This window comes from Lolium perenne, chromosome 2, assembly GCF_019359855.2.
Source record: "Lolium perenne isolate Kyuss_39 chromosome 2, Kyuss_2.0, whole genome shotgun sequence".
Lineage (NCBI taxonomy): Eukaryota > Viridiplantae > Streptophyta > Magnoliopsida > Poales > Poaceae > Lolium > Lolium perenne.
Genome location: NC_067245.2, coordinates 258,411,213 through 258,483,301, shown reverse-complemented (window position 1 = coordinate 258,483,301; position 72,089 = coordinate 258,411,213). Strand labels below are relative to the sequence as shown.

Below are 72,089 nucleotides of genomic sequence, written 5' to 3'. Positions count from 1 at the left end.
TCGTATCCGTCGGATAGTATTAATACCATATCCTCTACCGTATTTATTGGATATGCGCTTAACCACTATCTGCATCCTCATCCATATCCGGCGGATTTCTCAAAATGCATACCATATCCTTAAAAGCGAATACATATGCGGATTCGGAGCGGAAATTATCCATACCATTTACGTCCATATACCTAGGTGACCACCGATAACACTGGTGGTGGGCAGACTTCTTCAACGTTCGACGAGAATATTTCCTAGCACAAATGATCTCATCGGATCACTCACTTTGTGGAACAAAGACGGGCACGCCCGTTTCTGTGGCGTGTCGGGGCGAACCCTCTCTGTCGTCATCGACGACCTCTACAACCGCACGTCCGCACCCCCATGATGGAGATGTCGCCGTACCCGCCATCATCACCACCACTCTGGCTTCCGAGGAGGATGACCTTGTGTTCGTCCTACTTCCACTCATCCTCCGCAATGCCGGTGCGCTCGACACCAACCTCCTATCGCGTCTCCTGCTACCTTGTGCCGAATCGCGAGGTGAAGGAGGAATACGAGACTCTAGTGCCCCGACATATTCGTGCCAACAATGGCGGCGACATTATGATTCGCGAGCTGGTGCCCTACCAGCAGCGGGCAGCCCGAAGCCGAAAGGGAAGGAGGAGGGGTACAACAACGACCCCGACAACACGCTGGGATACAACACCACGTTCATGTCATCGATGAACGTCCATAACGCTTAGGCAGGGAACATTGTGGACGTGATCGCCATATCCATCCACGAGAGTGGTCTCACGCGCGATTATGACAAAACTGGTCCAGTGGTGCCGTGAAGCAGGAGTCCGCGGACGAGCCCGCTGACCCTCGCAGCAAGCAAGATGTCGTGCACGATGAAGACTACAACTTCTTCTAGTACTATGACTGCCCTAGCCGCCGCATGCACTGTTAGTTTATTTTTATGTTTAAATTTGGTCAGATTTCTTTCAAATCCTTGCAATATATAACAAATATAAATGAATTCGCGTGTTCTGAATTGAATTTCATTTTCTAAAATTTTGTTTGGGGGTGTGGCTGGGAAACAACCGCGCTCCAATAGCGGCAACTAGCAATGGTAACCTCCAACGTTAAATCCAGCGCTATTACTGTAGGATAACGTTGCATAGAAAACAAAAAATTTCCTACCGCGAACACGCAATTCAAGCCAAGATGCATTCTAGAAGACGGTAGCAACGAGGGGATTATCGAGTCTCACCCTTGAAGAGATTCCAAAGCCTACAAGATGAGGCTCTTGTTGCTGCGGTAGACGTTCACTTGCCGCTTGCAAAAGCGCGTAGAAGATCTTGATCACCGGAGCCACGAACGGGCAACACCTCCGTACTCGGTCACACGTTCGGTTGTTGATGATGACGACGTCCACCTCCCGTTCCAGCGGGCAGCGGAAGTAGTATCTCCTCTTGAATCCGACAGCACGACGGCGTGGTGTCGGTGGCGGTGGAGAACTCCGGCGGAGCTTCGCTAAGCGTGCGGGAGCTTATGGAGGAGAAGGGGGCGGCTAGTGTTTGGGAGGGGGTGGCCGGCCACTCAAGGGGTGCGGCCAGGCTGTGGTCTTGGGGTGGCCGGCCCCCTCCCCTTGGCCCCTCATTATATATGTGGAAGCCCCAAGTGTTGGACTACAAGTCTCCGAATAAGACCTGAACCCAAAACCTTCCATGTGATAGGGAAACCTACCCAAGGTGGGAATCCCACTTGGGGTGGGATTCCCCCCTTCCATGTGGGGGGGTGGTCGGCCCCCATAGGGGGAGTCCACTTGGGACTCCTCCCCCTCTAGGGTTGGCCGGCCATGGAGGTGGAGTCCCTCCGGGACTCCACCTTCCTTGGTGGTTTCTTCCGGACTTTTCTAGAACCTTCCATAGAACCTTTCGGATCATTTTAATTCACATAAAATGACATCCTATATATGAATCTTATTCTCCGGACCATTCCGGAACTCCTCGTGATGTCCGGGATCTCATCCGGGACTCCGAACAAATATTCGAACTCCATTCCATATTCAAGTTCTACCATTTCAACATCCAACTTTAAGTGTGTCACCCTACGGTTCGCGAACTATGCGGACATGGTTGAGTACTCACTCCGACCAATAACCAATAGCGGGATCTGGAGATCCATAATGGCTCCCACATATTCAACGATGACTTTAGTGATCGAATGAACCATTCACATATGATACCAATTCCCTTTGTCACGCGATATTTTACTTGTCCAAGGTTTGATCTTCGGTATCACTCTATACCTTGTTCAACCTCGTCTCCTGACAAGTACTCTTTACTCGTACCGTGGTATGTGGTCTCTTATGAACTTATTCATATGCTTGCAAGACATTTAGACGACATTCCACCGAGAGGGCCCAGAGTATATATATCCGTCATTGGGATGGACAAATCCCACTGTTGATCCATATGCCTCAACTCATACTTTCCGGATACTTAATCCCACATTTATAACCACACATTTACGCAGTGGCATTTGGTGTAATCAAAGTACCTTTCCGGTATAAGTGATTTACATGATCTCATGGTCATAAGGACTAGGTAATTATGTATCGAAAGCTTATAGCAAATAACTTAATGACGATATCTTATGCTACGCTTAATTGGGTGTGTCCATTACATCATTCATACAATGACATAACCTTGTTATTAATAACATCCAATGTTCATGATTATGAAACTAATCATCTATTAATCAACAAGCTAGTTAAGAGGCATACTAGGGACTCTTTGTTTGTCTACATATCACACATGTACTAATGTTTCGGTTAATACAATTATAGCATGATATATAAATATTTATCATAAACATAAAGATATAAATAATAACCACTTTATTATTGCCTCTAGGGCATATCTCCTTCAGTCTCCCACTTGCACTAGAGTCAATAATCTAGATTACATTGTAATATACCTAACACCCATGGCATTCTGGTGTTGGTCATGTTTTGCCCTAGGTAGAGCTTTAGTCAACGGATCTGCTACATTCAGATCAGTGTGTACTTTGCAAATCTTTACTTCTCCATCTTCGATGTACTCGCGAATCGAGTGGTAACGCAGCTTGATATGCTTCAGCCTCTTGTGTGACCTTGGTTCTTGTGCATTGGCGATGGCACCCATGTTATCACAGTAAATGATTAATGGGTCCAATGCACTAGGAACCACACCGAGCTCTACAATGAACCTCTTCATCCATACCGCTTCGATGAAGCCTCTGAAGCCGCTATGTACTCGATTCTGTTGAAGACTTCGCCACCGTGCGGTGCTTCGAGCTTGCCCAGCTTCGCAGCACCATTCAATATAAACACGTACCTGCATCGTGACTTAGAGTCATCAGGATCAGTGTTCCAACTTGCATCGGTGTAACCACTTACAACGAGCTCTTGGTCACCTCCATAACAAAGAAACATATCCTTAGTTCTTTTCAAGTACTTCAGGATATTCTTGACCGCTGTCCAGTGTTCCATTCCTGGATCACTTTGATATCTGCTAGTCGAACTAACAGCATGTGCTATATCCGGTCTAGTACATAGCATGGCATACATGATAGATCCTACTGCCGAGGCATAGGGGATATTACTCATCCTTTCTCTTTCTTCTGCCGTAGCCGGTCCTTGAGTTTTACTCAAGACCTTGCCTGGTAACATAGGTAAGAAACCTTTCTTACTTTCGTCCATTCTAAACTTCTTTAGAATCTTGTCCAGGTATGTACTTTGTGATAGCCCTATTAGGCGTCTTGATCTATCTCTATAAATCTTGATGCCTAATATATACGATGCTTCACCAAGGTCTTTCATTGAAAAACTATTATTCAAATAACCTTTTACACTGCTTAATAGTTCTATATCATTCCCAATCAATAATATGTCATCTACATATAATATCAGGAATGCTATAGAGCTCCCACTCACTTTCTTGTAAATACAGGCCTCTCCATGACACTGTATAAACCCGAAGTCTTTGATCACCTTATCAAAGCGTCGGTTCCAACTTCTCGATGCTTGCTTCAGTCCATAGATTGAACGCTGAAGTTTGCATATTTTGTCAGCATTTTTAGGATCGACAAAATCTTTGGGTTGTACCATATACAACTCTTCCTCAATGTCTCCATTAAGGAACGCCGTTTTGACATCCATCTGCCAAATCTCATAATCGAAAAATGCAGCTATTGCTAACAAAATCCTCACAGATTTTAGCTTCGCTACAGGTGAGAAAGTCTCATCGTAGTCAACTCCTTGAATTTGGCGGAAACCCTTTGCGACAAGTCGAGCTTTATAGACAGTAATATTACCATCAGAATATGTTTTTTCTCTTGAAGATCCATTTATTCTCGACAGCCTTTCGGCTATCAGGTAAGTCTACCAAAGTCCATACTTTGTTATCATACATGGATCCCATTTCGGATTTCATGGCTTCTTGCCATTTGTTGGAATCTGGGCTCATCATCGCTTCTTCATACGTCGCAGGGTCCTCATCATTGTTATCCACAATCATGACATTTAGACAAGGATCATACCAATCAGGAGTGGCACGTTCCCTTGTCGATCTGCGAGGTTCAGTAGTTTCCTCGTTCGAAGTTTCATGATCATTATCATTAGCTTCCTCTGTTGCCGGTGTAGGCGGTACAGGTACAACTTCCGATGCATCGCGCTACTCTGATCAACGAGTATAGATTCATCAATCTCATCGAGTTCTACTTTTCTTCCAGTCACTTCTTTAGTGAGAAATTCTTTCTCAAGAAAGGTTCCGTTCTTAGCAACAAAGATTTTGCCTTCGGATTTGTGATAGAAAGTGTACCCTATAGTTTCCTTAGGGTATCCTATGAAGATGCATTTCTCCGCTTTGGGTTCTAGCTTGTTGATACGTCTCCGACGTATCGATAATTTCTTATGTTCCATGCCACATTATTGATGTTATCTACATGTTTTATGCACACTTTATGTCATATTCGTGCATTTTCTGGAACTAACCTATTAACAAGATGCCGAAGTGCCAGTTGTTGTTTTCTGCTGTTTTTGGTTTCAGAAATCCTAGTAAGGAAATATTCTCGGAATTGGACGAAATCAACGCCAAAGATCTTAGAATCCCCGGAAGCATCCAGAACACACGAGAGGGGCCAGAGGGGGGGCACAGGCCCACCAAACCACATGGTGGCGCGGCCTAGGGGGGGCCCGCGCCCCCCTATGGTTTGGCCAGCCCTTCGATCCTCCTGCGCCGCCTCTTCGCCTATATAAAGCCCCTGGATCGAAAACCCTGAAACGTTCGACGAAAACCACAGAAACCTTCCAGAGCCGCCGCCATCGCGAGGCCAAGATCTGGGGGACAGGAGTCTCTGTTCCGGCACGCTGCCGGAGCGGGGAAGTGCCCCCGGAAGGCTTCTCCATCGACACCGCTGCCATCTCCACCGCCATCTTCATCACCGCTGCTGCTCCCATGAGGAGGGAGTAGTTCTCCATCGAGGCTCGGGGCTGTACCGGTAGCTATGTGGTTCATCTCTCCCATGTACCTCAATACAATAATCTCATGAGCTGCTTTACATGATTGAGATTCATATGAGTTTGTATCACAATTTATCTATGTGCTACTCTAGCAAAGTTATTAAAGTAGTTCTATTCCTCCTGCACGTGTGTAAAGGTGACAGTGTGTGCACCGTGTTAGTACTTGGTTTATGCTATGATCATGATCTCTTGTAGATTGCGAAGTTAACTATTGCTATGATAATATTGATGTGATCTATGCCTCCTACATATGCATGAAGGTGACAGTGTGCATGCTATGTTAGTACTTGGTTTAGTCTTTTGATCTATCTTACACTATAAGGTTACTAAATATGAACAAATTGTGGAGCTTGTTAACTCCGGCATTGAGGGTTCATGTAATCCTACGCAATGCGTTCATCATCCAACAAGAGTGTAGAGTATGCATTTATCTGTTCTGTTATGTGATCAATGTTGAGAGTGTCCACTAGTGAAAGTGTAATCCCTAGGCCTTGTTCCTAAATACTGCTGCGTTACTCTTTGCTTGTTTCTTGTTTCTTGTGTTACTACTGCTGCAATACTACCACCATCAACTACACGCCAGCAAGCTATTTTCTGGCACCGTTGCTACTGCTCATATATATTCATACCACCTGTGTTTCACTATCTCTTCGCCGAACTAGTGCACCTATTAGGTGTGTTGGGGACACAAGAGACTTCTTGCTTTGTGGTTGCAGGGTTGCATGAGAGGGATATCTTTGACCTCTTCCTCCCTGAGTTCGATAAACCTTGGGTGATCCACTTAAGGGAAAACTTGCTGCTGTTCTACAAACCTCTGCTCTTGGAGGCCCAACACCGTCTACAGGAAAGGAGGGGGAACGTAGACATCAAGCATTTTGCTGGCGCCGTTGCCAGGGACCAGAAAGCTACACAACAGGGATTTCCTCCCTCGTCAACCCCGCGCCAGTCCTGGACAGCATCAAGTATTTTCTGGCGCCGTTGCCGGGGAGGAAAGGTAAAAGGTACTCACACTCCGGACCTCGGCTACCAAGCTATTTTCCGGCGCATTGTAAGTACTCGAAGCTATTTCCTTTAGATCCTGCAATTGCATCTTTTTGTTTCTTGTTTACACTAGTTTGGCATAATGGACAACAATGAGCTTTTTACTCTATTTCCTGATTTAAGACATGGATGGTTTGATCCGAAAATTAAAAAACCCATGGAACATATTAATATGAACGCTTTGAACACCATTGTTGATAATGATATAGAAAGTTCTAAGCTTGGGGAAGCTGGTTTTCATGATCTTTTTAGTCCCCCAAGCATTGAGGAGAAAATTTTCTTTGATGATACTTTGCCTCCCATATATGATGATTATAATGATAGTGGTCTTTTGGTGCCACCTACTATGGAGAGTAAATTTTGTTGTGATTATGCTATGCCTCCTATATTTGATGATGAGAATAATAATGATAGCTACTTTGTTGAATTTGCTCCCACTATTACTAATAAAATTGATTATGCCTATGTGGCGAGTAATAATTTTATGCATGAGACTCATGATAAGGATGCTTTATGTGATAGTTATATTGTTGAGTTTGCTCATGTTGCTACTGAAAGTTATTATGAGAGAGGAAAATATGGTTGTAGAAATTTTCATGTTACTAAAATACCTCTCTATGTGCTGAAATTTTTCAAGCTATACTTGTTTTATCTTCCTATGCTTGTTACTTTGCTCTTCATGAACTTGTTTATTTACAAGATTCCTATGCATAGGAAGCATGTTAGACTTAAATGTGTTTTGAATTTGCCTCTGGATGCTCTCTTTCGCTTCAATTACTATTCCTTGCGAGTGCATCATTAAAACTGCTGAGCCCATCTTAATGGCTATAAAGAAAGAACTTCTTGGGAGATAACCCATGTGTTATTTTGCTACAGTATTTTGTTTTATATTTGTGTCTTGGAAGTTGTTTACTACTGTAGCAACCTCTCCTTATCTTAGTTTAGTGTTTTGTTGTGCCAAGTAAAGCCGTTGATAGAAAAGTAAGTACTAGATTTGGATTACTGCGCAGTTCCAGATTTCTTTGCTGTCACGAATCTGGGTCTACCTCCATGTAGGTAGCTCAGAAAATTAAGCCAATTTACGTGCATGATCCTCAGATATGTACGCAACTTTCATTCAATTTGAGCATTTTCATTTGAGCAAGTCTGGTGGCCTAATAAAATTCGTCAATACGAACTGTTCTGTTTTGACAGATTCTGCCTTTTATTTCGCATTGCCTCTTTTGCTATGTTGGATGAATTTCTTTGATCCACTAATGTCCAGTAGCTTTATGCAATGTCCAGAAGTGTTAAGAATGATTGTGTCACCTCTGAATATGATAATTTTTATTGTCACTAACCCTCTAATGAGTTGTTCTAAGTCTGGTGTGGAGGAAGTTTTCAAGGATCAAGAGAGGAGGATGATATACTATGATCAAGAAGAGTGAAAGCTCTAAGCTTGGGGATGCCCCGGTGGTTCACCCCTGCATATTCTAAGAAGACTCAAGCATCTAAGCTTGGGGATGCCCAAGGCATCCCCTTCTTCATCGACAACATTATCAGGTTCCTCCCCTGAAACTATATTTTTATTCCATCACATCTTATGTGCTTTACTTGGAGCGTCTGTTTGCTTTTGTTTTTGTTTGTGTTTGAATAAATTGGATTACATCATGCTTGTGTGGGAGAGAGACACGCTCCGCTGGTTCGTATGAACACATGTGTTCTTAGCTTTTAGTATTCATGGCGAAGTTTCTTCTTCGTTAAATTGTTATATGGTTGGAATTGGAAAATGATACATGTAGTAATTGCTATAATGTGTTGGGTAATGTGATACTTGGCAATTGTTGTGCTCATGTTTAAGCTCTTGCATCATATGCTTTGCACCCATTAATGAAGAAATACATAGAGCATGCTAAAATTTGGTTTGCATATTTGGTTTTTCTAAGGTCTAGATAATTTCTAGTATTGAGTTTGAACAACAAGGAAGACGGTGTAGAGTCTTATAATGTTTTCAATATGTCTTTTATGTGAGTTTTGCTGCACCGGTTCATCCTTGTGTTTGTTTCAAATAAGCCTTGCTAGCCTAAACCTTGTATTGAGAGGGACTACTTCTCATGCATCCAAAATACTTGAGCCAACCACTATGCCATTTGTGTCCACCATACCTACCTACTACATGGTATTTTCCGCCATTCCAAAGTAAATTGCTTGAGTGCTACCTTTAAAATTCCATCATTCACCTTTGCAATATATAGCTCATGGGACAAATAGCTTAAAAACTATTGTGGTATTGAATATGTAATTATGCACTTTATCTCTTATTAAGTTGCTTGTTGTGCGATAACCATGTTCACTGGGGACGCCATCAACTACTCTTTGTTGAATTTCATGTGAGTTGCTATGCATGTTCGTCTTGTCCGAAGTAAGAGAGATCTACCACCTTATGGTTAAGCATGCATATTGTTAGAGAAGAACATTGGGCCGCTAACTAAAGCCATGATCCATGGTGGAAGTTTCAGTTTTGGACATATATCCTCAATCTCAAATGAGAAAATTATTAATTGTTGTTACATGCTTATGCATAAAAGAGGAGTCCATTATCTGTTGTCTATGTTGTCCCGGTATGGATGTCTAAGTTGAAGAATAATCAATAGCGAGAAATCCAATGCGAGCTTTCTCCTTAGACCTTTGTACAGGCGGCATAGAGGTACCCCTTTGTGACACTTGGTTAAAACATGTGCATTGTGATGATCCGGTAGTCCAAGCTAATTAGGACAAGGTGCGGGCACTATTAGTACACTATGCATGAGACTTGCAACTTGTAAGATATAATTTACATGATACATATGCTTTATTACTACCGTTGACAAAATTGTTTCATGTTTTCAAAATCAAAGCTCTAGCACAAATATAGCAATCGATGCTTTTCCTCTATGGAGGACCATTCTTTTACTTTCAATGTTGAGTCAGTTCACCTATTTCTCTCCATCTCAAGAAGCAAACACTTGTGTGAACTGTGCATTGATTCTTACATACTTGCTTATTGCATTTGTTATATTGCTTTGCATTGACAACTATCCATGAGATATACATGTTATGAGTTGAAAGCAACCGCTGAAACTTAATCTTCTTTTGTGTTGCTTCAATGCTTTTACTTTGAATTATTGCTTTATGAGTTAACTCTTATGCAAGACTTATTGATGCTTGTCTTCAAGTACTATTCATGAAAAGTCTTTGCTATATGATTCACTTGTTTACTCATGTCATATACATTGTTTTGATCGCTGCATTCACTACATATGCTTTACAAATAGTATGATCAAGATTATGATGGCATGTCACTCCAGAAATTATCTGTGTTATCGTTTTACCTGCTCGGGACGAGCAGAACTAAGCTTGGGGATGCTGATACGTCTCCAACGTATCGATAATTTCTTATGTTCCATGCCACATTATTGATGTTATCTACATGTTTTATGCACACTTTATGTCATATTCGTGCATTTTCTGGAACTAACCTATTAACAAGATGCCGAAGTGCCAGTTGCTGTTTTCTGCTGTTTTTGGTTTCAGAAATCCTAGTAAGGAAATATTCTCGGAATTGGACGAAATCAACGCCAAAGATCTTAGAATCCCCGGAAGCATCCAGAACACACGAGAGGGACCAGAGGGGGGGCACAGGCCCACCAAACCACATGGTGGCGCGGCCTAGGGGGGGCCCGCGCCCCCCTATGGTTTGGCCAGCCCTTCGACCCTCCTGCGCCGCCTCTTCGCCTATATAAAGCCCCTGGATCGAAAACCCTGAAACGTTCGACGAAAACCACAGAAACCTTCCAGAGCCGCCGCCATCGCGAGGCCAAGATCTGGGGGACAGGAGTCTCTGTTTCGGCACGCTGCCGGAGCGGGGAAGTGCCCCTGGAAGGCTTCTCCATCGATACCGCTGCCATCTCCACCGCCATCTTCATCACCGCTGCTGCTCCCATGAGGAGGGAGTAGTTCTCCATCGAGGCTCGGGGCTGTACCGGTAGCTATGTGGTTCATCTCTCCCATGTACCTCAATACAATAATCTCATGAGCTGCTTTACATGATTGAGATTCATATGAGTTTGTATCACAATTTATCTATGTGCTACTCTAGCAAAGTTATTAAAGTAGTTCTATTCCTCCTGCACGTGTGTAAAGGTGACAGTGTGTGCACCGTGTTAGTACTTGGTTTATGCTATGATCATGATCTCTTGTAGATTGCGAAGTTAACTATTGCTATGATAATATTGATGTGATCTATGCCTCCTACATATGCATGAAGGTGACAGTGTGCATGCTATGTTAGTACTTGGTTTAGTCTTTTGATCTATCTTACACTATATGGTTACTAAATATGAACAAATTGTGGAGCTTGTTAACTCCGGCATTGAGGGTTCATGTAATCCTACGCAATGCGTTCATCATCCAACAAGAGTGTAGAGTATGCATTTATCTGTTCTGTTATGTGATCAATGTTGAGAGTGTCCACTAGTGAAAGTGTAATCCCTAGGCCTTGTTCCTAAATACTGCTGCGTTACTACTGCTTGTTTACTGTTTTACTGTGTTACTACTGCTGCAATACTACCACCATCAACTACACGCCAGCAAGCTATTTTATGGCACCGTTGCTACTGCTCATATATATTCATACCACCTGTGTTTCACTATCTCTTCGCCGAACTAGTGCACCTATTAGGTGTGTTGGGGACACAAGAGACTTCTTGCTTTGTGATTGCAGGGTTGCATGAGAGGGATATCTTTGACCTCTTCCTCCCTGAGTTCGATAAACCTTGGGTGATCCACTTAAGGGAAAACTTGCTGCTGTTCTACAAACCTCTGCTCTTGGAGGCCCAACACCGTCTACAGGAAAGGAGGGGGAACGTAGACATCACTTGTCCGGTTGTAACTTCTTTACATAGGCTTCGCAACCCCAAACTTTCAGGAACGACAGCTTTGGTTTCTTATTAAACCATAATTCATACGGTGTCATTTCTACGGATTTTGATGGTGCTCTATTTAAAGTGAATGCGGCTGTCTCTAATGCATAACTCCAAAATGATAACGGCAAATCAGTAAGAGACATCATAGAACGAACCATATCTAAGAGAATTCGATTACGACGTTCGGACACACCGTTTCGTTGTGGTGTTCCCGGCGGTGTCAATTGTGAAAGTATTCCACATTTCTTTAAATGCATGCCAAACTCATAACTCAGATATTCACCTCCACGATCAGATCGTAGAAATTTAATCTTCTTGTTACGTTGATTTTCTACTTCACTTTGGAATTCCTTAAACTTCTCAAAAGTTTCGGATTTATGTTTCATGAAATAGATATACCCATATCTACTCAGATCATCTGTGAAGGTTAGAACATAACGATAACCACCGCGCGATGCTACGCTCATTGGTCCGCACACATCGGTATGTATGATTTCCAATAAGTCAGTAGCTCGCTCCATCATACCAGAAAATTGAGTCTTAGTCATTTTTCCCATTAGACATGCTTCGCATCTATCAAGTGACTCAAAGTCAAGTGATTCAAGTAATCCATCAGTATGGAGTTTCTTCATGCGTTTCACTCCAATATGACCAAGACGACAGTGCCACATATAAGTAGAATTATCATTCAATTTAATTCGCTTAGCATCAATGTTATTTATATGCGTATCACTACTATCGAGATCTAACAGAAATAAGCCATTCTTTTCTGGTGCTCGACCATAAAAGATATTATTCATAAAAATAGAACAACCATTATTCTCAGACTTGAATGAATAACCATCTTGCATTAAACAAGATCCAGATATAATGTTCATGCTCAACGCGGGTACAAAATAACAATTATTTAGGCTTAAAACTAATCCCGAAGGTAGATGTAGAGGAAGTGTGCCGACAGTGATCACATTGACCTTGGATCCATTTCCAACGCGCATCGTCACTTCATCTTTTAGTAGTCTTCGTTTATTCTTTAGTTCCTGTTTCGAGTTACAAATATGAGCAACCGAACCAGTATCAAATACCCAGGTACTAGAATGAGAACCAGTGAGATAAACATCTATAACATGTATATCAGATATACCTTCTTTCTTCTTCTTGACAAGGCCGCTCTTCAGATCAGCCAGATACTTGGAGCAATTACGCTTCCAGTGTCCCTTCTCCTTGCAGTAATAGCACTCAGCATCAGGCTTAGGGCCGTTCTTAGGTTTCATAGGAGGCGTGGCAGCTTTCTTACCACCCTTCTTGAATTTTCCCTTAGACTTGCCCTGTTTCTTGAAACTGGTGGTCTTGTTGACCATCAACACTTGGTGCTCTTTCTTGATCTCAATCTCAGCAGCTTTTAGCATGCAAAAAAGTTCAGGTAACTCCTTGTTCATGTTCTGCATATTGTAGTTCATCACAAAGTTCTTGTAACTTGGTGGCAGTGATTGAAGGACACGATTAATCCCCAGTCTGTTAGGAATCACTATTCCCAAGTCACTGAGTTTCTTCGCATGCCCGGTCATGGCGAGCATGTGCTCACTAACGGAGCTGCCTTCTTCCATCATACAGCTGAAGAAATGTTTCGATGCTTCATAGCATTCCACAGCCGCATGAGTCTCAAAAATAGCTTTCAGCTCTTTCATCAACTCATGAGGATCGTGGTGCTCAAAACGGTTTTGAAGATCGGATTCCAGACTGCACAGGATGGCACACTGAACTTGAGAGTACCGAGTTTTCCGAGTCTCGTAAACAGTTTTTACTTCATCGGTTTCAGTTTCTGCAGGAGGGTCACCTAGCGGTCCATCAAGCACATATTGCAGATTTCCGCCAGAGAGGAAGATCCTCACATGACGGAACCAGTCGGTGAAGTTGCTACCGTTGCTCTTAAGTTTTTTCTTTCTCTAGGAACTGGTTAAAATTGATTGGGGACGCCATCTCTACGACATATATTTGCAAAAGTTTAGACTAAGTTTATGACAAATAGAGTTCAAATTTTAATTCAACATAATTAAAAATCTAGGTGAACTCCCACTCAAAACAATATCCCTCGCATTGTCTTAGTGATCACACGAACCAAATCCACCGCACCTAAGTCCGATCATCACGAGACAAGGTGTGATTTCAATGGCGAACACTCAAAGTGTTCATCATATCAACCATATGATTCATGCTCTACCTTTCGGTATCATGTGTTCCGAGACCATGTCTGTACATGCTAGGCTCGTCAAGGCCACCTTAGTATCCACATGTGCAAAACTGTCTTGCACCCGTTGTATGTACTAGTTGATTCTATCACACCCGATCATCACGAGATGCTTCGAACCGACAAGTATTGGTAACGGTGCTACTAAGGATGAACACTTTATTATCTTGAGATTTTAGTGAGGGATCATCTTATAATGCTACCGTCGCGATCTAAGCAAAATAAGATGCATAAAAGGATTAACATCACATGCAGTTCATATGTGATATGATATGGCCCTTTTGTCTTTGCGCCTTTGATCTTCATCTCCAAAGCACGGACATGATCTCCATCATCTTCGGGCATGATCTCCATCATCGTCGGCGTAGCGTCAAGGTCAATGGCGCCGTCTTCATGATTGTCCTCCATGTAGCAACTATTACAACTACTTTGAAATACTACTCAGCATGAAATTTAAAGACAACCATAAGGCTCCTGCCGGTTGCCACAATACAATAATGATCATCTCATATATATTCATCATCACATTATGGCCATATCACATCACCAAACCCTACAAAAACAAGTTAGACGTCTCTAATTTGGTTTGCATATTTTACCTGGTTTAGGGTTTTCGAGAGAGATCTAATCTACCTACGAACATGAACCACAACGTTGATACTAATGTTTTCAATAGAAGAGTAAATTGAATCTTCACTATAGTAGGAGAGACAGACACCCGCAAAGCCTCTTATGCAATACAAGTTGCATGTCGAACGAGGAACAAGTCTCATGAACGCGGTCATGTAAAGTTAGTCCGAGCCGCTTCATCCCACTATGCCACAAAGATGCAAAGTACTCAAACTAAAGATAACAAGAGCATCAACGCCCAAAAAACCATTGTGTTCTACTCGTGCAACCATCTATGCATAGACACGGCTCTGATACCACTGTAGGATAACGTTGCATAGAAAACAAAAAATTTCCTACCGCGAACACGCAATCCAAGCCAAGATGCAATCTAGAAGATGGTAGCAACGAGGGGATTATCGAGTCTCACCCTTGAAGAGATTCCAAAGCCTACAAGATGAGGCTCTTGTTGCTGCGGTAGATGTTCACTTGCCGCTTGCAAAAGCGCGTAGAAGATCTTGATCACCGGCGCCACGAACGGGCAGCACCTTTGTACTCGGTCACACGTTCGGTTGTTGATGAAGACGATGTCCACCTCCCGTTCCAGCGGGCAGCGGAAGTAGTAGCTCCTATTGAATCCGACAGCACGACGGCGTGGTGTCGGTGGCGGTGGAGAACTCCTGCGGAGCTTCGCTAAGCGTGCGGGAGCTTATGGAGGAGAAGGGGGCGGCTAGTGTTTGGGAGGGGGTGGCCGACCACTCAAGGGGTGCGGCCAGGCTGTGGTCTTGGGGTGGCCGGCCCCCTCCCCTTGGCCCCTCATTATATAGGTGGAAGCCCCAAGTGTTGGACTACAAATCTCCGAATAAGACCCGAACCCAAAACCTTCCATGTGATAGGGAAACCTACCCAAGGTGGGAATCCCACTTGGGGTGGGATTCCCCCCTTCCATGTGGGGGGTGGCCGGCCCCCATAGGGGGAGTCCACTTGGGACTCCTCCCCCTCTAGGGTTGGCCGGCCATGGAGGTGGAGTCCCTCCGGGACTCCACCTTCCTTGGTGGTTTCTTCCGGACTTTTCTAGAACCTTCCATAGAACCTTCCGGATCATTTTAATTCACATAAAATGACATCATATATATGAATCTTATTCTCCGGACCATTCTGGAACTCCTCGTGATGTCCGGGATCTCATCCGGGACTCCGAACAAATATTCGAACTCCATTCCATATTCAAGTTCTACCATTTCAACATCCAACTTTAAGTGTGTCACCCTACGGTTCGCGAACTATACGGACATGGTTGAGTACTCACTCCGACCAATAACCAATAGCGGGATCTGGAGATCCATAATGGCTCCCACATATTCAACGATGACTTTAGTGATCGAATGAACCATTCACATATGATACCAATTCCCTTTGTCACGCGATATTTTACTTGTCCGAGGTTTGATCTTCGGTATCACTCTATACCTTGTTCAACCTCGTCTCCTGACAAGTACTCTTTACTCGTACCGTGGTATGTGGTCTCTTATGAACTTATTCATATGCTTGCAAGACATTTAGACGACATTCCACCGAGAGGGCCCAGAGTATATCTATCCGTCATTGGGATGGACAAATCCCACTGTTGATCCATATGCCTCAACTCATACTTTCCGGATACTTAATCCCACCTTTATAACCACCCATTTACAGTAACCAGAGAGGCGACTTTTTGAGAGTCGCCTGTCGTCTTAGCCTCGCCGCCGTTGAGGCGTGGGTTCCTCCCTCTCCGCATTTAAAGAGTGTCGCCTTCTTCCCCTCTCTCCTCTACAGTAACCAGAGAGGCGACTTTTTGAGAGTCGCCCGTCGTCTCAGCCTCGCCGCCGTTGAGGCGTGGGTTCCTCCCTCTCCACCGGCCGCTTCGGCGGCGGGAGGGTGGGGGAAGCCCGTCTCTCGGTGTGTACATAGGTTAGGTGTCGGTGGGTCTCCGGCCGGCGGCAACTGGGAGGTGGAGGTGCTGCGGGTGCGGGTTTTGTGGTCGGCGTGGTTCCCCTTCGGCGGCGGTGCTCCTCAGACGCCGGCCGTCACGCGCGCGACTTCCCGGAGTCCGGAGATCGGCGGATCTCCTTGGCTCCTTTCACCATGTCCAGATCTGGGAGCGGCGGATCTGGGTAGGCTTGGCCTGGAGGTGGTGGCTTCAGATCTTCGCGGCGGCGAGGGCGGCGGCGGCAGTAGTCTCTTCGGAGGCGGTGTTGGAGACTTCCCGTCTGCCTCGTGGTGGGCTCCGGCGATCCAGAGTTTGGGGAGCTTGGGCAGCGGCGCGTCAACGGCAGCTTCGTCTTCGACCTCGACGCCGGGATCCAGTGTTCTTCGATGTATTTTTGCTTTGTTTCTGGATCTTTGTTGATCTGATGTAATCTCCTCCTTTCGCAAAAAAAAAAAAACCACCCATTTACGCAGTGGCGTTTGGTGTAATCAAAGTACCTTTCCGGTATAAGTGATTTACATGATCTCATGGTCATAAGGACTAGGTAACTATGTATCGAAAGCTTATAGCAAATAACTTAATGACGAGATCTTATGCTACGCTTAATTGGGTGTGTCCATTACATCATTCATACAATGACATAACCTTGTTATTAATAACATCCAATGTTCATGATTATGAAACTAATCATCTATTAATCAACAAGCTAGTTAAGAGGCATACTAGGGACTCTTTGTTTGTCTACATATCACACATGTACTAATGTTTCGGTTAATACAATTATAGCATGATATATAAACATTTATCATAAACATAAATATATAAATAATAACCACTTTATTATTGCCTCTAGGGCATATCTCCTTCAATTACCAGACACGGTTTGGGGACGTAACTTCTCTAAGTTTATCTTACTCCATCCATCCCGGTTTATAGGGCATGCATGTATCTCTAGATCATCAATTTAATCAACACAATTTAAATTGTACAACAGAAAAATTATATCATTAGAAAATAAAACATCTAAACTTTCTAAACTTTCTAATTATATATATTGTAATATATATTGTGTATTATGTTGATTAAATTTACAAAAAATGAATACTAGCATGACCTATAAACCGGAACAATGGGAGTAAGAAAAGAATGCACTAATACACCATTAACAAATTATTTATACAGATTGCATGATGTGCATATCTTGAAAAAATCAATGTAAAACTTGTACTGCCATATTTGAACATAAAAACATTTAATATAAGTATGGTAGCCTCAACTCTAGGATTGTAGTACACCATTTAAAAAATATACCATTGTAAATACCCGTCCATGAATTGTACTACTTTTTTTTTGTAACAAGGAAGGGCTCTGAAGGACCTAGGTGCTCTCCATTAATAGCAGCGGTACAGTTTACGAAGAGATGCACAACCGATTGTACTACTACAGACTAGAACTTGGCATATGCAGAAAGGACCCTCAAAGAAAACAGGAAAATGCGAGAACTTTGGACTCGAACGACGGCCTTCCTTGCCAAGACCGGGGACGAAACCACTTGGCCTCGGCGGGAAGTGAAAAGCTGGCACGAATCCATGAAAGGGGCTCCAAAAGAGGTTACAATGGTAGAAAATACATGCCTTCCCTTACCCCTCCACGTCAGCTAGAGAAGACATTAGATATAAGACATACAATGCATTATCTCTTAGAGTCATCTCTAGCAATTAATACGAATAATTAAATTTTGGTAGGAAGTTTGTTGCTAAGGGAAGACATGTGTGATACAATGGAGAAAATAGTCTTCCCTTATTTCCTAAGAGATAATCCCTTAGCTAAGGGAAGATAGTCTTCTCTCTCTTCATTCTCTCTCCTCCAACTAACCAAAAATCTGATGTGGCATCTCTATGGGAAGGCTGACATCACCGCATTGTACGTGCCCTGATGCCATCGCATCACGATCTGGAGTAGCCGCCCTATAACATCTTCAATCGGCAGCCAATCCAGGGCCACCGGGTTGATCTCCACAAAGATGTAGCACCACAGATTCCCTACAGCTCCTCAGTTTCGCCACCAGCGACATCCGGCCACAACCTTGTCCTACCACCATGGCGTCCCAGAGGAAGAGGACGAACTCCACAAGCAGAGAAAACTGAGTCTCCGATGACACGAACCTGGACCTTATTGTTGATGAAGATGTCGGAGGCGCAACACCTCTTCATCTTCGTCTCCTTCCATATGAGCAGCACAAGGAAGAGCGCCACCGCCAAACGTCGCCGGACTCCATCCCGAAATCCCGGCGATGCACTCCAAAACAACGGCATAACGCCAAAATCTAGTACTAGACCAAGCCAGTGGCGGACGCAGGAAAGAATTGGAGGGGGGCACACCTCAAAATTTTTTTGCGCCCCCCTCAAAATGTGAAAAACCTTTGCATAATGAAGTAATGAATAATATACAAGACAAATTCATAAATATTTAAGTTCCATACATATGTCAAATGTGCACGATTACAATACAAATAGTTCAAAACATGAAAATAGTCTTATATGATAGAACAAAGCATAATTAGAAAAAGTAGCGCAATTTGGATATTCCTCTTTATTTCTACACAATTGAAACATCATGTACAATATCGAATTGGACCGAATATGCAATCTTCTTTGACACTTGTTTCTGAAAAAAGTAGCACAATTTGGCTATTCCTATTTATTTCTACACAACTGAAACATTTAAACATTAGCAACTTAGTAATTTTACGTTCTTCATCATTACAAGACTTAACATTCAGAAAACAGACATACAGAGAGAGACATGTACAGACATATATCTAGCCATTAGCCAATAGTCGTATAGAGACAGCTCTAGACAGATATCTCACGTGTACAGTATACAGAAATAGCTGAAAATGCTCAATAGCATGGGTCTTCTGGAGTTCTGGTCGCGGCCTCGGTGGGAAGATCAGGGCCTCAGGGGCAGCGCTGGGCGTTCAGTGCGGCGGCCGGCGGCCTGGGCCGGCGGTCAGTGCGGCACTGCGGCGGCGGGGCTGGGCGGGCGAGCACCGGGCTGACAGCCGAATTGGGCAGAGACTGTGAGGGCGGCGGGCAGAGTCGAGGGCGGGCGGGGCCGGCGGGAAGTGGCGGGGCCGGCGGGAAGTGGCGGGGCCGGTGGGAAGTGGCGGCGCCGGGGCCGGGGCGGCGGGCGGCGACGGTCGGGGCGTGGCCGCGAATGCGCGTGGGGAATCGCGGGGAAAGGAGGAAGTGCCGTGACTAGAGCCTCGTCCTCGTGACCTCGACACAGACGCTATCTTCACGAATTGGGCTTTTTTCCATGGGGTATTATTTGGGCTAGCCGAATTTCTAGGTGGGCCACGGCCCCCTCGCCCCCGCGCCCCGCTGCGTCCGCCCATGGACCAAGCCCTAGACTACTGAGACTGTACAGGAAGGGGACCCTCACCCTACTTGCCACCGGTCACCACCGGAGAGGAGAGGGGAGGTGCCGAGCGGCCCTGGATCTGAGAGAGCTCGAGCGAAGCAGTTGAGGAGAGGAGGGGAAAGAGCCCCTGGTCCATGAATGTACTACATGAATTAAACTGTACACATATTTTAAGACAAAATTTTGCCAAAAAATTAAGCAATACAATCTTGAATATATATTTATATATTTAAAGTAATTCCTTATCAAAGAAGAAGTACGAAAAGAGTTTTCTTTTTTTGTGAAACACAGTACAGATGTAGACGCTTACACATACACGCATAAACTCACCCATATGAACGCACGCACACCCTACCCTTATGAGCACCTCCGAAACACTGAGTTAAAGAAGCTTCATCCGGCGAATCTTTAGATTGACGATGTTAACACAAACACCTCGCTGTTGATGAAAACGTCGCCTCCCACTCTACTCTCCTAACCATCCAACCATGTTCTCATTAATGGAGGGAGTATATATAGTACTAGCCTGAACTCTCCCGATGTTTGATCTTGCTGGTAGTCGTGTCCACCAAATCCAGGTTGTTTAAAACCCGGATATTCGTTCAATGATCACATTGTACAAATTATTCGTTTCTTTCCAATCCTCTCTGGTTAGCCGATAAAGTACTAATATTTATTCGATCTGATTAGCTCCTCCTTGATCTCAGGACCCTGAATAATCATAAATTGGCCATACAATCATTTATCGTACTCCTACTCAATGATAAAGCGCATCTATTAAGCAGCGCAAGGTTAGTATGGAATCCTATGAATTTAAATCGCCGAGGGTTGACTTAGATCTCCTTTAGAGATACCATTTCACGTGAATTCTGCGCTCCAACAGTAGGCCACGCATATTGTAGTTTACACAGTCCATAATTTAGGTAGTTTTTGGATGTGGCACCTCATTTGCCGCTATATTCATTGTGCCGAAAGTTTAGATTGACAAACCAGGGCTTGGTGTGGTCAAAACCGCATGAAAATAAAAGAAACAAAGGAATTCTAAATTTAAATTTAAATAATTAAAAATTACATATTAACTTGGCAAAGATTTCCCATCTGCCCTAAGAATTGAGCCTAGTTCACTTGATTAGGAAAATAGATGTATAACCCAACCATTCAGATTCAAGTTCTCACGGATGTAGATACGGTTCTTATTATTTAAAAAACCTTTCAAAAAAAAAGCCATTTGCCCCCCATAACTGAAATGTCTACACATAGTATGTATCTTGTGTGACGAGCACGACTTCAACAAGTCCATATCATGTAACATGCACATTATAGACCAATTTGGGTTGCTCGCATTGAATTATTGTGTTTTTCTGTTTTGGCCCGGTTGAATCCATATAAGGTAAAACAGGTTGGCAATATTTCATTTTTTGGCACCGATGGAGAAACGTAACCTCGGTGTTTGGTTAACTGCGTGCATTGGTCAGATACAAAGTCTGGTTGTTTGGTTGCGGTATTCTGGGATGAATTTTTACCTCTAATCTCCACGGTAAACTAATTTTATTTACTTCATGAACCAACAGATTACTGCAGGATTGGCACCACCGGAACTCTCCCTGCACATCAGCCTTTCATCCCCTTGGAGGCGGCGAGTTGGACGCAGCCGGGAAGAGATAATTGGGTAGAGGTGCCTGCCACGGATGTATCTTCAGCCTAGACGTTGAAGACGAGGAAATGGAGAGGATTAACTAACTAGATTAGTGAGTACGAGTTCCACACTCATAGCCATCTATCGGTACACAACAGGAAAACATGTTTCCTTTTCGGCCCGTGAGAGAAACATGTTTTCTTTTTGGCCCACGATAGATTGGCTATGTGGAAATGCTCGATTCAAGCGTTCTTCTTGACCCAACTTTCTTAATGCAGTATCGAAATTCGGTGAGAGCAGGGCAACCAAATGGATAATCTTCGTCCCGCTAGATGCAAGAAATGCCTTCGTGGACAGCCAAACTAGTTATATTTATACCCCGTTCAGGCTAACTACAATGGCAAGATTTTATTATGTCACTACTAGGAATGGAGCTTTAGGTGGAAGGATTACCAGTGGCACACATAAATTTTGGTGCGCCACTGCTATTACCCGAGGTGCATTAGAAAATTTTGGATCACTAGTATGGCATTGCCAGTGGCACACCCCATACGACTGTGCACCACTTCTAAGTGTGGCCAGGGTTGGACGGGACAAACTCATATACTAGGAACACACCAAACTATGGTGCGCCACATGTATGTGTGGTCCAGGCACTAGTGGAGAAGAGGCTCCCAAGCAAATGTCCCACTGCTGAACCAAACCGGGTCCAATGGGGGCATTGGTCCCGGTTCGTTTCTGCCCAGGACGACCCCACCCACTGGCGCCTGTCCTGTAGTGGCCTTTGGACCCGGTTTGTAATACAAACCGGGACTAAAGGGTCCACCGCAGGGCGCGGCAGGCCGTGTCAGTCGTGGGGAACCCTTTAGTCCCGGTTTGTATTACAAACCGGGTCCAAAGGCCCCCCTCTGGCTATATAACCTTGCCCCTGCCCAAGTGTGAGCCACACTTAGCCATTTTTTCACTATCTTCACAAGAGGGGTGTATTGCTTTCCTCTCTTCTTCACATGCACAAGAGGTGTTCGATGAAATGCTTAAGAGGATTTGCCACTTGAGTTTACACAAATCAAGCCACACTTAACTTGCTTTTTTCTTCTTCATCGAGGTTAACAACTTTATCCTTTTCATCTGCAATTGATAAAATGCATGTGTATATATACATCGTGATGTTCTGTAATGGTTTTGATCAGCTTAATTATATCATGCAGATGAATCGGCAATGGATGTACATTGACCGACGGTTTGGCGAGTTCACTGCGGGCCTGGATAATTTTATGGCCGTGGCGGAGGCAAACAAACATGGTGGCTTCATGTATTGTCCATGTGTGGACTGCAAGAATACCGTAAATTACGCTCACTCGAGTCTCATTCACAGCCACCTTCTGCGATCCGGTTTCATGCCCAGTTACTATTGTTGGACCAAGCACGGAGAAAGAGGGGTTATGATGGAAGAAAATGACGAAGAGGAAGAGGATGATGACGGTTATCCCAATTTCCCTGAATACGATGATACTGCAGAAGGCAATGAAGACAATGAAGTAGAAGATCAAGAGGCACCAGATGAGCCTGCTGATGATGATCTTGGCCGGGCCATTGCTGATGCAAGGAGAGAATGTGAAACTGAAAAGGAAAGGTTGGCCTTCGACAAGATGATAGAAGATCACAACAAATTGTTATACCCAACTTGCGAAGATGGCCATAAAAAGCTAGGCAGCACACTGGAATTGTTGCAATGGAAGGCAGAAGCGGTGTCAACGACTCAGGATTTGGAAAGTTCTTGACAATAATTAAGAGGAAGCTTCCAAGGGGTAACGAATTGCCCGCCGATGCGTACGAAGCGAAGAAGATTGTCTGCCCTCTAGGATTAGATGTGCAAAAGATACATGCATGCATTAATGACCGCATCCTCTACCGCGATGAGTACGAGAATTTGGATGCATGTCCGGTGTGCACCTTTGCATTGCGGTATAAGATCGGGCGAGATGACCCTGGTGATGTTGAGGGCGAGCGCCCAGAAGAGGGTTCCTGCCAAGGTTATGTGGTATGCTCCTATAATACCACGGCTGAAACGCTTGTTCAGAAATAAAGAGCATGCTAGGTTGTTGCGATGGCACAAAGAAGACCGTAAGAAAGACGTGATGTTGAGGCACCCTGCTGATGGCTCCCAATGGAGAAAAATCGATAGAGAGTTCCCAAACTTTGCACAGATGCAAGGAACTTACGGTTTGGTCTAAGTACAGATGGCATGAATCCTTTTGGAGAGCAGAGCTGCAGCCATAGCACCTGGCCTGTGACTCTTTGTATATATAACCTTCCTCCTTGGTTGTGCATGAAGCGGAAGTTCATTATGATGTCAGTGCTCATACAAGGCCCGAAGCAACCCGGGAACGACATTGATGTGTACCTGAAGCCATTAGTCGAAGAACTTCTACAGCTGTGGTCCCTAGCAGGTGTACGTGTGTGGGACGAGCACAAGCAGGAAGAATTTGACCTAAGAGCGATGCTTTTCGTAACCATCAATGACTGGCCTGCTCTTGGTAACATTTCAGGACAGTCAAACAAGGGATACAATGCATGCACACACTGTTTACATGAGCTCGAAGGTGATTATTTGGAAAAAGGTCGAGGAAGGTCGTGTACACTGGGCATCGTCGATTTCTTAGGCTTACCCATCCCGTAAGAAAGAAAGGCAAGCATTACAACGGTGAGGCTGATCACCGGAGGAAGCCTCCCATCGTGATGGTGTTGATATATTTGGTATGGTCAAGGATCTAGATGTAATATTTGGAAAGGGTCTGGCGGACGGTCTGTTCCGAATGACGATGCAGGACACGCGCCCATGTGGAAGAAGAAATCTATATTTTGGGATCTACCCTATTGGGAAGTCTTAGAGGTCCGCTCTTCAATCGATGTGATGCACGTGACGAAGAATCTTTGCGTGAACACTGCTAGGCTTTACGGGTGTGTACGGGAAGACAAAAGATACACCGAAGCACGGGAGGACCAGCAATGTTGGAAAGACCCCAAAAAGCTGCATGAGAGAGTTAAAGGACGTCATTTATCCAGCTACGCTCTTACAAAAGCAGAGAAGGAAATATTTTTTGAATGTCTTAGCAGTATCAAGGTCCCGTCTGACTTCTCCTCCAATATAAAGGGAATAATAAATATGGAGAAGAAAACATTCCAGAACTTGAAGTCTCATGACTGTCACATGATAATGACACAGTTGCTTCCGATTGCATTGAGGGGGCTTCTACCGGAAAATGTTCGACTGCCCATTGTGAAGCTATGTGCATTCCTCAATGCAATTTCTCGAAGGTAATAAATCCAGAAATTCTACCGAGGTTGCGTAATGATGTGGTCCAATGTCTCGTTAGTTTTGAGCTGGTGTTCCCACCATCCTTCTTCAATATTATGACACATCTCCTCGTTCACCTGGTCGATGAGATTTCCATTCTCGGTCCTGTGTTTCTACACAATATGTTCCCCTTCGAGAGGTTCATGGGAGTCTTGAAGAAATATGTTCATAACCGTGCTAGGCCAGAAGGAAGCATCTCCAAGGGCTATGGAACAGAGGAGGTCATTGAATTCTGTGTTGACTTTATTCCTGACCTTAAGCCGATTGGTGTTCCTGAATCGCGGCATGAAGGGAGACTAAGTGGAAAAGGCACGCTAGGAAGGAAATCAATGATATGTAGGGACGGGATTTCTTTGACTCAAGCACACTACACAGTTCTACAAAGTTCCACCTTGGTGGCTCCGTATATCGGTGACCACAAGAACTTTCTACGCTCCCAGAACCCGGCGATCGAACGATTGGATTAGACGTGAACACATGTCGACTTTCGGCGGTTGGTTGCAAAAACATCTCCTGAATAACAAACATATTGAAGATCAGTTGTACTTGCTGGCCCAGACACCATCTTCGACTGTAGTGACTTTCCAAAGGTACGAGATAAATGGGAATACATTTTACACGATCGCCCAAGATAAAAAGAGCACCAACCAAAACAGTGGTGTCCGGTTTGATGCAATAATGAATGAAGGCCCAAATGACACATATTATGGTTACATAGAGGATATATGGGAACTTGACTATGGACCTTCTTTTAATTCAAAGATATTGGCATCTTCATCTGCTCTAATTCGAAGATATCATCAACTAATCAATTACTCATTTACTCATTATTTTTTGCCGGGCAGGGCTTGGAAACGGTTCATCAATACTGTTCCGGGTGAATGGAAACCGGAGCTTACATTTAAAGATTACCCTGTAAGTAGTACTATATATATAGCTATGTCCGTGAAACTTTATATATGATATTTACTTTCAATACGATGCTTGATTATTAGTTTGATCGAACTATTTTTTTCGTAAAGTGTATGAGGCAGGAACAAGGGAATAACTTATGTGGATACTACGTCTGCACCTTCATGCGTGACATGTCCTGTCCCAAGGGTGGGGATGCCCAAATACACCACACTCGTGTACGATAACAAATTTTCACAATTAATCTTAATTAGTACCATCTATTGTATTGAGTTCCATTCATATATTGATCTCCTTTTTTAAATATAGATGACACGCCTGCGGGACACTCTCATAACAGCGGATCAAATAAAAGCAATTCAAGAGGAAATCGCGGGATTCTTTATTACCGAGGTCCTTACCCCAGGTGGAGAGCACTATCGGAAGATCGTGACGGCGGAGGATATTCGTTCAGGAGATGTTGTATTGTAAATATGCATGCATTACATGTACTGTGTTGACTATGTCGTGTACTGTTGACGATGTCTAGATATAATCATGACGATATTGTGTGGTTTCTTGAATGATATATATGCCTTGCTGAAACTCTGCGCCGCTGACGGAAACGCCCTGCTTCTCTGCCGCGGCAGAAACGCTTGGTACAGCCTAAATCATGTGCCGCAGAGAAATAGCAATTCTCTGCCGCGGCAGAGAAACCTAGGCCCGGTTCGTACCACGAACCGGGACCAAAGGCCTTCCACCGCGAGCTCCCTGGCCGCACCACGTGTCGAGGCCTTTAGGCCCGGTTGATCTTTGAACCGGGACTAAAGGGTACCCCCTTTAGTCCCGCCTAGTTGGTCCCGGTTCGGGAACCGGGTCTAAAGGCCCAAATGGACCGGGCCTATTGCCCCGTTTTCCACTAGTGAGGGTGACAAATATTTGTAGTAACCACACACACGTGACGCTTCCCAAAGATGTCTGCCACTAGTGGCTACTTAACTCCGCCACTTCCCACTCTGACAGGGAGGACCACCTAGGCGTGCCTGCTCCACACCCAAATTTTGGTCCTTTTGTGCGTGTGTGTGTGTGTGGACAAGTCCTTGAGAGTGTGTGGCAGAAGGCTAGCTGGTGGCGCAACAACCATGCCCATCAAATGTCGTTGCTGCGCGCTACGACACTGGTTGGGCTCCTGCTATGGCATTGATCGACCCGTAGTGCACGTATACTGGCGCGCATGAGCACGTGTGGTAAAAGGCTACTCGGTAGTGGAAGCCTTGGCCATCATGTCCAGTCATTGAACAATGCGACACCGCATGGGTTCTTGCGTTGGCATTGATTTCTATTGCGCGGAACATGCGTTGGCATTGATGCCTATTGGGCTTCTTAAACTAGCCCTGCACCTGTCATGCACCACCAGAAAAAAAAAGCATGCTGCCACCACCGAAGATGCCAAAGCTGCCATCTCAGCTCAAGAAGACGAGAAACAACCACTAGGCGGGCTTATCCCCGGGCCACCTCCGCTCATCACCTCCTTCGCCTCCACTCGCCCGCTCTCTCCCGTGCCTCTGTGGGCAGAAGATTTCGTTGGGCGACATGCCAACCTACGGCGACACATCTCTAGCCGCCCCGTCGATGGGAGCGCATCCGCATGTACATGTCGTTGGAGGAGTGCTGGCGGCAGTGGGCGGAGGCGGACCCGGATGAGCACCCTGACGTGTCCCTGCCCGGCGGCTAGCGCCTCAACCAGGGCAGGGTGTTGATGCATGTAAAATGCATGCATGAACTTTGCACTTTATTGCATCATATTACCATATATTTGCATCTTATATAATGTAATTCCCATGGTTTATGATGTTTTAGGGGATTTTCTAAACAATCACCCTCCTCCGGTTCTAATTCTGTCTCGCAGAAAACGACACTTTTAGTGTTTCTGACATTACATGAGCTACGGGACTCCAAAAGGAGCAAGCTCAGGGGCCACGCCTCGGAATTTTTGAGACGAACAATATGAGCTGAAGTTAGAAACCAGGAGATTAACAGGCTGAGAAATAGAGGGGGTGGCGCGCCCTCCCCTTTGGGCACGCCACCTGGTCTCTTTCGGGCCTCGATTGTCCGTTTCGTCTCATCTTTTCGCGAACCGACTTGTCTTGCCCTAAAAACTACTATATATACGACCCGGGGGGGGGGGGGGGTTCGTAGAGAAGACAGCAGCGTATATAAAAAACACAGAAACAACGACTCAGCAGGCCACCACCAACGGAGATCGGAGGGGGGAAACATTGCCACAATCGCCTTCGGTGGACTCGACCCCCCCCCCCCCCCCCTCCGGTGAAGGCATCAGCACCATATTCATCATCTTCATCAACATCTACAACAACTCTTCATCCTCCCCTTTGTAATCTCTTGGGAAACATGTTGTATGATCACTACAAGAAAAATGACATGTAGAGACGTCGTACTTTAGACGCTTTTGTATCCGTCTTTACACAGATATCCAACTCATGAATAAAGACGATTGTAAAGACGCGTGGGGGGTCGTCTCCCCGTGACAATATTCACCGTTCCCACCTCATATAATTTTTTCCACCTCGCGAACACCCAGATTTACCTCTCCCGTCTACCACCAATAACCCACGACCAGATCTGTGAAACCTAGAGCCGCCGCCATTAGATCCCACGAGCCCCGGTAGCGACTCTCCGGTGAACCCTGCAATAGCGGCATCTCTCCTCCCCTCGTCATAACAGGGTCGTCTGCTTGAGAAATTTGTTGACGTGTTGCGCAGAGGTGCGATCCAGCCGGACTCGGTGCAAGGAGGCCCGTCGCGCGCCACAAGACCAAGGCGGACCATAGCCAGGAATTTCATGTGGTTCATGCTCTACAGGTATGTTATCGTACTAACCTAATCTCGTTCACATGTATCTATTTGATTGGTACGTCTCTGCACACTGCAGTCAATGGGATAACGCTTGTCAGATGCAAAAATAGTATTGCATGCCTTTTTGTTCAGTCGATTTAATAAACAGTTTTATTCACATGCCGTGGACTCAGAAAAAAGGCATCACTCAAACTATTGCTATATCGGGGACTACAATTGATCTGTAGGTTGTTGTGGCCAAATGTGTGATCTAATTAAATACCTGGAAGCACCAATTTCATGATTTAAGCATGATAAAACGGAAGTTTGTGATATCAATAACTAATGTAAAGTTGAATTAGTACTCGCAAAAAAAAAAGGACTCGCCCAGATTTGTATCACATTTTTCATTTTGGCATTTACATATATTCTTGAACTTGAACTTGCACCGATGATATTTTTTTAGTACTTGTGTCCTTTTTTGTAATCTATCTAAGGGTCCATTTGCTGTGATTTACTTAGACCAAGTGGATGTACCGGTAAATTACTAAGCTGGAACTATTTCTGTATTTTAAGGTATTGCATATATGATGTTTGTGGACCCTTCCAAGTACAACACGCAGAAGTTGACAACAACTACAGTCTATTCAACTTGCAAAGTGATGACCATTTCTTTAGCTAACATTTTCATGTTAATTTTGCCTTGACCTTGGTTGAGTTATTCATGTCTTATTGAATATGTAAGTTAAATCACTTAAATAATCGAGACTGATGTGTAAGGCTTGTGGATAAATTATATAGTTCTGATTCTTAAGTACCTTCCCACATTTGTTTATCCTTAAATTATCTCCAATCAATGCCACTAACCCTTGTTTCTTGATAGGCTTCTAATAAAATGAATCGAATCTTCAAGTTATACTGCCTACAAGAGGATTGATAATGTTCGATCTGAACATGGATCATGAAGATATTGCTGCATCATGTTGGCTGTACTTATTTTTCGAAGCTAATGAGTAATGGAAGTATGTACTTTTGATCTTAAAATAACTTAAAATGAATTGCAGCTATAACTACCATTATTAGTGTTAGCCTGGTATAAGTTCTGCAGAATATTATAAACTGATGTACATTATTCCTTTGTTTCTAACTTGAATTAGATTGTTCTGTGCAGAAGTATGGTGATCGGTAATTACCCTAATGCTTACAAGATAAATTACTAACTGCGATGCAAATGGTTGGTATCCACCTTCAGTTTGTAAAACTAAGTAAATGTAATAATATTTTTTAAAGTGATGTCAGTGATATTTCTTTTCTTTTCTGCAGAAAGTTTTATTGCAAATTTTTGATGATTCACACCAGAAGGAAAAGATCTACATGATGCTGCGAAGACCCGTTGGTGTTGAAGTACATGCAAAAGTTTAGATAGATTCTAGCTATTTAGAATTACTTGTGTACTTAAGTATTTTCTGTTCATGTTCACTTTGCCCCCTTCTACATATATGTACAATTCAGTTGTAAAGACGATTTTCTGTTGATTAATACTATATTACATTTATTTCCCTGCAAAGAAGTACACAGTCTGTTGATTTGAATGATGTACGTATTTTCTCCCTTCAATACAAGAGAAGTTAGATATTCAAAAAAATTAAATGATTTTCTTCCATTAGCACGCCTCAAAGCGTCTCAACATCTGGTAGAGACGTCACATAAGGCAGCTTCATGGTCAGATCCTACTACATCCCTACGCACATAAGCATGCTTTAGAGAGCGTCTTAATTCAGCTAGACACGCCTTTAGTACGTCTGAACGGATTTTGAGACGGTGCATAAGGAGATGTTTCTATGACGCTTTTTTTGGAGCGACTCTACAACAGCCTAGAGACGAAATAAAGCATCTTTAGGATCTAAATTGAGCGTCTTTACATGTCAATTTTGTTGTAGTGGATGCAATATATTGTTTCTCATGATATATTGTATCTCTATATTGATGTTTGAGTAGTGAATTGTTTATGGCAATTGTTATATAGTTTGTTGTTGGTTGCATACAAGTATTTGTTATCTTCTATGATGATCTTTTGTACTGATATATGAGTGCACACATATGTAGGCGGGTGCTTGTGATGGTAAAGCACACGTCCGTTGGGAACCCCAAGAGGAAGGTATGATGAGTACATCAGCGAGTTTTCCCTCAGTAAGAAACCAAGATTATCGAACCAGTAGGAGATGAAGATCACGTGAAGGTTGTTGGTGAAGGAGTGTAGTGCGGCGCAACACCAGGGATTCCGGTGCCAACGTGGAACCTGCACAACACAATCAAACTACTTTGCCCCAACTTAACAGTGAGGTTGTCAATCTCACCGGCTTGCTGAAAACAAAGGATTAAACGTATGGTGTGGAAGATGATGTTTGCTTGCAGAAAACAAAAGAGAACAATGATTGCAGTAGGTTATATTTCAGATGTAAAAGAATGGACCGGGGTCCACAGTTCACTAGTGGTGTCTCTCCAATAAGATAAATAACATGTTGGGTAAACAAATTATAGTTGGGAAATTGACAAATAGAGAGGGCGTAACAATGCACATACATATCATGATGACTACTATGAGATTTACTTAGGGCATTACGACAAAGAACATAGACCGCCATCCAGCATGCATCTATGCCTAAAGAGTCCACCTTCGGGTTAGCATCCGCACCCCTTCCAGTATTAAGTTGCAAACAACAGACAATTGCATTAAGTATTGTGCGTAATGTAAAAATACAAATATCTTTAGACAAAGCATTGATGTTTTATCCTTAGTGGCAACAGCACATCCACAACCTTAGGGGTTGCTGTCACTCCCCCAGATTCAATGGAGACATGAACCCACTATCTAGCATAAATACTCCCTCTTGAAGTCACAAGTATCAACTTGGCCAGAGCCTCTACTAGCAACGGAGAGCATGCAAGATCATAAATAACACATATATGATAGATCAATAATCAACTTGACATAGTATTCCATATTCATCGGATCCCAACAAACGCAACATGTAGCATTACAAATAGATGATCTTGATCATGATAGGCATCTCACAAGATCTAAACATGATGACACAATAGAAGAAGACAACCATCTAGCTACTGCTATGGACCCGTAGTCCAAGGATGAACTGCTCACGCATCAGTCCGGAGACGGTCATGGTGATGTAGAGCCCTCCGGTGATGATTCCCCTCTCCGGCAGGGTGCCGGAGGAGATCTTCTGAACCCCCCGAGATAGGGTTTACGGCGACGGCGTCTCTGGAACTGTTCTGGTACTCTGGCTCTCCGTGTTAGGGTTTTCTAGGATGAAGGAATAAATAGGCGAAGGGGCAGAGTCGGGGGAGCCAGGGGGATCCCTCCCCACATCACGGCGCGGGGGGCCCCACTGTCGCGCCGCCTTATGGTGTGGGCCCCCTGCTGGCCTTCCTCGACTCTTCTTCGGTCTTCTGGAACACTCCGTGGAAAATAGGGTCGTGGGCTTTTGTTTCGTCCAATTCCAAGAATATTTGTAAACTAGCTTTTCTGAAATCAAAAACAGCAGAAAACAGGAACTGGCACTGTGGCATCTTGTTAATAGGTTAGTCCCAGAAAATGCATAAAAACATTATAAAGTATGAATAAAACATGTAGGTATTGTCATAAAACAAGCATGAAACATAAGAAATTATAGATACGTTGGAGACGTATCAGGGGGATGCATAAGGTTGTCACCATTGCATGTTGATAGGATGAGGTATACCGAGAGCGAATAAAGCTTGTCCAGATTCTTAGATGCATGGTAGCAGGGGGTCCAATTATGGGGACCTTTAAACTTACATCGGTGGTTGGACTTCAAGTCTTAATAATTCCTTTGTTTGCTCATACCAATGGATCAATCAGTAGGGGTGTCCTTGCTCATGTCCATGGCTACACCTATCTATGGCTCCTTTCTAGAAGAAACACTAAAAAAACTACAATGAGTTTCACTAATTATGTCAACCACACAAATGAAATACAATTTGCCTGAAAACTTGCTCTCGTGAGTTACTCCACTTCACTTCCCTTCATCTCATTGTATTTTACTGTATTGCACTTTACTTGTCTTGCATTTTAGGTTTTGCATTTTAGTTTCAACACTTCTAGTTTCTAGCAAAAACCTCTACATACACACACCATATCTCCTAGCTTGGAAGGCCATATAATGGGTTATAGGGTTTTAGAGAATAGATAGTTTACCTTCAGCTCCTTGTGGGCTCGATACTTGAATACTTATAGAATTATACTGCGGCGATCCCTGCACTTGGGGGTTATCAGGTGCCGGTGCAGCCAACGTCAACTGGCGGGCTGGCGCTAGTCGTGGAGATATGGCTCCACAGGCGTTGCAGTACAACCGCGCATACCACCAACGGGACTTCTGGCGCACCTTCCTCTCCTACGAGCATGAGGCACGGCAGGCATCCTTGGAGGTGTGGAGCTTCCATCTCGGTGAGGACTACAACGTACTTGCAATGGCCACTGATGACGATGACGAGGCTCCTGCTGCAGAGGAAGTGGTCAAGTAGGAGGTTGATGTCTACGGGTGCTTCTATTCTTGTAGACAGTGTTGGGCCTCCAAGAGCAGAGGTTTGTAGAACAGCAGCAAGTTTCCCTTAAGTGGATCACCCAAGGTTTATCGAACTCAGGGAGGAAGAGGTCAAAGATATCCCTCTCATGCAACCCTGCAACCACAAAGCAAGAAGTCTCTTGTGTCCCCAACACACCTAATAGGTGCACTAGTTCGGCGAAGAGATAGTGAAATACAGGTGGTATGAATAAGCAGTAGCAACGGCACCAGAAAAGTGCTTTGCCCAGGACAGTAAACAAGCAGTAGTAACGCAGCAGTAGTAACGCAAAGATAAAACAAGAAACAAGCAGCGATAGCAGTATTTAGGAACAAGGCCTAGGGATTAGACTTTCACTAGTGGACACTCTCAACATTGATCACATAACAGAATAGATAAATGCATACTCTACACTCTTGTTGGATGATGAACACCATTGCGTAGGATTACACGAACCCTCAATGCCGGAGTTAACAAGCTCCACAATTCAATGTTCATATTTAAATAACCTTAGAGTGCATGAAAGATCAATACGACTAAACCAAGTACTAACATAGCATGCACACTGTCACCTTCACACTATGTAGGAGGAATAGATCACATCAATAACATCATAGCAATAGTTAACTTCATAATCTACAAGAGATCATAATCATAGCCTACGCCAAGTACTAACACGGATGCACACACTGTCACCATTACACCGTGCAGGAGGAATAAAACTACTTTAATAACATCACTAGAGTAGCACATAGATAAATTGTGATACAAAACACATTGCAATCATAAAGAGATATAAATAAGCACTTCACTATGCCATTCATAACAGTGAATAAGTATTCTGTGAAATATAGCCTAAGAGACCCACACGGTGCACACACTGTCACCTTTACACACGTGGGACAAGGAGTCTCCGGAGATCACATAAGTAAAATTCACTTGACTAGCATAACGACATCTAGATTACAAGCATCATCATATGAATCTCAATCATGTAAGGCAGCTCATGAGATTATTGTATTGAAGTACATAAGGAGAGAGATGAACCACATAGCTACCGGTACAGCCCCGAGCCTCGATGGAGAACTACTCCCTCCTCATGGGAGACAGCAGCGTTGATGAAGATGGCGGTGGTGTCGATGGAGGAGCCTTCCGGGGGCACTTCCCCGTCCCGGCAGCGTGCCGGAACAGAGAGTCCTGTCCCCTAGATCTTGGCTTCGCGCTGGCGGCGGCTCTGGATGGTTTCTCGTACCGTGGCTTTTCCGTATCGTGGTTTTAGGTCAGGGACCTTTTTATAGGCGAAGAGGCGGCGTCAGAAGGTCGAAGGGGCGACCACACTATAGGGCGGCGCGGCCAGGGCCTGGGCCGCGCCGGCCTATGGTCTGGGTGGCCTGTGGCCCCCCTCTGGTCCTTCCCGGGTGTTCTGGAAGCTTCGTGGAAAAATAGGATGCTGGGCGTTGATTTCGTTCGATTCCGAGAATATTTCGTTACTAGGATTTCTGAAACCAAAAACAGCAGAAAACAGCAACTGGCCTTTCGGCATCTCGTCAATAGGTTAGTTCCAGAAAATGCATAAATATGACATAAAATGTGCATATAACATGTAGAAATCATCAATAATGTGGCATGGAACATAAGAAATTATCGATACGTCGGAGACGTATCAGCATCCCCAAGCTTAGTTCCTGCTCGTCCCGAGCAGGTAAACGATAAACAAAGATAATTTCTGGAGTGACATGCCATCATAACCTTGATCATACTATTGTAAACACATGTAATGAATGCAGCAATTCAAGACAATGGTAATGACATGAGTAAACAAATGAATCATATAGCAAAGACCTTTCATGAATAGTTCTTCAAGACAAGCATCAATAAGTCCTGCATAAGAGTTAACTCATAAAGCAATAAATTCATAGTAAAGGCATTGAAGCAACACAATGGAAGATTAAGTTTCTGCGGTTGCTTTCAACTTGTAACATGTATATCTCATAGATATTGTCAACATAGAGTAATATAACAAATGCAATATGCAAGTATGTAGGAATCAATGCACAGTTCACACAAGTGTTTGCTTCTTGAGATGGAAAGAAATAGGTGAACTGACTCAACAATAAAAGTAAAAGAATGGTCCCTCAAAGAGGAAAGCATCGATTGCTATATTTGTGCTAGAGCTTTGATTTTGAAAACAAGAAACAATTTTGTCAACGGTAGTAATAAAGCATATGTATTATGTAAATTATATCTTACAAGTTGCAAGCCTCATGCATAGTATACTAATAGTGCCCGCACCTTGTCCTAATTAGCTTGGATTACCGGGATTATCGCAATGCACATGTTTTAACCAAGTGTCACAAAGGGGTACCTCTATGCCGCCTGTACAAAGGTCTAAGGAGAAAGCTCGCATTGGATTTCTCGCTATTGATTATTCTCAACTTAGACATCCATACCGGGACAACATAGACAACAGATAATGGACTCCTCTTTTATGCATAAGCATGTGGCAACAATTATTTTTCTCATATGAGATTGAGGATATATGTCCAAAACTGAAACTTCCACCATGGATCATGGCTTTAGTTAGCGGCCCAATGTTCTTCTCTAACAATATGCATGCTCTAACCATAAGGTGGTAGATCGCTCTTACTTCAGACAAGACGAACATGCATAGCAACTCACATGAAATTCAACAAAGAGTATTTGATGGCGTCCCCAGTGAACATGGTTATCGCACAACGAGCAACTTAATAAGAGATAAAGTGCATAAGTACATATTCAATACCACAATAGTTTTTAAGCTATTTGTCCCATGAGCTATATATTGTAAAGGTAGAAGAATGGAAATTTAAAGGTAGCACTCAAGCAATTTACTTTGGAATGGCGGGGAAATACCATGTAGTAGGTAGGTATGGTGGACACAAATGGCATAGTGGTTGGCTCAAGTATTTTGGATGCATGAGAAGTATTCCCTCTCGATACAAGGTTTAGGCTAGCAAGGCTATTTGAAACAAACACAAGGATGAAGCGGTGCAGCAAAACTCACATAAAATACATATTGAAAACATTATAAGACTCTACACCGTCTTCCTTGTTGTTCAAACTCAATACTAGAAATTATCTAGACTCTAGAGAGACCAAATATGCAAACCAAATTTTAGCATGCTCTATGTATTTCTTCATTAATGGGTGCAAAGCATATGATGCAAGAGCTTAAACATGAGCACAACAATTGCCAAGTATCACATTACCCAAGACATTTATAGCAATTACTACATGTATCATTTTCCAATTCCAACCATATAACAATTTAACGAAGAAGAAACTTCGCCATGAATACTATGAGTAGAAACTAAGGACATACTTGTCCATATGCAACAGTGGAGCGTGTCTCTCTCCCACACAAAGAATGCTAGGATCCATTTTATTCAAACAAAACAAAAACAAAAACAAACCGATGCTCCAATTAAAGTACATAAGATGTGACCGAATAAAAATATAGTTTCAAGAGAAGGAACCTGATAATTTGTCGATGAAGAAGGGGATGCCTTGGGCATCCCCAAGCTTAGATGCTTGAGTCTTCTTGAAATATGCAGGGATGAACCACCGGGGCATCCCCAAGCTTAGACTTTTCACTCTTCTTGATCGTAGTATATCATCCTCCTCTCTTGACCCTTAAAAACTTCCTCCACACCAAACTCGAAACAAACTCATTAGAGGGTTAGTGCATAATCAAAAACTCACATGTTCAGAGGTGACACAATCATTCTTAACACTTCTGGACATCGCCCAAAGCTACTGGAGTTTAATGGAACAAAGAAATCCATCCCACATAGCAAAAGAGGCAATGCGAAATAAAAGGCAGAATCTGTCAAAACAGAACAGACCGTAAAGACGAATTTTAAAAGGGCACCAGACTTGCTCAAATGAAAATGCTCAAATTGAATGAAAGTTGCGTACATATCTGAGGATCACTCACGTAAATTGGCATAAGTTTCTGAGTTACCTACAGAGAATTTTGCCCTGACAGAAAAGAAATCTGTTTCTGCGTAGTAATCCAAATCTAGTATGAACCTTACTATCAACGACTTTACTTGGCACAACAAAACACAAAACTAAGATAAGGAGAGGTTGCTACAGTAGTAAACAACTTCCAAGACACAAATATAGAACAAAGTATTGTAGCAAAATAACACATGGGTTATCTCCCAAGAAGTTCTTTCTTTTTAGCCATTAAGATGGGCTCAGCAGTTTTAATGATGCACTCGCAAGAAATAGTATTTGAAGCAAAAGAGAGCATCAAGAGGCAAATTCAAAACACATTTAAGTCTAAAATGCTTCCTATGAAAAGAAATCTTGTAAATAAACAAGTTCAAGAAGCATAATGCAACAAGCATAGAAAGATAAAACAAGTGTAGCTTCAAAAATTTCAGCACATAGAGAGGTGTTTTAGTAACATGAAAATTTCTACAACCATATTTTCCTCTCTCATAATAACTTTCAGTAGCAACATGAGCAAACTCAACAATATAACTATCACATAAAGCATTCTTATCATGAGTCTCATGCATAAAATTATTACTACTCCCAACATAAGCATAGTCAATTTTATTAGTTGTAGTGGGAGCAAATTCAACAAAATAGCTATCATTATTATTCTCATCATCAAATATAGGAGGCATATTGTAATCATAATCAAATTTATCCTCCATAACAGGTGGTACCAAAAGACTACTATCATTATAATCATCATAAATAGGAGGCAAAGTATCATCAAAGTAAATTTTCTCCTCAATGCTTGGGGGACTAAAAAGATCATGCTCATCAAAGCCAGCTTCCCCAAGCTTAGAATTTTCCATATCATTAGCAACAATGGTGTTCAAAGTATTCATGCTAACATGTTCCATGGGTTTTTTATTTTTGGATCAAACCATCCATGTCTTAAATCAGGAAATAGAATAAGAAGCTCATTGTTGTCCATTATGCCAAACTAGTGTAAACAAGAAACAAAAAGATGCAATTGCAGGATCTAAAGGAAATAGCTTCGTGTACTTACAACGGTGCCGGAAAATAGCTTAGTAGCCGAGATCCGGAGTGTGAGTACCTTTTACCTTTCCTCCCCGGCAACGGCGCCAGAAAATAGCTTGATGTCTACGGGTGCTTCTATTCTTGTAGACAGTGTTGGGCCTCCAAGAGCAGAGGTTTGTAGAACAGCAGCAAGTTTCCCTTAAGTGGATCACCCAAGGTTTATCGAACTCAGGGAGGAAGAGGTCAAAGATATCCCTCTCATGCAACCCTGCAACCACAAAGCAAGAAGTCTCTTGTGTCCCCAACACACCTAATAGGTGCACTAGTTCGGCGAAGAGATAGTGAAATACAGGTGGTATGAATAAGCAGTAGCAACGGCACCACAAAAGTGCTTTGCCCAGGACAGTAAACAAGCAGTAGTAACGCAGCAGTAGTAACGCAGTAAAACAGTAAACAAGCAGCTATAGCAGTATTTAGGAACAAGGCCTAGGGATTAGACTTTCACTAGTGGACACTCTCAACATTGATCACATAACAGAATAGATAAATGCATACTCTACACTCTTGTTGGATGATGAACACCATTGCGTAGGATTACACGAACCCTCAATGCCGGAGTTAACAAGCTCCACAATTCAATGTTCATATTTAAATAACCTTAGAGTGCATGAAAGATCAATACGACTAAACCAAGTACTAACATAGCATGCACACTGTCACCTTCACACTATGTAGGAGGAATAGATCACATCAATACCATCATAGCAATAGTTAACTTCATAATCTACAAGAGATCATAATCATAGCCTACGCCAAGTACTAACACGGATGCACACACTGTCACCATTACACCGTGCAGGAGGAATAAAACTACTTTAATAACATCACTAGAGTAGCACATAGATAAATTGTGATACAAAACACATTGCAATCATAAAGAGATATAAATAAGCACTTCACTATGCCATTCATAACAGTGAATAAGTATTCTGTGAAATATAGCCTAAGAGACCCACACGGTGCACACACTGTCACCTTTACACACGTGGGACAAGGAGTCTCCGGAGATCACATAAGTAAAATTCACTTGACTAGCATAACGACATCTAGATTACAAGCATCATCATATGAATCTCAATCATGTAAGGCAGCTCATGAGATTATTGTATTGAAGTACATAAGGAGAGAGATGAACCACATAGCTACCGGTACAGCCCCGAGCCTCGATGGAGAACTACTCCCTCCTCATGGGTGACAGCAGCGTTGATGAAGATGGCGGTGGTGTCGATGGAGGAGCCTTCCGGGGGCACTTCCCCGTCCCGGCAGCGTGCTGGAACAGAGAGTCCTGTCCCCCAGATCTTGGCTTCGCGATGGCGGCGGCTCTGGATGGTTTCTCCTACCGTGGCTTTTCCGTATCGTGGTTTTAGGTCAGGGACCTTTTTATAGGTGAAGAGGCAGCGTCAGAAGGTCGAAGGGGCGACCACACTATAGGGCGGCGCGGCCAGGGCCTGGGCCGCGCCGGCCTATGGTCTGGGTGGCCTGTGGCCCCCCTCTGGTCCTTCCCGGGTGTTCTGGAAGCTTCGTGGAAAAATAGGATCTTTGGGCGTTGATTTCGTCCGATTCCGAGAATATTTCGTTACTAGGATTTCTGAAACCAAAAACAGCAGAAAACAGCAACTGGCCTTTCGGCATCTCGTCAATAGGTTAGTTCCAGAAAACGCATAAATATGACATAAAATGTGCATATAACATGTAGAAATCATCAATAATGTGGCATGGAACATAAGAAATTATCGATACGTCGGAGACATATCAGCATCCCCAAGCTTAGTTCCTGCTCGTCCCGAGCAGGTAAACGATAAACAAAGATAATTTCTGGAGTGACATGCCATCATAACCTTGATCATACTATTGTAAACACATGTAATGAATGCAGCAATTCAAGACAATGGTAATGACATGAGTAAACAAATGAATCATATAGCAAAGACCTTTCATGAATAGTTCTTCAAGACAAGCATCAATAAGTCTTGCATAAGAGTTAACTCATAAAGCAATAAATTCATAGTAAAGGCATTGAAGCAACACAATGGAAGATTAAGTTTCTGCGGTTGCTTTCAACTTGTAACATGTATATCTCATAGATATTGTCAACATAGAGTAATATAACAAATGCAATATGCAAGTATGTAGGAATCAATGCACAGTTCACACAAGTGTTTGCTTCTTGAGATGGAAAGAAATAGGTGAACTGACTCAACAATAAAAGTAAAAGAATGGTCCCTCAAAGAGGAAAGCATCGATTGCTATATTTGTGCTAGAGCTTTGATTTTGAAAACAAGAAACAATTTTGTCAACGGTAGTAATAAAACATATGTATTATGTAAATTATATCTTACAAGTTGCAAGCCTCATGCATAGTATACTAATAGTGCCCGCACCTTGTCCTAATTAGCTTGGATTACCGGGATTATCGCAATGCACATGTTTTAACCAAGTGTCACAAAGGGGTACCTCTATGCCTTTGTACAAAGGTCTAAGGAGAAAGCTCGCATTGGATTTCTCGCTATTGATTATTCTCAACTTAGACATCCATACCGGGACAACATAGACAACAGATAATGGACTCCTCTTTTATGCATAAGCATGTGGCAACAATTATTTTTCTCATATGAGATTGAGGATATATGTCCAAAACTGAAACTTCCACCATGGATCATGGCTTTAGTTAGCGGCCCAATGTTCTTCTCTAACAATATGCATGCTCTAACCATAAGGTGGTAGATCGCTCTTACTTCAGACAAGACGAACATGCATAGCAACTCACATGAAATTCAACAAAGAGTAGTTGATGGCGTCCCCAGTGAACATGGTTATCGCACAACGAGCAACTTAATAAGAGATAAAGTGCATAAGTACATATTCAATACCACAATAGTTTTTAAGCTATTTGTCCCATGAGCTATATATTGTAAAGGTAGAAGAATGGAAATTTAAAGGTAGCACTCAAGCAATTTACTTTGGAATGGCGGGGAAATACCATGTAGTAGGTAGGTATGGTGGACACAAATGGCATAGTGGTTGGCTCAAGTATTTTGGATGCATGAGAAGTATTCCCTCTCGATACAAGGTTTAGGCTAGCAAGGCTATTTGAAACAAACACAAGGATGAAGCGGTGCAGCAAAACTCACATAAAATACATATTGAAAACATTATAAGACTCTACACCGTCTTCCTTGTTGTTCAAACTCAATACTAGAAATTATCTAGACTCTAGAGAGACCAAATATGCAAACCAAATTTTAGCATGCTCTATGTATTTCTTCATTAATGGGTGCAAAGCATATGATGCAAGAGCTTAAACATGAGCACAACAATTGCCAAGTATCACATTACCCAAGACATTTATAGCAATTACTACATGTATCATTTTCCAATTCCAACCATATAACAATTTAACGAAGAAGAAACTTCGCCATGAATACTATGAGTAGAAACTAAGGACATACTTGTCCATATGCAACAGCGGAGCGTGTCTCTCTCCCACACAAAGAATGCTAGGATCCATTTTATTCAAACAAAATAAAAACAAAAACAAACCGACGCTCCAAGTAAAGTACATAAGATGTGACCGAATAAAAATATAGTTTCAAGAGAAGGAACCTGATAATTTGTCGATGAAGAAGGGGATGCCTTGGGCATCCCCAAGCTTAGATGCTTGAGTCTTCTTGAAATATGCAGGGATGAACCACCGGGGCATCCCCAAGCTTAGACTTTTCACTCTTCTTGATCGTAGTATATCATCCTCCTCTCTTGACCCTTAAAAACTTCCTCCACACCAAACTCGAAACAAACTCATTAGAGGGTTAGTGCATAATCAAAAACTCACATGTTCAGAGGTGACACAATCATTCTTAACACTTCTGGACATCGCCCAAAGCTACTGGAGTTTAATGGAACAAAGAAATCCATCCCACATAGCAAAAGAGGCAATGCGAAATAAAAGGCAGAATCTGTCAAAACAGAACAGTCCGTAAAGACGAATTTTAAAAGGGCACCAGACTTGCTCAAATGAAAATGCTCAAATTTAATGAAAGTTGCGTACATATCTGAGAATCACTCACGTAAATTGGCATAAGTTTCTGAGTTACCTACAGAGAATTTTGCCCAGATTCGTGACAGAAAAGAAATCTGTTTCTGCGCAGTAATCCAAATCTAGTATGAACCTTACTATCAACGACTTTACTTGGCACAACAAAACACAAAACTAAGATAAGGAGAGGTTGCTACAGTAGTAAACAACTTCCAAGACACAAATATAGAACAAAGTATTGTAGCAAAATAACACATGGGTTATCTCCCAAGAAGTTCTTTCTTTTTAGCCATTAAGATGGGCTCAGCAGTTTTAATGATGCACTCGCAAGAAATAGTATTTGAAGCAAAAGAGAGCATCAAGAGGCAAATTCAAAACACATTTAAGTCTAAAATGCTTCCTATGAAAAGGAATCTTGTAAATAAACAAGTTCAAGAAGCATAATGCAACAAGCATAGAAAGATAAAACAAGTGTAGCTTCAAAAATTTCAGCACATAGAGAGGTGTTTTAGTAACATGAAAATTTCTACAACCATATTTTCCTCTCTCATAATAACTTTCAGTAGCAACATGAGAAAACTCAACAATATAACTATCACATAAAGCATTCTTATCATGAGTCTCATGCATAAAATTATTACTACTCCCAACATAAGCATAGTCAATTTTATTAGTTGTAGTGGGAGCAAATTCAACCAAGTAGCTATCATTATTATTCTCATCATCAAATATAGGAGGCATATTGTAATCATAATCAAATTTATCCTCCATAACAGGTGGTACCAAAAGACTACTATCATTATAATCATCATAAATAGGAGGCAAAGTATCATCAAAGTAAATTTTCTCCTCAATGCTTGGGGGACTAAAAAGATCATGCTCATCAAAGCCAGCTTCCCCAAGCTTAGAATTTTCCATATCATTAGCAACAATGGTGTTCAAAGTATTCATGCTAACATGTTCCATGGGTTTTTTATTTTTGGATCAAACCATCCATGTCTTAAATCAGGAAATAGAATAAGAAGCTCATTGTTGTCCATTATGCCAAACTAGTGTAAACAAGAAACAAAAAGATGCAATTGCAGGATCTAAAGGAAATAGCTTCGTGTACTTACAACGGCGCCGGAAAATAGCTTAGTAGCCGAGATCCGGAGTGTGAGTACCTTTTACCTTTCCTCCCCGGCAACGGTGCCAGAAAATAGCTTGATGTCTACGGGTGCTTCTATTCTTGTAGACAGTGTTGGGCCTCCAAGAGCAGAGGTTTGTAGAACAGCAGCAAGTTTCCCTTAAGTGGATCACCCAAGGTTTATCGAACTCAGGGAGGAAGAGGTCAAAGATATCCCTCTCATGCAACCCTGCAACCACAAAGCAAGAAGTCTCTTGTGTCCCCAACACACCTAATAGGTGCACTAGTTCGGCGAAGAGATAGTGAAATACAGGTGGTATGAATAAGCAGTAGCAACGGCACCACAAAAGTGCTTTGCCCAGGACAAGAAACAAGCAGTAGTAACGCAGCGTAGTAACGCAAAGAAACAAGAAACAAGCAGCTATAGCAGTATTTAGGAACAAGGCCTAGGGATTAGACTTTCACTAGTGGACACTCTCAACATTGATCACATAACAGAATAGATAAATGCATACTCTACACTCTTGTTGGATGATGAACACCATTGCGTAGGATTACACGAACCCTCAATGCCGGAGTTAACAAGCTCCACAATTCAATGTTCATATTTAAATAACTTTAGAGTGCATGAAAGATCAATACGACTAAACCAAGTACTAACATAGCATGCACACTGTCACCTTCACACTATGTAGGAGGAATAGATCACATCAATACCATCATAGCAATAGTTAACTTCATAATCTACAAGAGATCATAATCATAGCCTACGCCAAGTACTAACACGGATGCACAAACTGTCACCATTACACCGTGCAGGAGGAATAAAACTACTTTAATAACATCACTAGAGTAGCACATAGATAAATTGTGATACAAAACACATTGCAATCATAAAGAGATATAAATAAGCACTTCACTATGCCATTCATAACAGTGAATAAGTATTCTGTGAAATATAGCCTAAGAGACCCACACGATGCACACACTGTCACCTTTACACACGTGGGACAAGGAGTCTCTGGAGATCACATAAGTAAAATTCACTTGACTAGCATAACGACATCTAGATTACAAGCATCATCATATGAATCTCAATCATGTAAGGCAGCTCATGAGATTATTGTATTGAAGTACATAAGGAGAGAGATGAACCACATAGCTACCGGTACGGCCCCGAGCCTCGATGGAGAACTACTCCCTCCTCATGGGAGACAGCAGCGTTGATGAAGATGGCGGTGGTGTCGATGGAGGAGCCTTTCGGGGGCACTTCCCCGTCCCGGCAGCGTGCCGGAACAGAGAGTCCTGTCCCCCAGATCTTGGCTTCGCGATGGCGGCGGCTCTGGATGGTTTCTCGTACCGTGGCTTTTTCGTATCGTGGTTTTAGGTCAGGGACCTTTTTATAGGCGAAGAGGCGGCGTCAGAAGGTCGAAGGGGCGACCACACTATAGGGCGGCGCGGCCAGGGCCTGGGCCGCGCCGGCCTATGGTCTGGGTGGCCTGTGGCCCCCCTCTGGTCCTTCCCGGGTGTTCTGGAAGCTTCGTGGAAAAATAGGATGCTGGGCGTTGATTTCGTCCGATTCCGAGAATATTTCGTTACTAGGATTTCTGAAACCAAAAACAGCAGAAAACAGCAACTGGCCTTTCGGCATCTCGTCAATAGGTTAGTTCCAGAAAACGCATAAATATGACATAAAATGTGCATATAACATGTAGAAATCATCAATAATGTGGCATGGAACATAAGAAATTATCGATACGTCGGAGACGTATCAGAGGTGCATGTGCGGCTAGACTACAACGAGGACCCCACCTTTTCCCTTGCTATCAAGCACTACTGGAAAATCTTCCATTCCCATGTGGCCGAACCTTTGTCGTGCGCCAAGAAGCACGGAACATGGCAAAGACAACCTTTGTCATGCACACTTAAGCTCATGGCAAAGATTTCAGACACGGCAAAATACAAGGAAACACATGGCAAAGAAGCAGATACAACAAAATCCTAGAAAAACGCAGTGCAACGAACAAACACACGGCAAAGAGCGGCACCACGTGTCGTTTCTAGCCGCAATTGACGGATCTGTTATGGCGGCACGCCTTTGTCGTGTGTCATCTAACGGACACACGGCAAAGAAATTAGGGCCAAGTCACCGCCATTTTTCCGCGGGCGCCATTTCTTCCCGCCTAAAGGTCTGCGGATGGGAGGAATTTCCCGCATTTCCTTTGCCTTGTGCCTAGTTGCAAACACACGGCAAAGGACCTTCTTTGTCGTGTCTTCTACCAAAATGCACGACAAAAGACCTTCTTTACCGTGCGTTTTCTGCTGGCACACGGCAAAGGATTGTACAAATGACAAGATTTTTAATGATAAAAGTTCTTCTCTTATGCAGGTCATCTACGGGTGTATGCTTTTGCTTCATTTATGGCCGTCGTTTCAAAGCTTGGAGAACCGTGGCCCATTACGGAGGTGTGTGCACGGTTGGAGGATACGGCCAAGAATTTATTACCTAACATGGGAGGCTGCATAATCGCATGCTTCCACCTCCTATGCCTTAGTTGATTGGCTAGTCTTTTTATATATGTTCTTTTGTAACGTTTTTGTGTCGTTCGTGCTATTCTTGAATACTCCCTCTGTTCGGGTTTACATGTCCGGAGAGCTTTTCCAGGTTGTTCGGCAATACTAGTCCGGAGTATTAACTTCCCTTAATTCCCGTGCGAAATTAAATACCCAGCGATAACTCCTCTTTCCTCTCTATTCATGCGATCCGTGGACAACAAAACTGCCCAATGCATGCCCTATTTTTCTGGCGATGGATTGGCAAGGAACCATCCTCGTGGATTGCCTTCCTTTCAACCGTGCGATGCAAATGAAGGAGGAAAAGGAGATCAGCTAACCTATTTAAGTGGAGAGTTTACAGTTTTTTTTTTTGAACTTAACTACTGCAGGGGAGCCCCCCACAGCCTTTTATTACTCAACATCAAAAAAATATGTACAAGAAGATAGAAAGAAAAATATGTACACTACCTACCCACTAATTACAACAAGTTGTCAATCCATGATGACAAAAAATCTACAGAGCTCTCCTTTACCCTATGTTTAAGAAGGGTAACATCTGAAATGAAACCAGATTTCCAACTCCTAAAAGTTGGTTGCATGTTTCTAAAGATCTTATTGTTCCTTTGTTTCCAAATATTCCAACATGCAAGAATTATAATCTCTGTAAAACAAGGGCCTTTGAATCGTCTCTTTGTCTCTTTTAACATCTCTGGTCCAGAACCTTGTACCCAATTAACTTGCAAAAATATCCATATTCTCACACTGAACATACACTCAAAAAATAATGTGACCAATCCTCCAAATTATGAGTACTGCATAAGACGCAACTGTGGTCTGAGGTAACATTCCAGTGTCTTCTTCTGAGCATATCCTTCGTATTAATACGATCATGCACAATTAACCAAGCAAAAAATTTGTGCTTTGAGGTGCACTTACTCTTACAGATCCATTGAGATGGAAAATGAGAGTGAATATGTTGGAAGGTTAATCTGTATATTTGACTTGGAACAAAATCTCCATTTTTGTTACAGGTAATAATCCATTGATCCTTATTGTCCGAAGTGACAACACCCCTCAAAATGCTTTGTAACATTTTTAACTCCTCTGAAGCTTCAGTTGATAAAGGAAGATGAAAAGCTTGTGCAGGATCAGAGATCTGTAGTGCCTCCCTTACCGATATAAGTTTATCCTTGACAAAAGAAAAAAGTCTTGGGAACTTTCATCAAATATTATATCTTTCCAATTATCTGCCCAAAACAGAATTGTCTCTCCATTCCCCAATTTGCAATGTGTCATTTTCCTATAGATATCAATTAGCTTCATGATATTCCTCCACCAAAAGGAACCACAGGTAGTAACTGCATGTGGGACTTCTTGATAATAATATGAATTCCGAATTAGCTTGACCCAGGGGAGATCCACATTGTTATAAAATTTATGCAGCTGCTTCAACATAAGACATTTATTCTGAACCTTGAGATTAATGATACCCAAGCCACCCTTATTTTTTGGTTTGCAAATCATCTCCCAAGAAGCTAGAGAGTGTGCTTTATCATCATCTTTTTTCTTTCTCCATAGACAATTCCTTCTAGCTTTATCAATGATCTCAATAGCCCCATCTGGTATAACTAGTGTACTAAGATAATGAATAGGCATTGATGACAAAACAGAGTTGACCAGAATTAGCCTGTCCATATGATAAGAAAGAGGCTGATGCAGTAAGTCTCCTTTCAATTCTATCAGTTAATGGAGATAAATCTCTTATTGTTGGCTTGGTTGTGCCCATAGGAATGCCAAGATATGGGAAGGGCATTGATGCAATAGAACACTGTATTTGTGATGACAGTACCTCAGCTTCAGCTTGTGAGATGTTGATAGGTATGAGTGATGATTTGTGATAATTGAATTTGAGTCCAGTAAAGTCTGAATATTCCTGTAGTAGCTCTTTCAAGACTTGCAACTGATCTGCCTCAGCTGGCAACATGATGATAGTGTCATCTGCATATTGCACTATAGGGTAATCATTACTACCTCTATTTGGAATTGGAGCCTTTAATCTTCCTTCTCTGAAAGCATAATTAACATAACTCTGCAACAGATCACCACCAAGAACATACAACAAAGGGGAGAGAGGATCTCCCTGTCTGACACCTCTTCTGCATAAGAAAGTTTTCCCAGGAACACCATTCAAGAGGATTGCAGAGGAACCAGAAGTCAGGATTTCTTTGACCCATTGAATGAAAATTGAATCAAACCCTTTAAGTTCCAATATTTTGATGATAGCCTTATGCTCAATTGTATCAAAAGCTTTTTCAAAGTCTAATTTAAGCAAAATCACTTTCCTCCTGGATTTATGACATTGATGCAAATATTCAAAAGTCCAAGCCAGACAGTCTTGAATGGTTCTTCCTCTTATAAATCCATATTGATTTTCATGGATGCAACTTTTGATTTGCAACTGTAACCTATTGGCAGCTAATTTTGTCAAAAATTTCAGACATGTATTTGTTAAAGAAATCGGTCTGAAATCATTCACTGTCTCTGGAGACAAATTCTTTGGAATCAAGGTTATGAAAGAGCTATTAATACTCTCCAAGGGGGCTTGTCCTTTGTGAAAATCTCTACATAAATTAATGAAATCATCCTTGATTATATGCCAGCATTTCTTGACAAACATTCCATTAAAACCATCAGGCCCTGGAGCTCTATCAGTTTTCAAATGTTTCAGAACTCCCTCAATTTCTTCTATGGTGAACTCCTTAGACAAAGTACCCAAACCTTCCACTGGAGTAATCAAATGTGATATATTAGCTTGTGTTGCAGTTTCATTAGTAACTCCCATTCTGTTTCTATAACAAGTCCACAGTGCATTTGCTTTTTGATTATGCTCCACCATAGGGTTTCCTTGTTCATCTTTTATTACAGATATAACATTATGCCTATATCTTTCAGTGGCCTTTGCATGAAAAAACTTGGTATTTTCCCCTCCTAATTTAATCCATCTGACTGTACATCTATTCTTCCAATAATTTGATTGTATACTGAGGAGTTTCTTCAGATGTGTTTTGACAATATTCCTAAAATTGAATTCAGCTCTATTCAGATCTCTGGAATCTTCCAAATTGTCAAAAAATAAGATCACTTTATTACATTGATCAATAAGCATCTTCAGGTGAGACAGACCTTTCCCCCATTTCTTCAGAGCATATCTAAGATTTTTAAATTTTGCAGTTAGCACTGAGGCCACACCCTTCTTGTGAACTGGCAGATTCCAAGCATTAGCAACTACCTCCATGAATCCTGGCTGCTCTAACCAAATATTTTCAAATCTAAAAATCTTTTCCTTTGGTATAGAGGTAGAAATAGATACCACACAAGGAGTATGATCAGAGGCAGATTTTGCTAGTGGAAAGACCATTGTATTAGGGAATCTCAAGGTCCACTCACAAGTTGTAAAAAACCAATCTATTTGCTCTAAAAGAGGATTAGCTTGCATGTTTGACCATGTGAATCTTCTCCCTTTTAGAGGCAACTCCAATAAACCCAGATGACTAATAATATTATTGAAGAGAAAGATGTCTACCATATCAGCCCCAGGTTTGTTCCTATTATCCACTGATCTCATGAAATTAAAGTCTCCAAGAAGTAACCAATTATCATGCACAGGGATATCCAAATCAAATAGCCATTGAACAAATTCATCCCTCATAACTCCTCTACAAGGTCCATAAACAGTAACCAGGTTCCAAATTTCAGCAGTGTGAGCAGAAGCAAATTGTATTCTGATAGCAGAATGAGTTGTTTCCATTAATGTACCCATGAAAACCTTACTGTTCCAAAGAACAATAATACCCCCAGAAGCACCATTGGAAGGCACAAACACAAATCTATCAAAACGTTTAGGGCAAAAAGTTCTGATGAAAGAGTGCTCAAAATTTTCACATTTGGTTTCTTGCAAACATATAATAGCACAATTACTCTCATCAATCTTGTTGTATACTGCTAGTCTCTTGTCTTTATCATTTAGACCTCTAACATTCCAGCAAAGCACATTCCAATCCACTTTCAAGTTTGAGTAACTATTCATTGAAAACCAAACTGATAATAGCAAAAGTGATCCATACATAGCAGGTCACAGAGAGAGATCTCATCACCACATGAGTACTTAATATTGTCATTACAGATAGTGATAAAATAATAAGTTGTGCATTCTCAAAAGCCACCTCATGCACTGACACAAAAGCTATGTTGTTTGCATTACATAAATCATCAATCTTCATTACTGGTTGATGTGGTACTCTTGGATACATCAGAAGTAGCCATAAGCTTCTCCCTTGTCAGTTCTTCCTCTGAGATCTGCAGCTGTCTGCCAATGTGCTGCAGAGTTGGTATTGGGATGAAAGGAACCACCTCCTCATCAGGTACTTCTTCAGGCTTGGATGCTTGTGGCTTCTTTCTTGCTGAAATTTTGTCTTTCATGAATTCAAACCTATATCCACCATTCTTGGTCATATGCCTTGTACACCTCCTAACTGAACTCTCAGTCCAATCTGTACTATCAACTTCATCACTGAACAAAGAGGTACCAGCAGAGGACCTCCTTCCCTTTTTACTCCAGGTATTCTTCTGGATGCTCACCTGAGCTTTAATAGCACTTCTTGTAACTCTAGAGCTTGGAGGGATAAATTTCCTGCCTTTCCTGGTTGCCACTTGACTCACAGCAGGTTCTATAACAGCAGAGCTATTATTCTGCATCCTTAAGCTGAGTTGCAATTAATAGAATCCAAACCGACCCCCACGTTAGCTCCTTGTTTCCAGCGCAACGTCTTGGTATTAGCGATTCTGCTCTCCGGACCTCTAAACCCGAACAGAGGGAGTAGCCGTGTGCATCTTAGGTATGCAGAGATCGGATGTAATGTTTAAAACTTTTATACAATAAAATATCATTTATGTTAAAGATACTTTTAGTCTCGGTTTGGACGGGCTGAAACACAGCAAACGTTTGGAGTAACGTAAGTCTCACCAGTCACTGACAAAGGTTGAGTTTAATAATGCTTTGTTGCCTGTTTACGATGGAGCTGTTTTTTAGCGACCACTGAATATATACAGTTAGTTTGAAAAGATACGGATCCCCGTCCTCTTTTTATACATTCAAGTCAAATACTGCACAGCTAGCATTTGATACTCTGTCCGGAGAGAGACAGCTCCTCCTTACTCGATCTGTAATCTAAATAAAATGAACATCGGCCAAGCCTATATATATGATATGAAGGGAGCAAAGTAGTTGACGAAAGCACTAATAGTACTGCATTTCTACTAGCTATCTAGCCCCATGGATCCGTCGGTGGACAGCCTAGAAGCTAGGTGGTGTGCGGTAACCGGCGGACGGGGATTCATGGCGAGGCATATGGTGCTGGCGCTGCTCCGTTCGGGACGTTGGCGCGTGCGGATCATGGACCTCCGCGCCGACGCTGCCCTGACACCGGAAGAGGATGATGGGCTCCTTGGTGCCGCCCTCCGCGACGGTCGTGCCGTCTACATCTCCGCCAACGTCTGCGAACTAGCGCAGCTTACGAAAGGTATTCTTACCCTGTCATCCATGCATTCCATGAAGAAGGTAGCTTATTCCATCGCCCTTTTGAGAATCTAATTGCCAAACCTCACCCGCTGGATTTCCGTCTAAATCCGTAGCAAATAGGCCGACCTGACATCGTTATAGATCCACATAAAATAAGCCCGTGGCAGTTAGATTCCCAGGTCATCCACACCGGCGCAGATTGAGCGTACTCCCACCCTGGCCTCCATCGATGGCTTCTCTAAGGCTGGTCATAGTGCATAGTATCGTATTGTAGTATCATGCATATGATACTTGTCTATGATATTATCACTATAGTGGGTGGTATTATAGAGTAGTATCATAATCTTCTAAATTTATTGTTTTGTAAAATCCCAATACAAAATGTGTGTACAAGATCTATTTAGCATTAGCTTTTCTCGTAATGTGCGGTATGATACAGTATCCACCTATGTTACTCTAATCTTGTCTCTCCTCATTAATTAGATGCCACATCAGCATTTTTGTGGGCCTAAGATGTATGATACTACCTAAGATACTAGCACTATGGGCAGCCTAATGTATCTGCCCCTTAATACATGTAGTACTCGTGCTGCCCTAGGTAATTGTCGCAGGATAGATAAATCTGGAACTGGATACATATTAGGCCTTTCACAGCAAATTCCATTTATGACGTTCCACGGTCTAGACGGTTAGATTATTTTTTTGCGAAACACAGTACAAATGTAGACGCTTACATATACGCACTTACATTCGCCCCTATAAAAACACGCACGCACACCCTACCTCTGTGACCACCATTGAGAGACTACGTCCAAAAAAAACTTTATCCGACAAGTCTTGAGATTAACAAAGTCACCACAGGGCCTCGTTGTCGACGGAAACATCGTCTCCCACTGAAAAATATTCCGCCTATAATGAGACACCAAAGTATCAAACCTCGGGTTTAAATTATGATGGGTTGGGGTGCCACTGCCCCTAACCACTTAACTACAAGTTGGTTCTCGTCTGGGCGGTTAGATCTGGTCCTTGCGAACACTACTTCTATATGTTTTTTGTCATTTTCTGTCAGATTCATTCCTCCCCTTTTTTGTCTGGAGGTTGACTGGGTGGGGATGTAACCGGTAGACGTGGCAGCAGTGCGATTGGCGGGCGAGCAGCACAACGCTGTGCACCGTAGAGAATGTCCAGGTTCGGGAACACGGGGAGAACCGGTCAACCGGGAACTCGTCGACCGCATCGAATGGAAGGCCGGCGCCCCTGTCCAAAGATCTCTAGGCGGCGGAGTAGCACCATGCCGTTCGCCGGTGGAGAGGCTGGCGTTGCAGTGGATGCGAGCGAGCTGGCAGGTCTGCGAGCTTGTGGAGAGTCGTCCACATTCTGGATGACTAGGAACACGTCGAGGACATCCGCGTGGAGACGGTGCAGGAAGGCGACATGGCGGCAGGGTCGGTTGTACGGAGAGGAGGCTGGGCTAGAGGCTGAGGGAGGAGGCGGTGCTCGACCGTGAACAAGCTATGTGGGGGAGATCGAGTGGGTGTCATCGCTAGCTTGTTTCTACAATTCCATTTTTTCGGGCCAATGATTTTTCAATAACGGGTGGGAAAAACCACTTTCATCTCAATTCTCAAATTATAAAATTAGCTTTTGGTTCGGTAATTTTTAGCATTTACCATTGATAAATAACGGGACAAAGGGTAGATAACTTGTGAGCTAAAAGATTCGAAAATATTCAAAATAAAATAAGATTTCAATTCAGTAACTTTTTGGATTTACCATTGTAAATAACGGGACAAAGGGTAGATAACTTGTGATCTAAAAATCACAAAATATTCTAAATAAAATTAGCTTTCGGTTCAGTAACTTTTCACATTTACCGTTGATAAATAAAATGACAAAGGGTCGATAACTTGTGAGCTAAAAAAATCGCTAAATATTCTAAATAAAATTAGCTTTATGTTCAGTAATTTTTCACATTTACCATTGTAAATAACGGGACAAAGGTTAGATAACCTGTGAGCTAAAAAAGTCTCAAAATATTCTAAATAAAATTAGCTTTTAGTTAGGTAACTTTTAACATTTACCATTGATAAATAATGGGACCAATGGTAGATAACTTGTGAGCTAAAAGAGCCATGAGATATTCTAAATAAAATTAACATTTTGGGGCCGGTACCTTTTTATTTTTACCATCTATAGATAACGGGCAGAGGGTTGATAACTTGTACGCTAACCGCGACTAAAATATTCTAAAGTAAATGAAATTAGCTTTTTGGATCATTAACTTTTTGCATTTATCGTTGATAAATAAAATGCAAAGGATTAATAACTTTTGATCTTAAAAATTTGCCCAAAATATTATTATAAATAAAATTAGTTTGTTGGATAAGTAACTTTTTCACATTTATTATTGATAAATAACAAACTGGTGATTGATAACTTCTTCGCTAAAAAAAGTGGCCCAAAATATTTTATTTAAATTAGCTTTTCGGTTTGACAACTTATATTTTGTCATTGATATAAAGGGTAGAGGATTGATAACATATAAGCTACATAAAAGTAAATCAAATTTCCTCGCCACTAAATTTATCACCGGCATGTAGAGTACACAAAATCATTAAATGTAGATATAACTCTTAAGACAATGCATTGAAAATGGTGTATACAATGCATATACAACTCTTAAGACACAATGCATATATTGTATCTACACGTATTTTAATCCTAAGTACATACATACTAGTGGTAAATAATATGAATCGGATGGAGTAGTTAACAATGTATACTACATTATGAGATAAAAGCTGGTATTGCATGCATGTTCAATTGTTTATAAATCATTACCGAGTGTTAAAATGCTATATATTTGAGATGTTTCTTCGGCTTTTCATTTCTGTGTGCGAATTAGCTAGTCTTATGCACTGCAGCTTTCGAAGGGGTAGATACTGTTTTCCACACTGCTGCGGCAGATCATAACAACAACAACTTTCCGCTTCATTACAAGGTCAACGTAGAGGGTTAGTAACATTATCTTAACTTCACCTTGCTCTACAGGTCTATAAATATTCTTATGAACACATTTTTTTGTATTCATTTGAGCACAGGGACAAAGAATATCATCCATGCTTGCCACACATGCTCGATTAAAACTCTGATATACACGAGTTCGAGTGGAGTTGTATTTGATGGAGTTCATGGCCTCTTCAATGTAGATGAATCGGCACCATATCCAGAGAAGGTTACCACACATATTTAGTCATTTTTTCATCTAATGAATAATATGGATGTGTGTGTATACACCTAAGCAGGGACCAGGGGCTATGCTCCTTTTTGGCTGCCTTGTTATTGCCTCCAGATAGTAGTACTCCCTCTAGAACAGTTTAACATGGTTTAAGATAAAGTTTTACCATTAATTTAATCAGCGAAATATAAATTATATGTTTACAAATTTTAACCCATTAGATCTGTATTTAAAAAAAGTTTCCATTGTGAAAAATATTACATATTTCATTAATCAAAATAATGGTCAAATCAATTTTTAATTACATGTGCGTTTGTTAAACCGATCTGGAGGAAATAGTAGTTATCACTTTCACTTTCTGCAATTCCATTGAAGGCACCACATGAACCTACCATATATTATTCATTAAATAATGCTATAATAACCTTCTAATTAGGATAACTGGTGCTGAACCGGACTTATGTTTGCTTGTATAGTAACCATATTTGAAAAAATGTATTGCATCTTAGTTTTAGTCAAAACCAAATTTCGTATAGTTTGACCAAATGTAGAAAATTTTATAAATATGTGCAACATCAAGTACATATAATTTGAAAGTGTTTCATTGTATTCTTTTTATCAAATATGAATCTAATGACCTACTCTTGTTCATGGCACATCGGGCAGTACTTTTTATGACACATAACTCACATTTTATTGGTAAAATTAATGCTAAAGTTATACTCAATACAGAGTATATAGGCAGAGGGATTATGATACGTTCTTATTGAAACTGATGGTCTGTCACGTTTGATGACAAGTGGAGAACTTGAGATTCTTAACTATTCTTGTTTCATAAGTGCATTGTGGAAGGATAGTTGAGATGTTGCCGCGAGTCAGACGGCTTCAATTTTTTTCTTATTTGTTGGGCTGATATGTTCGGCCAGAATTCCTGGCTTTTGCTTTGCATTGTCAAAAATTATAATAATATATGGTTTGTGGCCAGCTGGGGTCCTTCTCCTATTGATTTTTTTTTACCTCAGAACCAGGCAATCATATATGTGGAATTAGTTAATTCGTTCTAGAGCTGACCATGATTGTTTTCTTACCGTCAGTTCCACGAAGCATACACGCAAACGAAGGCGGAAGCAGAACAGTTAGTGATGAAGGCCAATGACATAAATGAGCTGCGCACTTGTTGTATACGTCCTGGAAGCATTTGTGGTCCCGGTGACGGTATAATACCAACATTAGTTTCTTACGGAGGAATGAGGGTAAGTACACATATATTGCGCATAACAATACCACTGGAAACATAGTTCAAGCAAGAATATCTCTTGTTCTTCATAATTTCTAGCCACCTGCTTAATTTTTTTATATATGTAATTAATAGTTTGGACACAGACGGAAGCTTAGTTGCATAATGCTGCAAACCATAATGTAGTTGTATGATTAATTTTGTGGCAAGAAAGCCCGCACGGGCTGAGGTAGGAAGTCATTCGATAAGCAGAAACACCATGTTTTCGTCCAGAGTGTCGACATTCCTGGTCCATATCTATACCGGAGGTGTTCATAAATGGTTGCGAAAGTCAAAATAGTGGGCTATTAGATATCAAAAGGACTCACTAAGTATTGCTTGAACCGGTGATATCCAATAATAGCTCCCTAGATTCCACTAAAGTTCTATATTATGGTTTAGCGCTAGGTGTTAACGGGCCAAAAAACATTGGCTATTTTAAAATACAAGACACTGTCCCACAACAACGAGGATCATGCCTCGCATCCACACGGTCCGTGTGAGTGACACAAACGGAAGGTAAGACTCACATGATCAAGAGCTCACGATATCCCAACCAGGCATGTATATCTTTCCTCCAAGTCTCTAACCGTGAAATTTTGTTGTTTGTGATCCTAGTTCATGGATATATCTTGGTTCATTTAACAATTCACCGTCAACACAATTATTTGATGCAATGGCTTCATGATTACCATGGTCATGTACCTAATTAGGGTTATTTTCATGCTTATTGCAAAACCGCTAAATGAGAATAGATACGGCCGTGGCTGCGGAACCACACTGGTCATATCCTCTTAAAACATTGGGTCGGACCTTACATTCAGACTCGTTGGGTAGTAGGCATGATTTTTTTTAGCCTAGCATAGTAGCATGGTTCACCGTGACATCCACTGTGAGGTAACCTTTGCAAAAATCTAGTTTATTGTCTCGATGGGATGCACGACTTGTATGATGGTTACTTCATCATTTGAGATCGTATTCAAGAAGTTACTTGTAAGCACTCAAGGGAAAATAATCTACTGAAAATTCTAAAAATGGCAAAAAGTAGATGCAACATTCATCGTAAATTACGGGAGGAATCTCATGGATATCATATGGTTAAACTCAAAGAAAAGATAAGTACGATACATACTCATTAGCTTGATTGTGGGGTGCTTTAAACGACGTTCCAACTAGGCTCGAGGCCTAGTGCAAGCATCTAAGCACACATAAACTACCTCTTGGGTTGGCCTGTTTTGGGGTAAGCAGTCTAGAAAATGCGCCCCGAAGATACATGGCTACCAACCCTAACTTTACAAGCAGCCATGATGTCAATTCATTCTATATATGTATTATAGAACAACAATTTAGAAACTAATAAACATAGAAGAATTTTGTGGTGCCTAGTTTGAAGTAGATGACCTAATATGTTTATTGTTGCAGATTATTTTGGGTGATGGCAAGACTGATGATGATTTTGTATATGTTGAGAATGTGGTGCATGGTCATTTATGTGCTCAGAAAACTCTTTCTACAGAGGAGGGTGCAATGCAATGTGGAGGCAAAGTATGTATTTATTGTGACCCTGCAAACTGATTAATGTTATATCTCAGTTAACATATTTAATTGTGCCGTAGGCTTACTTTATAACAAATATGGAGCCGATGAAATCGTGGAAGTTCATAGATATGTTAATGGAAGACCTTGGATACAAAAGGTGATATTACTTATTCTCTTGTATGCATTAGGGTTTCAAATTATTAGTTCACATTGTTATCTTCTTAGCATTATAATTCATAATCTAGGAACTTTAATATGGTAGAACATGTATGTATGACAGTTATCCCTTCAATATATGAATGTAGACGGTTGAAGCAATATTAAATCATTATATATATTGATTATGGTACCGTATAAATTTAAAATAAATTTAGAAATACTAGCTCAACAAATGTTTCCTTGTCCTAACAATGTATGACAAATTATCTATTGTATTTTGTTTTCTTTTTGTAAACAGAAGGTATAAATGCCCAACTTTAAACTAATAGAACATAGTACATGTAGTATAATTCTTTTTGTAAACAGAAGGTATAAATGCCCAAGGTCTGTGTTAGACTCAGTAATGTGTGACATATGAGTGACAGTAAATGCGCTATACCGAGTCGGTATTTAGAACGACGTATGCCGTGGGTCCTACGACGGTATCTTGTCCGTGACAACGGGTGGCGGTAGGTGGTAGAATGCGACAGAGGCCGTAACGCCGTGTCGTGTTTGGAACACACGACGGATCTCCAGCGGCGCGACGTATTTTAGCGTCCGCGCGCATCCGTTTGCGTCGGCCCTTTTTGGTAGAAATCGACCGCGTGTCCGTTTGCGTCGGGGGTGGCTCCAGCGGCACGACGTATTTTTTTAGGACGAATCATTTTTTTAAACATGAAATATAATTTACATACTTAAAACATTAAAAAAACCTACACGCCTACTGCTGCTCCTCGTCGTTGTCGACCACGATGAGGTCCGGTATGACCCACGGCCAGTTGCCATCCGGGGGAGCGTACGCCGGGCACGCCGCTGGTGCTCGAGGTTGAGGAGGCTGCGGCTGTGGCGGTGGTGGAGGCGCCCAGGGCTGCGGCTGTGGCGACAGTTGAGGCGCCCAGACATAAGGCTGTGGCGGCGGTGGAGGAGGCGCCCAGGGATAAGGCTGTGGCGGCGGTGGAGGAGGCGCCCAGGGATAAGGCTGTGGCGGCGGCGGTGGTGGAGGAGGTGCCGCCGACTCCAGGAGCGCCTGTCGAAGTGCTTCATCCGCCGACAGGCTCGACGGCATGACGGCGGTGGCGTAGCGGCGGCTGCACAGGCGCATCGTACTCGGAGACGAGGACGGCGACCTTCGCCATCTCGTCATCCGTCATGTTCTCCGGGAAGTCGAAGTTCCGGCCCTCCGCCATGGCCTGCTGCCATTCGTGGAAGACAACAGTCCTTCACCTCCTCGCTATGGTACGCGAGCGCCTCGACGTAGTCGTCGTCATCGTCGTACGCGGCGTAGGCTTTGTTGTCGTCGTCGTCCTCGCGGTCGTCGGCGTCGTTGTGCTGCGTCTGCTGACATCGCGTCGGCGCCTGCTGACGACGCGTCGGCGCCTGCTGACGACGCGTCGGCGCCTGCTGTCGACGAGCCGGCGGTGCAGGGCCGAAGGGATAATCCCTATCGCCCATGAAGCATGCCCTTCATCTCATGTCTGTCTCCTTGGACAGGTACGTACGCCAAAGCTCCGAGTCGATGGCATACGCCGGATCGGCGCGGAGGTCCACCGGCAGATACCGCCTCCTGCGCCGGATCTCCGCGGTTCGATCAGGCTCACGCGCAGGTACTGGAGGGATGGGCACCAGGCGGCAGCTGAGCCGCCAGGCAGCTGCACGCCGGACCAGGCGTCATCGCACGGCATCCATTTGCCGTGCATGAGCCTCCCCACCGTGACGGGGAGCGGGATCTTCTTGGTGCCGCTGCCGGAGGCCTCGAAGTCGTTTTTCTTCCCCATGGCGCTGCGGCGGTGGTGGTGCGAGTGGAGGTGTGGTGTGGGCGAAGGAGCGACGCGGCCGGTGGACTTTTAAGGGAGGCCGCGCGCGGGATACGATGCCATTGAAGGCGGCGTAGAAGCCCAGCTGCCGCCCGCCAGTGCGCGCGCAGAACAGGCAGCCGCGCCATTGATGGCGAAGACTGCGGCGCAGACGCGGAAGCGCTGACCGCCGAAGCGGTGCCCTCGGTGCAGACTCGCTGCCAGGCGGGCCCGGTGGATATGCGAGCGGACACTTTGCGCATCCGCGCAGTGTCCGCAGAGACGCAAACCTAGCGCATATTTGGGTCAGGTTTGCGTCTCCGCGGATAGCCCGGTCACTTTGCGTCGCGCCGCTGGAAAGGGTGACAAACACATTTTCGGTCAAAGCGGACGCAAACGGTCGCTCAACGTCCATTTACGTCGCGCTGCTGGAGATGCCCTGGACTCAAAACACTACAAGATTATTCTGAACAGAAGCTACCATAGCCTAGTCGACTCGAACATTTCCTAGTCGACTTTTATGTGATTTGGTGGTTGTCTCCAGGCTGAACAAGTATTAGCGCCAACATGAGGAGATTGGCCATGACGAGATCTTGCTGATTGGCAAGCGTGTCCAGGCGACCCCTTCTTCCGGCGGTGCTCCGGCAATGGCGCTGGGAGCCTGGGACAGTGGCAACTCCATTACCAGCAATGATGCCTGAATATCCCTCCCACCACTCAAAAGGCTCTCTGCAGTCTCTCCCTGCTCATCCATCTCTTACGGTCTTACCCGTCGCGACCACAGAAAAATCCCCACGAAACCTCTCCTTGCTCTCTTTCTCCTTGACGGGAAAAATCTCAGACGAAGAATGGATGCATCCCTTTTTCGCTGCTATCTTATACCGGCGACGGCGAGGCGCTCAAGATCGGTGCCTAGGGGTTTGTTACGAGCACCCGCCCGTTCCTCTGGGTCGTGCTCGTCGGCGTCATTACCGGCGACAGTGGCAGCGCAGAAGAAGGTTGGATCATGCGCGCCTGGCCTCGTCGTCGTGCACCCTGCCCTCTTTGGCATCACGCTGGAGTAGGTGTTGCGGCACCGCGTCACAGGGGCCTTCCTTCGTCTGGAGACGAAGCTTGCAGCAATGGTTTTTCATTTTTAGGGGATCTTGCAGCAATGGTGTGCGCGATTTGTAGGACCGGGTGCAATGTGGACATGTGGTGGGCATCTGTCCTATTTAATTGCCACATTCGGCCCAACGTGTAAGGCTGCTGGGTTGGCGAGTCAGTCCAGATCGTTCACCATCCATTTGGGCTGGCTCACTCGAGTTAGTAAATGCGTCCTGGCAGTGGGCCGCGACACTGTTTATTATTCGGGCAGCAGTTGCAAATGCTCGGTGTAGATAGGAGCATCCGGACCTGGGGGCAGGTGCTGTCCGCCGACCAGGTCGGTGAGGACGCACCACCGCACACCCCAGGCCAGGTATGTTGGGCCGGGCCAAGTTTGTTTTTCTTTTTTCATTTCTCATTTTTTCTCTGTTTTAAATCTGAACAGTTTTAAATTTGAATAAATTTTGAATAGAACGATTTTTAAATTTGAAAAAAATTAAAATTGAACGATATTTCGAATTTTAATAAATTTTGAAATTGAATGATTTTTGAATTTGAACAAATTTCGAAATTGAACGATTTTTGAATTTGCACAAATCTCAAATCTGAACAAATTTGAAAATTCTCGAATTTGCACATTTTATAACTTTGAACATTTTTAAAATTTTAATTTTTTTCATATTTGAATAAAAAGAAAGAAAGAAAAACAAAATAAGAAAGAAACAGAAAAGAAAAAAGAAACAAAAATAAAAAACGAAAAAAGAAACAGAAAACCGAAAATAGACAGCGAACTGGGCCTGGCCCAAACCCGACCAGGGGGTGTGCGGTGGCCGGTAGCCACCGGCCTGGTCGGTGTATAGGTTTTCCCGGACCTGGGAGCCATTTTGAATAACCCTGATTAACAAAGGAGTAATTAGATTCAGAGAGATATATAAATGTTAGTGTTCCTCCATAACATAGTCGTGGGCTCATTGATGTACTCCCTCCGTTTTTATTTACATCGCGTTCTAGGATAGTTAAAGTAAAACTTTACAAAATTCGACCATCAATATAGCCAAAAATATTGATATCGATAATATAAAATATATATGATATGTAAATATACTTTATAAGGATTCTAATAAAATAGGTATAATTTTATAAATATTGATAGATTTTTGTACATATTTAGTCAAAATTCATATAGATTGATTTAGATAAAACCTAGAATGTGAAGTAATTGTGAATAGAGGGAGTAATAAATTTCTTTATTGAGGCATGGTCCAGTACAACCCCTCTCCCAAACCTAGATTAGGCTCTTGAATAACTTCTAAGACCATATCAAAACACGGTATACCCATGTATACTATACCCATATATCGCGAAGACAGTTGTCATGATCTCGTGTTTCTCATCGCTCATGTTTTCTGGTGATCGTGGTTAGTCACCGCTAGGATCTCATATCTCACCGTCAGTTAGTTAATCCATCGTTGAGGCCAACCGTTCCTCCTGGGTCCTCATAATTGACACTAAACATGTTCATTCCTAATGCGACGAACTGTACGGCCGCACACATCACCGTTGTGCCGCCATCCTGCCTGCACGTCACCACCACCCCACTGGTACACACCTTTGAGGCCTTGTCGACCTGCATCGCCTCACAATGCCTCGTGGCCGGCAAGCACTGCCTTGTCATGCCTCATGCCCGCTAGCCATGACAGTGGCGCCCGGAAAAATCACCGCCGATGAGCCGACAACATCGTGTATACATACGAACTCCTACCTAGACATAGTCTACATATGCGTGCAAATAAGTTAGGCCATACAGATTTTGTACAGTGCTACAGATACCTGTTTAGTTTTTTTAATACCATTATACCCTTAATTATGAAGGGGTAGCAAGCGATCTTAGCCATATTTGTGTTTGAGATTATCTCAGTTCGAGGGGAGGAGCAAATGCCTTTTTTACATGTCATAAAAAGTCGGGGGAAGAACTTTCTATGCACTTGGATTTTAGCATATTCCCATAGGTTATTAGATGATTCAACGTTTCATTTCTAGTTTCAATTTCCTACATATATACAATTGCTATGATATAGATGTTATTTGATTTTTTTTTCTATTTATATCCACTCTAGAGTTGGTATAAACATAGGTGCTTTTTTGTTACCCCCTTTCCTTGTCTCTTGTTGGGAAAGGATTTATAAATGTTTGGTTGTTGCTCGTCAACTTGTTCTTCTATCCATGAAACAATATATTGGTTGTGTATGATTGCCTCCAAATTTTAGCCGCTCCATTTGTGTGTTTGTGTTTAGTCAATCAAGACCACTGGTTCTCTTCTCCTTTAATAGTATAATATAATGAATTGATTGATTAGTATGATTATCCGTTGTTATATATATTTATTGTGCAGATGTATTGGGCTGTAGGCGAAGAAAGTTTATTGTGTAGACACGATTTCATAATGATAATAATTTATTTCTTATAACCGAGAAATATTGAATCATAAATGATATACTAACTTATGATAGTTTGTTTGCAGACGATTTACATTAAGAATACCTATCTATCTTGTGATGCCAATAGCATGTTTGGTAGACTGGAGCTACGATAAGATATTCTCTCGCTTTGGAATGCGTAAACCTGGCCTTATAACATCTTCAATCGTGAAGTATGTCACGCTCAATAGAACATTTAACTGCCACAACGCTGTGGAACAACTTGGTTACAAACCAGTAGTGTCACTCAAGGTTGCTACTTCGCCACATCTTTTTAGTTACCCACTTAGTATTTTAGTATTTCTTCGATTGTGCTGACACTTTTTGTGAACTCTATTGTCAGGAAGGAATAAAGATCACTACTGAATTCTATAAGCAGTTCAGGGCGTGATATATGCACGTATGTTTAAAAGAGCACCAAATTCCACCAAGATAAATCTTGAGACATATAAAGTGTGAGTGTGACAAAGGACTATAATATATTTGTAATTCTAAACTTAGTAACGTTGTATGATGAAAAAAATTATATTGGTATAAATAAGAGAAGCCAAAATGTTCAAGCAAAGAGGTTATCCACGTCTTCCAAAAAGCAGTGGTATTTGCCATGCCATCCTCGGTAGGACATGTGGATCCATCTGGATGTTGTCATTGTCTCTTATGTCCGGTCTTAACGCCGTACAGATCACAAGATCGCCCCCTCCCCTCTCACAAATACACATCCATGAGCAGGGTTCAACTCTCCACATATGCATTGTAGAGACGACCACAGACAGAGTGTCGTGGGTTTTATTCCGGTCAAGTTGCCACAATCTGATGAGCTAACAACATGAGGCACACATAGATTATACAGATTCAAACCTAGGAAAGATCATCGGTAACAACCTTACATCATGTTGGGATGTATATATTCAACATGTGTGAGGTGTTATAAAATGGTAGTCGGCTACCAGTTAGCCGGCATTTAGGCTATCTCTATCCTGCCAGGGAAAGGACGAGAGTAAGGTATATATGGGATTGAGTGTGGGAATGACTAGCTAACTCACACGAAGGAGCGGACATGCATTTATATGGGACTATGACGGTTCACAGAGTAGAGAGAAGATATATCTTCCTTTGGTCTGGAGAGCCTGTGACAACACTAGTAGGAAAAAGGCTATAGGAGCAAACTTATGGCTGGCATACCCTTTTAAACGTGCCTCCTCTTATTTTTCGGGTGCGAAAAAAGGGCACGCGACCAGTATGGGCATAATGGCAGTGCACCCCGGCATGAGGCACATGACTATTATGTGGGTTCTGGCTGCGCACAGGCATAGAACATACTCGCAGCGGGCGCTACTTGTCGCACGTGGCTAGTAGGTCCTTATTGACGGCGTGTCCTTGGCATCATCCGATGCCAATATATTTCAACTGGTGGGCTGCCAAACAGTAGCAGCGTAGTTTTTTTTCGCCCGCTGCTATTATTTGGAATTCACAAAATTTCAATCGTTGCGCTGAGGTAGTTTCCTCCACCAGTTTGCCCAATCTATCGACGACCGCTCTTGACCTCGACGCCGCTGACCGCGCCCAGGCATTGAACCACCGCCTCTGACCATGTCGCACCTTGCCGTCGCCATCAATAGGGCCATCGTGTGTGCAGTTCTTCTTCTCCTTTCTGCTTCCTTGTCGTTGCCGTCGAGCTCGCCCGCTACTCCGCCCCCCTCCCCGCCCCCACCTCCATCCCGGTATGAAGCATGCGCCCTACACCTACTCGACCGTAATTTCTTGCAGTTACAGGCGTGTTGATGATTGAAATTTTGATGATTGATGATTGAAATTTTGATGATTGATACATGATTGATGGAGTGTATGGATATGAGTTTGTGATGTTTTGTCGAAATATTGATTAATTTTTATTTCAGAAAATTTCTAGCACTCCTTATTACCTCTTTTTAGCAAAGGTCATGCCAAAATTTTCGGTTAATTTTATTCTTATTGGTATACTAATTAGCAGTCACGTGCCGCCGGCGCACGCGACTGGTAACATATACCACTGGTGAATTACTAGTCGTGGGCCATGGCCCACAACTGGTAGGCCATAATCGCACGCGACTAGTAGGTTTTTCCCTACTAGTGCGTGGTCCTTCCTTTCGGTCGTCGTGAGTATGCCAACTCATCTCGACTCCGTTCATTACTACTGAACAAAATATTATAGCTGCAACAACCGATGCAAAACCAGAAGTCCGCTGCCAGTAACTATATCGGTGAGAAAAAAAATCATCATCGGTACATCCAACGGGAACCCAGGATACCTAGTACCCAGAAGAGGAGAAAGATCTCGCAGGCGGCCGAGATCTTGATTGTGTCAGCACCATGCACCTTAGGAGGAGGTGAGCTTCTTCATGCTTCGTCGGCTTCCAATAAGCCATGGTACTGCTATACCAGCTATGAAGTGTTGGTTGACAACGACACTAAGGGGTGCATGACACTAGGCACGTTCTGTTGATCTCAAACAACTGAAGACCAGGTTCCTAGGGTACGTGTGTGTACCCTGAGAGACGACCGGCCTCCCGACCCAGCACGAACGGTGGAATCTATGAGTTGCATCAGCGTCATGGCCGGCTTCTCCCTCCCAAATGTTATTAAATCCGTCATCTTTTTCAAATCCTTCAAATGGACGTTTGATTTCTTAACTAGTTTTGTATTGTTCAAAATGTTGTTTTTGTGATCAAAATGAGACCATACATCATCTCTTTTTCTCTTGCCCGTTTGCAAAAATTCTATGGAGGATTATTTATATGACTTTTAACATCCCTCCACCCTCTAGTATTACAAACTTATTCGGCAATTGGTTAAAGGGTGTTACCAAAAAAGACAAAGGTCTTGTTCGTGTGGGTGTATGTGCCCTCCTCTGGGCTATATGGATTGTGCGTAATGATTTTATCTTTAACAAGAAGAGTTACCCATCCTTTCTGCAGGTTATTCCTTTGGTTACCCACTGGATCCATATGTGGTCCTATCTACAGCCTGCGGGGCAGCGTCAGGATATGGATACTGGGTGCAACCGTTTGGCGACGGCCGCTCGGGATTTCTACAGCCGGTGCGGTTGGCGATCTGATAGGCGTATCACCTCATGAAGCCTAGATTACACTTAGTCCTTTTGTTTAGATGGCTTATCCATGTTGAAACTTTGTGTGATCCGTGAGTTTGTAATAAGATATTGTAATAATCTCCTACTTTATGGTAATAAAAAGCCGTATGCATCGATTGATGCAGAGGCTGGGATGACCCATTTCGAAAAAAAAACTAGTTTTGTATTAGGGTGGTATTGTACTTTAGATCTATCTATGCACTATCCATAGTGTGGTCTTTTTTAATTCCTTGAAATGCAAGAATGATTTGTAAATTAACTTTCTATTGAGGTGGTCTTGTAGCTTAGATCTATCTATGCATTATTCCAAATGTGGTCTTGTACTTCAGATCTATCCATTCACTATCCCGAATGTGGTCTTGTACTTTAGATTTATCTACGCACTATCACAAATGTGGTGATTTTTTTAACTCCTTCACGTATATGGTTGATTTCTTAACTAGATATTTATGGATGGGTTAGATCTACATATGCACTAGGTTGGTTGTGTATTACAATATATAATAATGTCTTTCATTCTATACTTGTATAATATGGATCTTGTTTTGTTAACACTACATAAGCACAAGGCATGGGAAGGTATGTGATGTCGTGTTGTCGTTTACTTATTGTATTTCACCTCCGTGTTCTTCCAGTATGTTCACTAAGAATTTGACTGCAGATTATATATATATATAAATATATGATAGCTTTCCTCACTTTCATGATGATAATTATCTGCGACCAACTGTGAAACACATTGGCTTTAAGAACATAAGGAGGCTCACGATGCTCACAACCTTCCTTCTTCTTTGTACCATGCCATCCGCAGTTGCGGGTAACTCACTAATTATTTCAATTGGCATATATACATGATAATCATTTGTATATGTTTATAACATTCTCACATTGAAGATAATTTTATAATATATTTTTAGATCCTTCAAGCAATACTTGCAAATGCGCAAGTCCCCTGCACTGAGTGACGTCTACCGTTTTGGGAGAAGGAATATCACCACTCGAGGTTTCAGCTACAGTCGTGGTGCAAAAAGATGATGACCAAGAATAAATGTAGAAATCTCTTCACTTTTATCCTTGCAAGGTACATCACCATCATGGGGGAAAAGACGTAACCTATAAAAACTACAAATTCTCTTCTTTTGTGTATCTTTCTCCTTTGTGGAGTTACCACATGAAGCTATATCGCAAATGTAACTATACATATGATATATCAGATGCGCACTCGAATATAAATTGAGATTTGGTATTGTATTTCCATTATTGTTAGCTGGGCATACATCTGCTAGTATCATCGTTTTGTTGGTACAACTAGTCGGTTAGGACAAAGAGAAGTCATTTGCGAAAGTCCTCATATTCGTAGATAGTTGAGCGACCGCAATCGCTTGCAAAAGTTTACCCCTTCGCACACGATACTACAAAACTATGTGCGTTGTAGAGAGGCGCATCTCCCACCCTTGTATAGTGATGTTAAGGTTTATCGTATACGACGGACCATTTCAGTCGTATGTGAAGGTATGTTCTATACTATCGCTATACTGGCTATACGACACGCTGCAAGCCCCACTACGCTTTGCCACCTCCATAGACCCTACCACCACACGTGCGCGAGGGAGTTCCCTCATGTGCCCGACGAGCCACGAACAACTGCCCCAAAAATGAGAGCCGCCACGAAAGGATGCCCCGCCACCACCGTAGTATGAGTAGGCTTCACCCGACGGTGTCCTATGGTGGCGCTAGAGTGGAGGGCAGCAACGTCATGTTTTAATCGCGAAAGTTTCATGGTTTCCTATGGATGTTCTGAAAGCTGCATAGCGGGCATATTTCTTTTGCCCAATAAAAAGGGGATCTTCTTTTTAAGCATGATTTTTCTTGACATTGTTAAACTCCAAAATCTTAAGTCCTCTCTAATCCTTTCAATTATTATTGTATCTTTTTGAGGGGTTTGATATAGCTGACCTATATCCACAATCCCACCAATCATTTCTTCCCCTAAGTGAGGGGGGCTATTGGATCTAGAACTTGGGACCATTTGTTGACCTTCTCCATTATTCTTCGTCACTAATTCCACCCTAGCTTTTGTTACTTTAGTTGAATTTGAGCATATTTATTGGTGTTCTTGTTTTGCACTTGTTGCATAGCTTGGAGCTCACAATTACGACTGGTACGAGTGAGAGCCCGTAAGTTTGTTACTTTTGGAGGGTGATAGATACATTAAAATATATCCATGAAATTTGGTGATATTGATATTATATTTGCATGATGTTTATGGATTTAGATCGAAGTCCCATTTTGTTTGTTTTTAATGTCGTAGTAACATGTTTTCCCCTATTTTTGAGTTTTAGGGACCTTGTAATTCACAAAAAACCTTGGCCCGCGCCATGGGGCTCACCTTGTGTTCTGTGACCCCTTTTGCCTCGAAACCTACGTCGGATGAAGATTTTTTTCCCTAATACGTACTACGTATATGATACCACCCATAGAGTCACGAAGAGGGAGTCATCAAGAGAGAGAAACATAAACGGAGAGTTCCTACGGAGATTGGGAGGTGAATTGCCATCGAAGTCACCCTGATTGCTCCTCCATCTCCATCAACACCATCACTACCGCTACCATGATGAAGAGGGAGTAGTTCACCTCTGAAATATAGGTTTGTAGAAGTAGCTTGTATCAACCTCTCCATATGACCTTCACAAATTAGAGCCACATGAGGTGCTTACATGATTATTAGCGTATTATTTTGATGGTGGATCTTTCGGTACGAGATGAGTAATAAGATGCAATTGTTATTTTTTTTACTGATGTATTGATAAATGCATATGTTACCTGTTTCATGCATGCTATGTTTTTTTATTAAACTTATATGCAAGAATCCATAAGGAGGATGTGTGTTATGTGGATTAACTTGGCAATATGCTTGTGGTAGTGGGAACAATTTATGCTTACTGAACATGTTGCAAAGGTAGTGGCGAGGGTGCTCCTCAGCAATGCCCACCTTTTGGGGCTTAGGGTTGACGGAATCCTGCAGGCTGACACGAGACATCGGATACCAAACAGACAGGGAGAAAGATTTACCAAGGTTCGGGGCCCTCGATGAGGTAAAACCCTTACTTCCTGCTTGTCTGATCTTGATTATCGAATATATCGGGTTACAATGGGGTAGCCGAAGGCTATGACTAAGATCTTGTCGAGAGGTTAAGATTCTAATGACCTAGCTCTAGACTTGCAATGATTCTAGATATTATGATTGTGCATCCCTCGGCAGACCCTCTCCTAGCGCTCATACTGTAGGCCAGGTCTCGAGAGTTCCGTCCGGGTTTGACTAAGTTACAAAGAGTTCTATGTCTAAACTTTCCTTGTTTATTGTCCTTTTTCTTTGTTCATCAAGAATCCTTCTTTGGAACCGACGTATCGGCCCACCTCGGTCGGTAGGTGTTCTTCATGGGCCCCTGGTTGGGCCATACGAGGTACCATAATATTGGTTACCCGAAGGGTAATGCCCACATCAGTAGCCCCCGAGTGACTGGCCGAAGTAAAGCTTCAGGCAGGGACTAAAATTGTCTTCTGTCGAATGTCCATAATTGTCAGGAAGTCTTGATCTCTTCTCGCCATTTTGAAATCAAGAGCTCATCTATATCGGGTGCGCGTCCAGCGCTCCCGATGGGAGTAGGCCCCGATTCTAGGCACAGATGCTTGCAACCGTGTGTAGACTCAAATTGTACTACTCGGATATTTTTGCCGCCGATGTCTTTCGCAAGCTGTCGTAACCATCTGATGTATTTTTCTATATCGCGTCCTTCAAAACTTCGAGTGAAGTCATGCTAGATGATAGTACGTAAGGGATTGGAGTAACGTGCCTAGTCTTACTCGATAAATCGATTCTGGTTAACTGTCGATGGCAAAACAACGTTATCCTACTCAGAATCAAGTTCCCGGGCATGATCCTGGATATTCTAAAATCTTCGGATGCAAATTCTTTTGTCTTCAATAGTTTCTATCGGGTGTGTGCCTAGCGCTCCCGATGGGAGTAGCCCCCCGAGTCTAGGAAAGGATGCCTGCAACCGTGCGTAGGCTCAAGTCAAGTGACTCAATGTTCTAATTTCCTTCGGATGCTATATGAGTGTAGAGTCGATACTTTTGTTGACGGCATCAATGACATGGCCTCTGTGGTGGCTTGATTGACAAGATGTAACTTAATAGGCCCACTCTACCTTTGCACGGTCAGTTAGGAAATGACTGAACATAGCATGCTAACCGAGGCGCCTCCTCGATTTCCGCGCGTGGTGGGAGAAAATGTCCTTTGGCATGACAGATGTGATGACACATGGTGACCTAATCGCCGATTCCTTGGTTCAGTCCCTTGGTAACTCCCCTTTTATAAAGGATAGAAAAGATGCTACTTCCCTTGTTCTTCTCATTCACCGCTTCTATTCTTTCTCTGTTCTTCCTTCTCACAGTTACCGCGCCACCACCACTGTTCTTCAATACACCGTCGCATTCTCAGAGACACCCCGAGATGGTGAAGAAGAAAGGTTCTGCTATCGCAGCCGGTGCTACTTCGAGCAGCGTCGTAGCCAAGGCTACCGCCAATGCTTCGAAAAGGGCTGCATCGGAGGTTTTCGCTGCGGCGCCTAAGGATTCCCCCGGCGATTGGCCCGATTCAACAATGAAGAAGCGCGACCAGAAGAAGGCTCGCAGCCTCGGCTTGATCTCCCCCGAAGAGGGAAACGCCATATTACCAGGTTTGGCCTCACGCCCCAATCCTACTGCCGGTTTTACCGTGATGTTCATATCGTTCTTGTATCGAGGATTATCTCTGCCTGCCCATGAGTTTCTCCGGCGTCTTCTGCATGTGTACGGGATCCAGTTATGGGAATTAACCCCCAATTTCATCCTACATCTTGCTATGTTCATCACCCTCTGCGAGGCCTTTCTTGGCATTGATCCTCACTGGGGTTTGTGGAAGAAGATCTTTTTGTCAAACGCTACAACAGTAGTAGTGGTTCCTTTGTCACCGGCGGAATTGGGTTCGTTGTCCGCAAGGAGGCGAATTACTTCAACTTCCCAATGAGAGAGTCAGTTCAGGGATGGAGATTGAAGTGGTTCTACCTCAAAGATTCATCGGAAGATACCATGTGTCTGCCGAAGTTTATCGGTGTCCTTGAAGCTGTGCCGAAGAAATCTTGGAAGAATATATTGACATCCGAAGAAAAGCCTGTAGCCGATAAATTATTTGATAGAATCCTTCGGATTAAGGAATCTGACGGCCAAACTATGACGGGCACTGAAATTGTGGCTGTTTTCCTGAACCGCCGCATCCAACCAATTATGTCAAGAGCCCACCAGATGTGGTTATATTCAGATCCTAAGGATGAAACTAGAGACAATGTTGCAGAATTTTCTAAGAAGGAACTTCTAGATGAAGTTAGACATTTGACTCATTTCAGTAAAGAGGACTCGATTCCACTTCTGGCCCTTCAGGAGCCTTATGACTTTGATCATCAACCGACTGAGGTGAACCTCTTCCTTGTTTATACTGATATTTGCACTTGATATACTCTGTTTCCCTTTGATAGATCTTCATCTGAACTGACAGGTTCCACCAACTGCCGAATACTTTCCGAATGGGTCGGAAGAAAATCTTGAAGAGGGTGATTCTACTGTCAACATAGAATCATGTGCTAAAGAAAATGAAAATCTTGAAGATAAAATGATCCTGCCAATCCCGAAGCTTTTTCTGCAGATCATAGATCCTTCACTGATGCCTTAATTGATACAGCGGAGTCGAATCATGACAATGATGTTGATCATGCTCCCTTTATTGATGCAGTTCCGAAAAAGACCAGCGCACAACCGCTGAAGA

General features: G+C 42.8%; 1 protein-coding gene and 1 long non-coding RNA gene across 2 annotated transcripts; both read left to right on the top strand.

Moving 5' to 3' along the window:
- The first annotated feature begins 28,205 nt into the window (after window positions 1–28,205).
- Window positions 28,206–30,021, top strand: LOC127335733 (uncharacterized). Its single transcript, XR_007872974.1, has 4 exons — window positions 28,206–28,542; window positions 29,399–29,537; window positions 29,687–29,749; window positions 29,839–30,021. It is a non-coding gene; the product is annotated as an uncharacterized lncRNA (long non-coding RNA).
- Window positions 30,022–51,187: 21,166 nt separating this feature from the next.
- LOC139829850 (3beta-hydroxysteroid-dehydrogenase/decarboxylase-like) lies at window positions 51,188–63,662 on the top strand. Its single transcript, XM_051362458.2, has 8 exons — window positions 51,188–51,496; window positions 54,420–54,509; window positions 54,597–54,730; window positions 55,828–55,986; window positions 57,432–57,554; window positions 57,626–57,705; window positions 63,147–63,354; window positions 63,446–63,662. Exons 1-8 carry the CDS (start codon window positions 51,250–51,252, stop codon window positions 63,491–63,493), a joined length of 1,089 nt encoding a protein of 362 aa, XP_051218418.1. The 5' UTR covers window positions 51,188–51,249; the 3' UTR covers window positions 63,494–63,662.
- Window positions 63,663–72,089: the final 8,427 nt, after the last annotated feature.

Coding starts and splice junctions, on each gene's coding strand:
- LOC139829850 (XM_051362458.2), top strand. CDS start 51,250: ATGGATCCGTCGGTGGACAGCCTAGAAGCTAGGTGGTGTGCGGTAACC. Junction 57,555..57,625: donor CAATGCAATGTGGAGGCAAA/GTATGTATTTAT, acceptor ATTGTGCCGTAG/GCTTACTTTATAACAAATAT. Junction 63,355..63,445: donor AACCAGTAGTGTCACTCAAG/GTTGCTACTTCG, acceptor CTCTATTGTCAG/GAAGGAATAAAGATCACTAC.